The sequence below is a fragment of the Diceros bicornis genome, chromosome 16, assembly GCF_020826845.1.
Source record: "Diceros bicornis minor isolate mBicDic1 chromosome 16, mDicBic1.mat.cur, whole genome shotgun sequence".
Classification (NCBI taxonomy): domain Eukaryota; kingdom Metazoa; phylum Chordata; class Mammalia; order Perissodactyla; family Rhinocerotidae; genus Diceros; species Diceros bicornis.
This window is the reverse complement of record NC_080755.1, coordinates 45781639-45853727: the sequence shown is the minus strand read 5'-3', so window position 1 is coordinate 45853727 and position 72089 is coordinate 45781639. Positions and strand designations below refer to the sequence as shown.

Sequence of the window (72089 nt, the reverse complement as noted above, 5' to 3'; positions counted from 1 at the left end):
CTACCTTTATGGGAAACAGAAAAATGTAGTGCTTCCCAATCCCCTTTCACATCTTGACACACACAGAAATTAAAAATTATTTTAATGGCATAACTGGTTCCTTTTAGCCAGAGGTGATTGGCCGAGGTCCCTGCTGGCCACCCCAAGGGCTAAGAGGTCAATATCTCAGGCCTTACCACAACTCCTTCCCAGTCCACCAGAGTCCATGGCTCTGGTATGGTTTATTGGAAAGATCTCATCAGAATTAACACTATATAATACTTACTATGTTCCAGGCATTGTTCTAGGAGCTTTATATACCTTAACTCATTTAATTTTCATAAACCCGTGGTACACATAATATTATTATCATTCCCATTTAGCTCAGACATAAAGAGGGTAAAGAATTTGCCCAAATTGCTGGTAAGTGGTAGAACTGGGAATTAAACTCAAGCAATCTGGCTCCAGAGTTTGTGTTCTTACCCACCATTCTAGATCTAGATCTAGAAGACATTAGGCAAGACCTCACTGAATCTATAATTGGGGTCTCACCAGTCATACGGGGCCTATACTTATAGAGCTCAGTAGTACTTGGATATTTGTCTACTTTGCAATAAACTACATCACTTCTGACAGAATTGTTCAGTGTGAGTGTCAGGGCTATGAGGAAAAGGGTGCTTCAAGGAAAAGTATCCAACAAAGTAGTAGTGACAGAGAAAGTATGGGTTGGGAAGAGAAGAGAAGGGTCCACAAACTTAGGAAAAGTTTACTGTAAAATTTATTGCCACTGAAACAGATATAGAATTTTAAGACAATTTTTGGAAATTCATTACTTTCTGCCAGGTTTAATGTTTGTATTTATGGTAGCTTCCCATTTTAATTGGCTCAGAGCAGCATTGCCTCTTTAGTTCCACCGTGCCTGGCTTAGATCACTGAGAATTGAGATTAAAAATAACAACAGACTTCTAGTTTCCGGTCTGGCATGTAAAAAGCCTAAAAGTTGTCACTCTGTCCTAACAACAAGTAAAAAGCTGAACAAACCGAGAAATCAATAACTCTTCTTAGATCTGTCAGAGAAGTGAGATTATAATGTAAACCACTGCTCCCCAAATTGAAGAGATTGGCGGGTGAATACAGAGAATCACCTGTCAATAGAACCTCTGCAAGAACCAGTGCTGAGTAGGAAAATCTGAACTGTAATTGACAATTGCTGAGGGTACAGAGTAACAAGTTCGAGAGTTAAGAACTCCACGGGGACCCAGCAATGGCGAGGCCACACTTCTGTGAGTTTTACTTCCGGGAGATCTTCCAGGTTCTTATAGTGTCAGAAGACTGGCACTATCTACTTTAAGACTTACTGTACAGCTACAGTAATCAAAACAGTGTGGTACTGGTGAAACAATAGACAAATAAGCCAATGGAACAGAATAGAGAACCCAGAAATAGACCTACATAAATCGTTAACTGATCTTTTTTTTTTTAAATAATTTTATTTATTTATTTATTTTTCCCCCAAAGCCCCAGTAGATAGTTGTATGTCATAGCTGCACATCCTTCTTGTTAACTGATCTTTGATGAGGGAACAAAGGCCATGCAATGAAGCAAAGATGGTCTTTTCCACAAATGGTGCTGGAATAACAGGACATCCACATGCAAAAAAGTGATCTAGACATAGTCTTTATACTCTTCACTAAAATTAACTCAAAATGAATCATAGACCTAGGTGTAAAATGAAAGATATAAATCTCTTAGAAGGTAACATAGGAAAAAAATGTAGCTGACTTTGAGTATAGCGATGACTTTTAAGTACAATACCAAAGGCACGATTCATGAAAGGAATAATTCTAAGCTGAACTTCATTAAAATTAAAAACTTCTGTACTATGAAAGACAAAGTTCAGAGAAGGAGAAGACAATCCACAGACTGGAAGAAAATATTTGCAAAAGACACGTCTGATAATGCACTGTTATCCAAAATATAAAAAGAACTCTTAAAATTCAAAAATAAGAAAACAAACCAATTAAAAAATGGGCAGACAACCTGAAGAGACACGTCATTAAAGAAGCTATATGGATGGCAATTAAGCATATGAAAAGATGTTCCACACACATGTCATTAGGGAAATGCAAATTAAAGCAACAATGAGATACCATTACGTACCTATTAGAATGGCCAAAATCCAAAACACTGACAGGGCCAAATGCTTGTGAGGATGTGGAGCAATAGAAACAATAATTCATTGTTGGTGAGAATGTAAAATGGTACAGACACTTTTGAAGACAATCTGGCAGTTTCAAACAAAACTAAACATACTCCTCCCATATGATTCAGCAATTGTACTCCTTGATAATTACTCAATGAATTGAAAACTTATGTTCACACAAAATCTGACACATGAATGTTTACAGAAGCTTTATTCACAATTGCCAAAATGTGGAAAGAACCAAGATGTCCTCTAGTAGGTAAATGGATATACAAACTGTGGTACTTACAGACAATGGAGTATTAGCCAGCACTAAAAGTAAATGAGCTATCAAGCCATGAAAAGACATGGAGGGGACTTAAATGAATATTACTAAGTGAAAGAAGCCCATCTGAAAAGGCTACATACTGTATAATTCAATCTACGTGACATTTTGGAAAAGGCAAAACTATGGAGACGTTAAAAAGATTAGTGGTTGACAGAAGTTGGGCGAGAGGGAGGGATGAATAGACTGAACACAGAGATTTTTAGGGCAGTGAAGCTACTCTGTATGATATTAATTATGGTGGATATATCTTAATATACGTTTGTCAACCCATAGAATGTACAATGCCAAAAGTGAAGCCTAATGTTAACTATGGACTTTGAGTGATAATGATGTGTCAATGTATGTTCATAGTTTTTACCAGACATACCATTGTTTTTAACAAATGTATGCAGGATGTCCAGTGCGGGAGGTCGTGTGTGTGAGAGGGAAAGTGTATATAAGAACTCTCTGTACTTTCACTCAATATTGCTGGGTCCCTAAAACCACTCTAAAAAATGGTTTATTTAGAAAAAATAAAGCAAAAAAACGGATCTAATTCTTATATTTCTTTTCCAGAAAAGTAGAACTCTCCATTAAAATCATAAGTATGTGCTAAGTATTCATTATCCATATTTACTTATTTTCATCAATAGCTCCAAAAGTTATTCTCTTTGAGGCAAGATTAAAGCAATACAACAACGAAGCATAAATTAAAATCTGCTCTTTAATTTTTAGAGCAGAGATGACAAATAAATTTCATCTTTAGCACTAACTGTGCTGGACTCAGAGTGGTAGCAGGAGGACTTCTAAGACTTTGTCCAGGCTCATCAGAAAAAAACATGCAGGAACTCGTTATATCTGTTATGGAATGGAGGAATGGTGGTATTAATACTTTTGGTGGTAACTGTAATCTCTAAGTAATCGTTTTGTTATTGTCAGAAGCCTCTGTTAGCCCATACACTACCCATAGCCACTCTCCTTTAGACTGGAGATGTCTTGTCAATCTAAACTCCTTTGCTCTGTGTCACTTGCTCCAGAATTTAGGATATCAAGTGACCGATTTTCTTCCTCTGTTTGTGTTCTGGGAAAAAAGACATTTGTTTCTCTTTGCAATTTCAGTTAATTTTCTAAAATAATCTTGACTTCCAAGTTGACTTCTAAGTAGCTCCTTTTATTGTGGCCTTACCCTTTTATTTAAGTCAGAATAAAGTTAAGGGAAAATCCACACTGGATATTTTCCGGGGAGAGTAAGTGAATAATTATAGATAGTACAAAATCTACCACAATGGTTGACTATATTGGTAGTCCCCGACTCTGCTCTCCCCTTCGTGCTCATCATTTGTATGAGAGAAATATTGAGAACATAGTAAAACAATTTATTAATTTATTTACCTCTGCATTTTTAGTAGGTTTTCTCAAACCTATATTCATGAGTAGACTTTGCCCCTTTCCTCTTTCTAAACCATTTGTGTGTGTGTGTATAGTAATACATAATATATAACATATAGTACATATCCGCTCTTATCCTTTCGTTTCCTCACCAGTACTTGCCTGACAATAGCCTAGAGGGGGAGGAAACAAAGCGTGCAGCTGTGTCTTTGATGCAGTAAAGAGTGAAAGTATTGGACAATCTTCTTATGAACAGCATGGAACAGTTTATCTTACTTCTAGGGTGCTTAATTTTGGTTTCATTAACTTTTCTATACTTGTACCATCTTCAGTAACTCAGAAATGCTTTATAGAAACACTTAATCAATATAAGCATATTAAATGAAATCCATTTTCAGTCATATTCTCAGCTATTGGCTTTGCCTTCAATGCTCATTTTTTTAAAAAAAGAATTATTATTATTACTATTTTTTCCGCCACAGTTGGTTAGAACAAGATTTTGATTGTAGGTACCTTACCTAAATCACCTGAACCTCGCAATCCCCTCGGGATGAAAGCAGGAAAATTCCAAGTAGTGATAACCCTGCTGCAGCCCTTTGTTATGGAGTGTCTACAAGGAGAATATCAGCTAGGAGTTTGCAAGGTATCTGTGAACTTTATAAGTGTGTAGATATGTTCTCTAAGGGTGTTTGCAGAGTCTTTGTATGGCTACATATTTTCTTTATGTTATCTTCACTTTTTATTCAATATCTTTGAAAAAGTGATCCTGAAATCACTCTTAGCCTAATTAACAGCTTGACTGCTGGTGTGTGCACAATTGCTCTCAAGAGTGTTTTCTTAGCAAAGCAACAATTTTTACTGTTCTACAGGATTTAAAAAAATGCTTGGGGCCGGCCCGGTGGCGCAAGCGGTTAAGTGCGCGCGCTCCGCTGCGGCGGCCCGGGGTTCGCTGGTTCGGATCCCGGGCGCGCACCGACGCACTGCTTGGTAAGCCATGCTGTGGCGGCGTCCCATATAAAGTGGAGGAAGATGGGCACCGACGTTGGCCCAGGGCCGTCTTCCTCAGCGAAAAAAAGAGGAGGATTGGCGGATGTTAGCTCAGGGCTGATCTCCTCACAAAAAAAAAAAAAAAAAAAAAATGCTTTAAGGTATGAAGCATTTTGGTTATATCATTTAGACTCTAAATGCATGTATATATATACACACATATTTTTATATGCCTTATATATTTCACATTTCTATGTTTTTACCTATTATGCATGTATGTATGTGTGTATAATGTGTGTGTGTATATCTTAAGTATCTCAACTGTTGTTCTTATACCTCAAATAGATTTATAGAATGTAATAACGTAATTCAGAAGTGATCTGTTCCAACTCATTCCTTTCGATTTAGACCCAGACTTGGGGTAATGCTGAGTTCTGATTAATAGATATCTGGTTAACAAGTTTTTTTTTGAATGAAACACAGAATTTATTAATGTATTTATATAATTTATAATCTTTAAGCAATGGTCTCATAAATATAGACTACAACTTTACATATGCTAAGCAACAGATAATTGTATTCCCCACCAAAACATCTGGGTTAAATAAAAAATTGACAGCATTTACACCACTTTCCCTCTTCTTCCTCTTTTTTAAACCATTGCTAGTCAGTTTAAACATATGCAATTCAATGTATTCCAGGCAGCTTCTCTACCGTCACCATCCTGATCACGAGAGCTTATTTTAAAAGGTGCCAATAACGTGTTTGGTGACATGTACATGACAGGGTCAGAACGCAAACCCAGGGTGAGCTATGCAACTGTTGTTGTTGTTACCTTACTGTTTGTAACATCGTCAATGAAAAGTACTTTAGAGATGGTGGGATGGAATCATTTCCATCAGTCCTATAAATAACCCATTTTAGTTTCAAATAATAATTGCCACCCCTCAACTTACCATATCCTACCACACTGTCAATGATACAACTCCCTATAACAGTGGGAATGGGAAACTACGGAAATGATTATCTCCACAAGGTCTTTTTTCCCTCAAGAACCACAAAAGTGCTAATTTTCCCTTTACAAATGTTACATAAAATCTTGATTACAAAACTACTCAACAATTTAATCCTACCATCCATACAATTATACGTTCCTTTTCAGCAAGGTCAAAAGCCAATGATGCAGTCCCTTTGTATACCAGAGACTCTTTACACATCAGAGGTCCACAGACTGAACTATTATTGCTGCAGTCTCCAAAGAGGAAACAACTGGTCAAGTTCTGTGAATCCTTTTTGCACGAAGAAGACCCAAGACCGGCTGGGCGACACGTGGTGGCGGAATATATTTGGAATAATACAGTTTGTTCCATTCTTTTTTATCCAAGGTTCTGTTCTGGCAGTCTATTTTAAAGTCAATATCACTGTCTCTGTCTCCTTCTCTCTTCCACATCTTTGACATGTGTGAAGTGTTCTCCTCTGTACCACTTTCCACCCCTTTGCTCTTTGGCTGGCGAATTGCTATGTGTTAATTCAGCTTTCAGTTTTGATGCCACTTCTCAGTAGTCTTCCCAGATGGCCCACCTCAGATTGGGATGAGTCCCTCTTCTATAGGTTCCTGTGGCAACTCCTGCTCTCCTTTGTCCTGACACTTACCACACTGCATTGTAATTCTCAGTGTATTTATATATCTCCCTTCATTAGACCATTAGCTCCTTCAGAACAGAGACAGTGACTTGTTTATTGATTTATCCCACAAATCCAGCAGTGTTCAGCACGTATTCAGTGCTCAATATATATTTGTTAAATGAATGAATGAAGAATCTGGTTTCTGCTGGGCCTACCTAATTTCTTTTACCCTAGCATCAAATAAGTGATAGATATGGCACAGCATACTTTAGGAATGCAAGCCAACTGATGTAAAATTTTGATTTTAGCCAAGTAGGTTTTGAGATGATTGAAAATGTTATCTGTTATTTTTGCCTATTGACATTCATGTGTGTCATTTTCATGAAAACCTGAAAGAAACTGTACTAATATTTGGAATGACTACTCCTATCTGTTCTTGAAACCGTATGCCTTGAAATCACAGTTACCGTCTCTCCCATCTGTTCAGCAGACAAGGCTGTTTCTGATTAAGGGAGAACAAAATCATTTCTGGGGGCAGAGTCTGCGCTGAAACAAAATCAGACAGACCAAAATGTACCATTCAGGGACAAACACTTGACAATATTGATGATGGAATTGTAGCAGCTGTGAGAATCACCTCCCTCCTCCAATTGCATGCCGTATTTATACCTACAGTCTAGCTTGTTTCCCAAAGACTAGGTTTATGTTTACTTTAAAAGAAAAAGTGCTTGATTCATTTCACTGCAACTAATTGTTTATTAAAAGAAAAAAAAAGTCTGATGAAACTGTATGTAATTAAACAAAGAGGTCATTAGACTGAGGGGGTGCCGGTGCCTTGGTAGCCTAGGTAAGCAAACCAAAACCTGAGCCCGAGTTGATGCACTCATATCCGAGAAAACGAAACTTTAAAGACCAACAAGTCACAAACAGCCACCTAGTCTTTCCAAAATAAGGCAACCACTTAAGCCATAGCCAATTCAATAATTTTCTTGCTTTGCTTCTGTGTCTTCTCTGTAAAACCCTCTTTCCTAGCTCCTGTCAGTAGAGTGCTCCTAACCACTTTGCCTTGTCACTGCCTGATTTGAATCAATACATGCTCAAAGAAACTCTTGAAAGTTTTAATGTGCCACTCTTTATTGTTTAATAAAGCTAAACCTGGTTTTCTTTTCTTTCTTTCTTTCTTTTTTTTTGCTGAGGAAGATTCACCCTGAGCTAACATCTGTTGCCGATCTTCCTCTTTTTGCTTAAGGAAGATTCACCCTGAGCTAACATCTGTGCCAATCTTCCTCTATTTTGTATGTGGGTCACTGCCACAGCATGGCTGCTGACGAGTGGTGTAGGTCCACGCCCGGGAGCCAAACCAGGGCCGCTGAAGTGGAGCATGCCAAACTTAACCACTAGGCCACGGGGCCAGCCCCACTGGTTTTCTTTTAAATTAACAAATGGGCAAATGTGGGCAGACACCATGCCGTGAATCTCTGTATGTGACTCCAGAAACATTTGGCCATGTGTATGAACAGAGGTAATGATCAGGAATGCTGAGTGATTTGAGGGTAACAGGGAATCTCCCTGCCCCAAAGTTTCAAAGATATGAAAGGCTTGAAGGAGTTATGAAAATAAAAAAGCTACATTGGACAAAAAGTATTTAGTGGGAGTAAAATAATAAGATGTGATGGATCATTCACGTTTGCTGAGTTTAGCTTATTGGAACAGCTAGGCGGCCTGGCAATAGCGCCTTCCTGCAATGAAACACGGAATCTGTGGGTGTTGATTGAGTTGGGGAGACACAGCGAGACAGGCTAATAGATCCTGGGTTCCTGAGCCCTGGGTACTTAGAAGGGGTGTAGGGTAGGGAGCTGCCATTAAAAGGGCAGATGTGGGCACCAGAAGGTAAATAAACTGAGGATGAAGAGGGGGCTCCTCTCATGGCATTATTATACCTTGGGATCGGCTAGGCCAACCTGTGTGCTTAAAATGATATTTTACAGCCCAATAGGATGAAGTTCTAGTCTCTTGGCAACAAACTCAAAGATCTCCAGAAGCACTTCTATTATTTTAAAGCATCTCTGGACATTGTTATTAAAATGGAAAAAAAAGAAAAGAAACACTGACCTTCTGCATTGCACCCTATATAGGCTTGAAGCAGAAATAATGTTTTGAATTTTCTCTTTCTGATTAGATTTCAGTTTTGTGAATATGCTTTCCAGTTCTTTGTGTAGAGTTGCCTTTTATGAAGCATGTAGGCTGGAATTGAAGATAGTGATATCTCACAGCCTCCGTTCTCTACAGTTACAAAAGTGTGACTGCACAGAATAGATATGCAGACATTTTGAAGTACACAAATTCTATCCTGTCAGCATCCTGACCTCTCTGAAGGCTCTCGCCAAGAAAATACATCTAAGCAGGCAGGGTGGACCCACATGCCAGCTAAATGCTGTCACTGGTCCAGTTTAATCAGACATCTCGCTGCTAATTTACATTTGAAGATTTTTTTTTAGCTCATTAAATAAATTAGAATGAAAACCTGGCTTGTCAATTCTTCTATTCTGTGTTTCTGCATAACCACTTGAAATAAAATGTAGCTTTGCAAACAAAATTATTTAAGTTTTGATTATTCACATTGCATGTTGTTAATAGATTATTTTAGTTATCATTTCTATTTTCCTAAGCCAGATCTGAAGATGTATCAAGTGTGCGTGTGTATGTTTTTGTGTGTGTCGGGTGTGCTATTTGGGTGTGTGTTCAAGCAACTGTCTCAGAATATGAGGTGGAGGGTACCTGCCCGTCATCTCAAGGCCAGGAAAATGGGATTTCAAGGAGACTGCTTGAGAACTTCATATGTGTCCCATTGGCCTTGGGTTGACTGCTATGGCAGCAGCAGAGCGAGGAGTGCTTTCTGTCCTGGGAATAAACCACCTGCTCATGGGCTTTGCTGGGCCAGATGAGGACCCAAGTGTAGAGAGCCAGAGTAGATCCTATCCAAGAGGGCCTCCTGTTAGGGTGAGCAGATCACAGCAAAATAGATTTGGCAGGTCTTTGGGAAGAGTAAAGACTAGCTGGAATACAGATGCAACCACTCTCGCCAGGGAGCGCTGGGTAAGAGAATCCTAGCAACTGAGGCATGAGCAGTCTTCAGAAGAATTCCTTTAGGGGCCCCACACTGTAGCATCAATAGATTCAGTAAATAAACATACAAAAATAAATATAGAATGCCCAATTAAATTTGGATTTTGGATAAACAATGAATGTTTTTCTAAAGTTCAAGTTTAATTGGGTTTCCTGTATTTTATCTGGTAACTCTGCCTATCAGAAAAAGTCGAATTTCAATATCCGCCAGCCTGAGAGAGCACAACGCTAGCTCAAGGCAGTATTTTTCAAGTAAGAAATTTACTGCCATGCTTCTGTCCTTTATGATCTGGAGGGGTCAGAAGCAAGTTAGAAAGAAAAGTGAGGGAAAAACACAATGAAAAAGAGAGTCAGCCAATTTCCACCTCCCCCACACCCCAATCTTGCAAGTTTGAGTTGGAAAAGGGAAGCAACTATGAATAGTTTTGATTACTTCTCTGTGGTGGGTCCATTAATTACAGACATGACCATCTTTTATTTCTAAAGAAAAAAAAGAAAAGTCATGAGATTGTTCGAATTTTTCCCCAGGGCCAAGGGAAGACCAGGACTCTGTGGAATACTCTTAAAGGGACTGTAGGAGAGAAAAATAGTTGTTTTGTTATAGTTAACAATAATGTATTGTACATTTGAAAGTTGCTGAGAGAGTAGATCTTAATCATAAGAAAAAAAAGATTGCAACTATGTGAGGTGAGGGATGTTAACTAAACTTATGTGGTAATCATTTGGTAACATATACATATATCAAATCATTATGTTGTACACCTTAAATTAATGCAGTGTTATATGTTACTTCTATCTCAATAAAACTGGAGGGAATGTTGCTTTGTGATTATTTCTCCATGAGTCCTTCATGCTTATCATGATGGTTACAATTATTGTTGTTGTAATTGTTGATGCTTATGGAAAAGGATGTCAAATGAACTATTTCTACAACTTCAGACCTCTTAGGACTAGGCCTCCAAAACTAAGACCTATAGGTAAGAAATTTCTCACATTCTGAGAAGAGGGACTGCATGTAAGAGGTGGCCCCAAACTTCAGCCATCTCTAGGGCATGTAGGAGAATACCAAGGATTCACTGAGAGACAGAGTGAAGATTTCTTTGACACAAACTAGGAGAATGCTGTGTTTCCCCTTGCCCTGCTTCAAACTGAGAGAGGAGCCTTCAAGAGAGCCACTCACAAAGTGTGAGGGTGAGGGTGCTGGTGTGTGTGTGTGTGTCTGTGTGTGTATGCGCGTGGGGGAGGAGACTAACGTCTCCACTTTTCTTGCCTGCTGGGCTGAATGTTGCTGAGCTGCTGATACTCAGGGGTCTAGCGCCACCATGGGTCCAGAGCAGGGTGTGCTGAGTGAGTTCTTAGGAGAATATGAGAGGCATCTCCTGGAGTTTGGGGACAGGGGTGGGGAATAAGGATCAGTGTTCAACTGTCACATGAAGATACATGTAATGGTGAAGGGCTGGCTGGATCTGCCCCTGCTGACAGGATAAGGAGATGCCCAGAGAACGTGGTCTGTGTTTCTACAGTGTAGCAGGGCAAGAGTATTGAGTTTCCCTCTTGGCCAGAGTAGACATTGGAAGGATGTGGAAGGACTTTCAGAAATGACCTGCCCAAGAAGTTTGCTTGCCTTAGGAGCTTGGCAAGCCCCGCAGAAAGAGGCCTGTGTGCTGTACCATTGGACTTGTGGTCTGAGGGGGGTGCCACAGGGGCTCAGCTGGAGAGAATGTCACGTGGCCCAGGCAGAGAGACCATGGCGAATCCCTAATGGAAAGGGACTCTGAGAATCCATCAGCCAAAGAATTAGTGTCAGGGCACCTGTCACAAAGGAGACATTGAGACTAGATTATAGTCAAGACTACTTTTGCCCCTTAATTCTCCTGCCTGACTCTGGAGCAATGTGGCAGAGTATGCCAGTTTTAAAACATGGCATAGTGGTTAAGTTCGCCTGCTCCACTTCAATGGCCCTGGGTTCGTAGGTTCACATCCCAGGTGTGGACATACGCGCCGCACATCAAGCCATGCTGTGGTGACATCCCACGTGCAAAGCAGAGGAAAATTGGCACAGATGTTGGCTCAGGGACTATCTTCCTCAAGCAAAAAAAAAAAAAAAAAAAAAAGAAAGAAACATGGCCCAACATTCTTTGATACATCTCCTGTCAAAAGGTGAGGTCTGTGTTCCCCTTCTTGAATCTGGGCTCTGAATCTACTTGATATTAATATAGTAGAAGTAAACTGTTCCAATTTCTGGGCCCAGGCCTTCAGAAACTGGCAGCTTCCACTTCCTTTCTTGTAGACACTTGTTCTTGGAACCCAGCTACCATGCCGTGAGGAAACCAAGCAGCCACGTGGAGAGGGCTTGTATAGGTGTCCAAGCTACAGGCCAGCTCTGGTCCCAGCCAAAACCCAGCATCAGCCTCCAGACGTCTGAGTGGGAAAGCCTCCAGATGATTCCAGCCCCCCATTCTTCGAGTCATCCCCAGACTTTGATTTGCCCTGGCTGGTGCCACATGGAGAAGAGATGGCATATTTGTAAGCAAAATAAATGACTGTTGTGCTAAGCCTCTAAATTTGGGGTGATTTGTTCCACGGCAATACGTAACTGGAGTAAGAAGCCGGAATGAACAGCTAGTGAGGTTGAGCAGGGAGAGAGAAGAACTTGGCCCTTTCTCCCGGCAGGTGTCTAAGGCCTGAGCCGTGTGGAAGGGAGAACTTTAGGATGTGAGATAAGTATTTAGATTTAGATAGGACTAAACTTTTTAGAACCTGAAAAGGAGATGTCCCCAAATCTGAAAGGGACAGAAAAAGCTATGAAATTGGCTGGAGGGACTTTCTTCAGTGTCTGGGAAAGGAGATCTAGCATAGTTCATCTGAAGGGCAATGGTGAAAAAGAAGAAAGTGTTTTTTCTTTTCTTTCCTATCATACCCATCTTGCTCAATAAACTGGCCATCTGTTTATTTCATACAACCACGTTGGTTGTCTCAAGCAAAGGCAAAAAAGAAAGTATTTGGGAATTTGTTCTTTTGGGACTCTATCTGTTCAAGTGAATAACTAAGACTAAATTATATTTTTCAAATTTAAAAAAGAAACTCATCAAATAAACAGTAATAGCTTGTATTTGTGGGGTCAAATGCTATTGTGGAATAAATATGAGAAATGACATTCTAATTGCTTTCTCTTTCAAAGTAGTTAAAAAGGCTATTTATTGGCCAAGGTCATATTAAAAGCGACTGTCAGAATTTTGTTGAAATTGAGATTTAGCATGGGCAGGGTGACTTCTTATTCAGTACTTCATACTAAATATTTATAATAAGTAGCTATAATAAAATGAGTATAAATGATGCTATATTTTATTTTTGTGCAGTAGCATATTTATCAGTAATAGACATAACAATAATGATAATAATTAATGTAACATTTTAATTGAACCTTAATATTACATTATATTTGAAGAGCACTGTGCAGTCTTATGCAAGTTCTTTCACTATATTCTCTCAACTGTCCCTCACGACAAGCCCATGGGACAGGAACAATAAGAATCATCATACTTACTTGAAAGATGCAGAAATTGAGGATCAGGGCCAGTTAACTGATTCATCCAATGTCATATAGGTGGAAAATAGTGGACTCTGGACCAGAACTCTTGTCTTTTGATCAGGCTAATGTTCTCTCCCACTTTCATGTCATACGATTAAGGAATGTCCTGAAATAGAAGATTATGTGAAAAACTGAGGAAGTTATCTGAATATTTAAAGCAAGAATAAAGCAGTAAGTTTTGACTGGCTATTTCTGCTTCTAAAATGTAAATCATGTCTATGATATTGTGATTTGGAACTTGAGAACCGTAAGGAACTTTAAAAGTTATGAAGGGCAATTTTCTTACTTAATAAATGAATTAATAAATAACATTTAAAGAGTACTGTAATATGCTGGGTTCTGGGGTAAAAAGAATAATGAGCTGAGGTCACTGACCCTTGAAGGCTAGTGGAGCGCAGAGGAGGAGCTCCTACTATAGTTGGGACCAGGTTGACTTCCTGGAGGAGAGGATTCCTGAGTTAAGTCTTCAGTGATGAGTCTGAGTGAGTCAGGAGAAGACCAGTGGGAAGGGCATCCCAGGTGGAGAGAACAAAGGAGGCTAATATCCCAGGCGTTTGAGTGACTTTCCAAAGATCATACAGTTAGTGACACATTAAGACCTGAATCCAATCTGGCTTTCTAAGTACACCACTTCTCTGTCTCTCTCTCTCTCACCCAGTTCACTTTGCAAGTGTACAAATGACTTCATTCACATCAAAACTGTCTCTGCAGGTATTATAACAATGTCCTATTCTAGAGGCACTAGAGGCACTATTCTTTAATATGTATTATTCTGAAAGTTTTAGCAAGTGCAATAAGTCTAAATGAAAGAATAACCAATACAGAGGAGTCTTATCAAACAATTATTTAAGTTATATGAATTCAGCTCTTTGTACTCAGCAAAAAGAGAGCGAATAACAATTGGAATACTGCTGTCTATTTCATCCAACACCAAGAGTTTGAGTTGGGAGACAGAGCCTGTTGTTCCTTTGCTCAGTTTCACTTACTGCATTCCTATTAAGACATGAACATCTTTCCTAGTGACTGTGATTCTAGAGTTTAAAGACATACATTTTTTGAATAGTGGAACCACAGCTTATGTGGGCTACGGTCAGATTTTTCTGCAGTGTCAAAACAATTGTTACCTCCAAATGAAACAATTATCTTGCTTGTAGTGGCCATGTTGTGAAATTCATCTGGAAAAAAATGGTTAAGAATAGTTAAGAAACTATTGACAAAGAATAATAAGGTGAGAATACTTGCATGGCTAGATACAGAAGAGTCACATCAACGAATGAAATAGAATAAAGGTGCAAATAAAGACAAATATTTGCATATGAAAAAATTTTCGTTTCAAATCAGTGGGAAATAGATGAATTTTTCAACAAATGTAATGATATAATTATCTATATGTGTGACAAAAATGAATTTTGATTGACTAAAGAAAATAATGACCATATCAAAACTGAAAACTTTCTACTGTCAAAAACATTGGAATGTGAAGTAAATTAAAATGGACTAAGAAAAATATTTGCAGCATATATGAGAACCATAAGGTATTATAGGAGGTTCATTAGTTGATTTGTGTAGCTGCTCACATCTCCTTCTCCGAAAATGAAATAAATTGGCAGAGGCCATAGGAACTTCTTCTGCCTCCATCATCGCTCCCAAACTCCCTAGCTATGTCTGATTTGACAAGAGATGTGATTCTAGCTCAAAGCAAGACAATCTAGGAGTCAGGTTCTCAGATTCACATATTTGAATGTGGAGACACAGATACGTGGCTGGTGAGAGTACATTCGGGTGAACATTCATGCTATAATTCCTTGGAGACTAGGGCTCAGAGTTGGTGCTATAGCAACCTCAAGTCTCATGAATATATAACCCCATGAATGTATAAATGAAGTCTTATCAAGCAAACTACTCTATGAAAAGAAGAAAGAAGCAGATGCGAAGAGAAAAGTAGAAGAGGCTAGTGATCCCAGAGCGAGCAAAAACAACTGCCTGAAAACTTTCCAGTTCTTGGCGAGTCTTGTTAGAACGAGTTTTCTACTTTCTAACCATGAGGTTACTCTATTTTCTAACCGTAAATTCTCTACTTCCTAAAACAGATTGAAGAGATTTCTGTTTTCAACAACCACATGATCTGCATGACATGGGGCTAATATATAAAATATTCCTTCATATAAATAATATTTAATTAATTAATTAATTTATTTTTGGTGAGGAAGAGTAGCCCTGAGCTAACATCTGTTGCCAATCCTCCTCTTTTTGCTGAGGAAGATTGGCCCCGGGCTAACATCCATGCCCAATCTTCCTCTACTTTATATGTGGGACGCCTGCCACAGCATGGCTTGATAAGCAGTGTACAGGTCCTCACCTGGGATCTGAACCTGTGAACCCCGGGCTGCCGAAGTGGAGTGTCCAAACTTAACCACTACACCACTGGGCCAGCCCTCCATATGAGTAATATTTTAATAGTAAAATGGGCAAAAGTTATGAACAAGAATTTTTCCAAAGAAGAAATACAAATGGCCAATAAACATGGAAAAAATTCAACATCACTAGGATCAAAGCATAGAGACATTAAAACAATGAAATACCATATTTTTACCTATCAAGTTAAGCAAGACATTTTTTTAAGGTTTCAGTCTGGGGAAGAATGGAGAAAAAGATATTTATTTACTGCTTGTCAGAGTATACATTGGCTGAACTTTGCTGGAACTAAGTTTTGCATACTCTTTTGATAGAGCCAATCTAATTCTAGATACTAAGGCTAAGCACTGATTAAATTACAATGATATAAAACATAGAATTTTTATGATAAAAATTTATGTACACATATTCATTTATGACTTTCTTTTAGTAATAAATAATGATTTATTAGTAATAAATAATAAATAATTTAGTATATTTAGTAAACAATATCTTTTAGTAATAAATAATAATTATAAATAATGATTATCTGTCAATGACAATATTATGGGTGATTGTTCACAGGTAGAAAAAAATTAAAAGTATAAGACAGTAAAATTGGAAGGTAAAAAATATCTGTAATTCTATCACTTAGAGAATGCCACTCTTTATAAGTCAGAAACAGTTCAGATTATTGAGGTGGCCATCTAGTAGCTAAATCCAAAGACAATTTCCTTGGATTCTTGTTTGATCACTATCACCCAGCAGTGTGTGACACAGTGACCAAGTTCTTGGCTGCTGTGCCCCATCTCTTTTCTGGATTCTTTCTAAATTTCAGAATTTTCCTTTTCGTTCTCACTGACTGTCAACTCTTTTTCTGCCATTTAAAAAATATTTCTTCTAGGCAGGTTAACTTGTATTCATACTGCTAGTCTCATTTTTGAAATAACTTCCTTCATAATTTTTTTTTTCTGATTTCCACTCCTCTCATCAGATCTAGGCTCAATCTCCATTGAATTTTTTTCAGTTCTTTTAACATGTTGTGTTTCTCTCACCTTGGGGAACTTCGATGGCTGATCTGTCTTCCTGGGTCTCTTTCCTACCGTCTTTCATTCCTCATCATTGACATCGCTATAGAAGATTGTTATAGTAATGGTGAATCAAGCCTGTGTACATACTCATTTGCAATTTAAGGCTGCTATTCCTCCCACCAAGAGGTGGCATCCATATCTCTAACCCCTTGAATCTTGGCTTGTCTTATGGCTTACTTTGATTAGTAGAATGTGGCAGAAGTGACATTTTGTGAGCTCCAGAACTTAAGAGGTGGAGGCTTTGCAACTTCTGCTTTCAACCTCTTGGAATACTGAGACTACTATGCTACGAAGCCTGATCTCATCCCGGAGGATGAGAGAGCATGTCGGGAACTGAGGTACCCCAGCCAATGGCCAGTATCATTTGCCAGACACATCAGTGAGACCATCCTGGATCTTCCAGTAGGAGGTTGGATTACCATAGTCACATGTGTGATTCCAGGATAGATCAGTAGAACGACTGTCAGGATTGCCAACCCACAAAATAAAAAATCACAGTTGTTTTAAGCCACAGAATTTTGGAATGGTCTCTTAGGTAGCAATAGGTAACTGATATAATCGCTTTCTTAAGGGAAGCATCTTTGAGTGTCACTCCCCATCTCCCAGCCTCTAACTCCCTCTCCCTTCTATCCCCTGTAATCTGAGTTTACTTAGCTTTGTTTTGCTTCTTAACATCTCTACTACCCCCATCAGCAAGTCTTACACTATATAGTTATGTTGACTTGTCTGTGTCCTTGACTAAAATGAAGCCCCAGGAGGGGCAAAAAACTCTGTCTTATTGACTGTTGTGTCTCCTACATCGAGTAGAATGCCTAATAAATTAATTTTTTAGACTCAATTAATTTTTTGAAATTTATAAACAAATACTCTTGAATCATATTGTATTTTGTAAACTGTTTTTACATTAAGCAGTAGAGCATGAACATATTTCCTGGGCAATCAGTAGCAACATTATTTTTAATAGCACTAGACTATATCTTTGTTGGGATGTATCATAATTCATTAAAACTTATACCCTAGTTTTGACATGTAGGTTGTTATCAATTTTTCACTATTATAAAAAATACTGCCGTGAACATCTTGTACACAAATCTTTGCACATACCCTTAATTATTTTCTTACAATAAATTACTAAAAGTAAAATTGCCTTGTCAAAGGTTGTATGCATAAAATATTCACAGCCTGTTCATAATCATTACAAAAGAAGGAAAAAATTTAGGTGAGCAAAAAGGGAAAATAAAAATTGCCAGGATTATTGATAATTTTATTAACATATCCAGATTTTCTTCTTTTTCTAAAATAAACATATGCTGCTTATGCAGTTTTGGTAAAAAATATCAAAAAGTACAAAAGAGTATAAGATAAAAAGTAATTCTTCCTCCCATGCCTGTTCCCCAGACTGCCGATTCTTTTCTCCAATACATTCACTGTTAGAGGTTTCTTGTGTACCATCCAAGATAGTCTATGCACACATACGTTTATATACATATTCAGTCCTCTCCCTCTCTCTGTCACCCTCATTCAGTTCCTTCGTTCTTTCCTTCCTTCTTCAGAAATAGAAACATTTTATACATTTTTATATATATTTTCTACCCCTTTTTTCACTTAATATATCTTGGGAGATTGTTTTGTATCAATATATAGAGAGCAGCTTCATTCTTTTTCCTTAACCAAGCTTGATTTATTTTATCACCCCATATAATCCTGTACGTATTTCTGATTTGTTTCTCTTTGTTTTAATCGTTTTTAAAGAAGATAATACATTCTCATGGTTTAACAATTAAAAGACCACAAAAAGATGCTTAGTGAGTAATCTTGGTCCTACTTCTGTGCCCCATCACTTCCTGAATGTCGGCACTTAGATTGGTTTCTTGTGCATCCTTCCAATATTTCTTTATGTAAATTCAAGCAAATGAATAAACTTATGTTTTTTTCATTCTTAGGTAAGAGATCATATACCACGTAAATCAGAGTCCCAGCGGGAAACAGAATTCCACTAAGATAGTTCAACTGAATAGATTTTACAACAAATTTTTACAGCAGTTGATAGTGTTAAAGGGGCAGATGTGGAGGCTGAGACCCCCAGAGAATAGTGGGGAAAATTTACTGGCTCTAGACCTGAAGGGGGAAGGGGACCAGATGGGGTTAGCAGAGCCAAGGGAGAGCAGGAGCCACAGAGGAGGCTTGCCTTGCAGGCAGGAGTCATAGTCATGGCGAGATGCAACAACTGCCAGAAGTTTGGTAACAAGATGGAGAGGAGGTGGTGAAGAAAGACCTTGGCCTCTCTCTCAGTCACCTGTCTGTGACTCCCACTGGCCAAACCCACCCAAAGTGAGACAGCAAAGGGGCCCTGTTGATGCTTTCAGGGCACAGAGCAAGGCAGAGAAGCATGGGGCATGAATTATAAATCTGGTTAGGGTTATAAGCAGAATAACCGGATGCATACTATATGCACTCTTCTGAATCTTGCTTCTCTCCATTTCTCATATCTTGCAGATCTTTCCATATCAGGGCACAGGGAACTTTCTCATTTTTTTTTAACAGATGCAGAGTATTCCATTTTTATAATTTGTCATAATTTATTTAGGCTGCCCTTGTAATAAACACTTGGGATTTTGCCAATCTTTTGGAATGCAACAATTGAAAACCTTGTACATACATCATTTTGCGTATATGCAGCAATCTCTGAAGGAAAAATTTTCAGAATATGATTGTGGATCCTGTAATTTTGGGAGATATTGCCAGATTCTCCTCCACAGTGATTGTACCACTTTGCAATGCCAAGGACAAAGTAATAAGAGTGTCTGTTCCCCTACAGCCTCTCAGGCAGAGTGTTGTTGAACTTTGGTTTGTTTGCCAAAATGATAGATGAATTATGTAATCTCAAGACAATTTTTTTTTGTTGCATTTCTCTTATTCTGAATGCAGTTTAGCATCTTTTTGTAGGTTTAAGTGACATTGTATTTCTCTTCCTATGAACTGTCTGCTCATGTGATTTGCCCATTTTTCTCTTGGATTGTCATTTTCTTTTTGATTTGAGGAGTTCTTTACCCATTAGGGACGTTAGTCCTGGGTGATATTAGTTGAAGATATTTTATCTCAGGTGTTTTTCTCTTTTTCTTTCGCGTCACTTCTTTTTTTAAATGCAGATTTGTTTTTGTCTTTATTTTTAGCATCACATTCATCAAATTTTTTATGGCTTCTAGATTTTTGAATCATGGTTAAAGGGCCTCCTCTACTCCAAGGTTATAAAACAAAATTGCCCTAGCTTTTTGCCAAGTGTTCTTTAAGATTTCGTTGATAACATTTAAATCTTTGATGAATTGATGGTTTGTCCTTCTCACCCTTCTTCCTCGGGCCCCTGATTCTTCTCCCAAGGCAACTTAGTTGTCCCAACACCCTATGTTAAATAATCTGTTTACTCCACTGATTTGAGATGCCCCTTTAATATTTACTAATTCCTTTATGTTTTTGTATCTATTTCAAGACCTTCTAATCTATACCACTGATTTGTCTAGTCGTGTACCAGACCACACTGTTTTAATTCTGGAGGCTTTACCACGTGTTTTAGTACATGATAGAGCAAGTCTAAATAAAAAAATCAATTTTATGTAAAAGATGAGTTATCCTCATGACATATATCCATAAGGCAGATATATTTAGTATGAATTCTATGTGCTTGTTGTTTTTGTATAATATAAAGGCCTTACACTATATAGTCTGTTCTATTTGCTTTTGACACTCGTAGTTTTTCTGATGTTTAGGATGATTTTTATTTGTTCTAAATATAAATATATATTTGTTTATAAATATACCTTAATATAGTGGCTTTAGTTCTCTCTTTCTTTCAACAGATTCAGTTAGTTCTCTATTATAAGAAATAAATTAACTGGCTTTTACAATTTTTCTTTGGCCTTACTCCTCCTCCTATATCACCTAATTTTAGCCAATGGGATGGTCTAGGTTGAAGATTTACCCTTGATTTTGAAATATGAATCTTCTTCCATTCCTGATTTCTGACCTTTGACTGGTATACTTTGACAACCATTACATGGAGAAGAGGCAAACAATGTGCTTATTGAACCTCTACTCTCTTCTCCTTCTATTTTTTTTTTGTAAGTCATATCATTTCTACACTGTCAGCTCATTTTAGGATCCCTTTTCCCACATTTGTTTTTTTTGTCATAGTTTTGCACTTAAATATATTCAGTTTTACTGCCAAACCTTTTGCTAAAGTTATGCCCACCACTTTGGTTGGCTGGAGTTTTCCCTCTAGTGGTAGTTTTACCAAGAAGGACTCATGGAATCACCACTCCCTGATTTATTACACGCTTAAACTCTCTGCAGCCTGTATGCTTCATGAACTAGAAGCTGAAAATAAAATCTATGTCTCATACTTTCAAGGATATAAAATCCTTGGCTGTATAATAATTCCTTTACTTGTGTTTTCGTTTCTCAAATATCTTGTAGGTTTTTCTCCCTTGATTTGTGGTATTGAATTTGATGGGTAGAATCCTGATGCCAGCTTAATTTTATTTTGCTTATATATGCAACTTGAAATTTTTGCCTGGCTGCCCAGAGAATTTTTCTTTATAGTTCAAGTCCTTTATTATGATAGTATCTTTACTAGCATATGCTGTGGTATTGACTAATCTGAGTCAATTTTCCTTGATACATGGTATGCACTTTCAATCTACAAATTAAAGCCTTCTTTTATTCCAGGAAAATTTTCTTGTACTTTAAAATTTGTGTTCTGCTGCATTCAGTTGGTTTTCATCTTTTAGGAATTCCAATATCCTATGTTAGAACTCTATTTCTGGTCTACTATATATTATTTTCTTTTCAATCATTTTTATTTTTAAAAATTTCTATTTCATTTCGGGCTGGCCCTGTGGCATAGTGGTTAAGTCCAGTGCACTCCACTTTAGCAGCCTGGGTTTGGATCCTGGGCACGGACCTACACCACTCGTCAGCCATACTGTGGCAGTGACCCACATACAATAGAAGAAGATGGGCACAGATGTTAGCTCAGAGTGAATCTTCCTCAGGTGAAAAAAAAAGAGAAAGATTGGCAACAGATGTTAACTCAGGGCAAATCTTCCTCAGCAAAAAAAAAAAACAACCCAAAATTTCTGTTTCATTTTGTTAATTTTCAAATTTCAATCTTACATGTCTCTTAATGCGCTTTCCACAGCATTCTTTCTCCCTTGTTCACTTTCCAGTTTTGCCTTTAAATCTGTAATGAGTTTCCTTTTCTCTTCTATTTTTTTCCTGATGTCTGTTTATTCCTATTTATTTCCTCCTTTTATCTGCCTGTCACCTCCTGTTGAGATCTTTCTTCATAGCCATAATTGCTTCTAAAAATTTTTTAAAAATTTATGGTAGAGTATTTTGTTACAATTTTGCTCTATTTCCTGAAAACATACATATTTTTCTGCTGACTTCTTATTACTGATAGGAAAATTTTGATGCTCATTTACATACATTTTTCTTTCTGTATGCATTCTATGTGTTTATGGTTTTTATTACCCATATCCATATGAGGTGAAATTTCCTGGACAAGTATTTGTAGGAGATTTCTATGATGATAATAGAGGGAGGGGACAGAGAGGGTAGCCTTTCTAGTTTTTAAATGATGTGATCTCTCTTCTCTTGCTACCATGATAGACTATTTCTTTTACATGTGGTGCCTGTGTTAGATATGTCTTCTTAGTCTCTCCAAACCTAACTTTCTTCAGGAGGATTTTTACTTCCAGTTTATTCCACCAGTATCTTTTAATGGCCCCTGCTGCCAAGGGACACAGATATGGCATTCCGAGGTGATTCCTTTACTTTTAATGATACGTTTATGCTGGTACTATCTGGAATCTCCCATCTTTTTCTTTCTGCTGCTATATATTCACTGGTAATTTCTCTAACCGACTACAACTAGATCCTCTGCATTCCCTGTTTTCTGTGCCTTTTCTGTTGCCATTTCCTCTGAGGCTCTCTGCATGGCAGTCTCAGCTGCTTTTGGCAGTGCTTACTTTAATTTGGAGTCCGGGGGTTTCTCTGCCTACTTGTTCCACTGAAAATGATGATTATTTCCATTTCCCTTCTTCCTCTGAATGGTTTTTGGAAGTCAAAAGGAAAAATTTAGAACCAAGTAGTCCCCACTGATGGATTTAACTCTTTAAAAACCATCTCAGCAAATTTGGCATTTGAGAAGCTGGCAACAATAATGCAGAAACACAAACAGATGAATAGAAAGATCATTATAACATAAGTAGCAATGTAAACACACATAATCATGGTGGCAATTCCAGAAACATAATTAAGCAAGCAGTTGTATGTGTAAAATCTTATAATTCTGCTTTGACTGGATGGGGGGAATGAATAGGAGCTGGTTTCCCTTGATTCCAGAGACTTCTTGCTGATTTCATGAGGAAAGTTAATTTGTGTATATCCAGAAGAATAGAGAAAGCTGTGGTTTATTAGTTGCTTTAAATGTCAAAAGGAAGTAGTCCAAATGATATGCCATGTTGAAGTCACATTTCTGCTGAAAGGAGCAGGGTCTCTATCAAACCACTCCTCCCACCTTCTCATAGAAGTTCAACCAGACAAGTTAGAGAGGTCCATGAGTTGCTCTTTTATCCTTTCCATTTAAAGTTAATAAGTACATCATCAAAAAGAATGATCATAAATGTTAGAAATGTATCTCTTTCAAATCATTTAACCCATACAAAATGCTGTTAGTTTATATATCTAGAAACTCAGCTGTTTGCATCACTGTTATTCTAGAAAGTTACTGTAGCAGAGGTGGTTTTACGGTGAAGCTAATGAACCTTAAGCTATAGAAACTTTCACTGTGGTGGGACTATTCCAAGGCCCAAAGAAGAGACCTAGAAGTGTGTATACATGATTATATGGTTTTGTAAAGTTTGCAGAAGTAAGATATCTTAATTTCAATATATTAAGACCAAAATTCTTTCCAGCCCAACTTTGTTACCCTTACCCACATATCAGATGGCTTTAGGTAGCCACAGGCATTTTTTTTTTTTTTGGTGAGGAAGATTAGTCCTGAGCTAACATCCATTGCCAGTCCTCCTCTTTTCCATGAGGAAGATTGGCCCTGAGCTAACAGCTGTGCCCATCTCCCTCTATTTTGTATGTGGGACACCTGCCACAGCGTGGCCTGATAAGTGGTGTGCCGGTCTGTGCCAGGGATCCAAACCTGCAAACTCCGGGCTGCCATAGCAGAGCATGCTAACTTAACCACTGTGTCACTGGGCCAGCCCCAGCCACAGGTATTTTGAGATCAGGCTAAGAGGAAGTTGTGCTGGTAATACATTCAGTTTGGGCCTACTGGGGTATATTTATGTAGTTTGTCAAGAATTCCGTGAATCCAGTTAAATTATTGTTGTTCCAGTAAAAGAATGTCTTCTAGTAATTCTCCTACCAACCCTTTCCCACTGGGCCAATTCAATTAGTGTCATGACAAAAAAGTGAAGGACCAGAGGTCATATCATGATATGAATAGAAATGTATGGACAGTAGAAGAGAAATAAATGTGTGAAGCCAGCAGTCATTAGATGTGTAAAATTATTATAAATGGAGGATTAAGTTCTCATCAACACCTTGTCTGTTCAGAAGTTCTCTCTGCCAGAAATATTTGATAATGCGATGCGTATAATCACATATCCTTGTCTTCTGGGAGGTCCCTCATATTGGAGAACCTTTCTTAAAATTTGTTAAGTCTTTTTCCAGTGCATGGGATTGGCTTCAACCAGTACTGCAAATCAGGTGGGAAAATCCAAGCCCAGACCTGGTCAAGTGTGGGTCTCAGTCATTAGAATCACCTGCATGAATAATTTGTGAGTCTCCCTCTTGTGGCTAGGTCTGACCAGGGCTGGCAATACCATCTGGGTAGGCTACCTTGAGCCTGGACCTGGACCCATGTGGCCCTTTGTCTCAATTTTTCCTCTCTAGGGTTTACTCCCATCCTCTACCCTGTGGCCCGATGGGATCATCCCAGGGCTCTGTGGATGAGGCCCAGTTCCAGTAGGGCAGTTTGGCAGCAAGATGATTGCTCCTGCTGGCCAGTGCAGAATTTCTTTCATGGAATCGCATGAGATTGGATCACCAGAAGGGTGCTGATGTGCTGATTTTGGATGATTCTCACTCACACTGGACACAAATGAGTTCAGGGTTCTGGGCTAACAATAGTCCACTGACAACCCTGGGGTTTGGCCTGTGTGTGCGTGTGCGTGTGTTCATGTCCACATACACCCACATATTGGCTCCTGAGTCCATGGCATCTGGGGATGGGGGGAGTGGCAGCAGCCATCCGTTATCCTGTGGGGTTCCCAGCATTGGCACTCAGGGCAGTTACCCCACCTCCTCTGCCAGTTCTGTGCCAATGTCAGGCAGTCCTCCAGGAGTGGCTGCACCTATCTTCTCCAAGGGCTTTCTAGACCGTTGCTTCCCAATACCAACAGGTTCTTTGGATAAATGTCCTCTTGGAGTTGCCTCAGATTGATGTGGTGACGTTGAGCTTTCCTGGCTTGGTCTTAAGCTGTGCTGTACAAGGAACAGATATGCCTATGTGAATGAGACCACTGTTCTCCCTCCATTCCTGGGTCCAATGGTGATATTGGGAAGGCAGGGGTGCAGTTAACTTGAAAGAGATGACATTCTAGGAATGCAGTGATTATGGTATAAAAAGCTCAAGAGAAGATGTAGTGGAAGATGTGTTGTTCTATAGTCACTATAAAATTTTGAATTGTAAGTTCAGTTTAACTAGACTATGAGTTATTCACATTTCCTACATATTTTGGATAAGTCTTGAATTTGTGTCCCTCATCAACTAGCAGAGTAATAACCTGAGAAAGAGTTGTACAAAGGCAGTATTCATAGATAATGCAGCACCGTGAGTAACGATGTAACCAGCATTAAATAAAAGTTATTATGGAACTGCCCAGGCAAGATCAATATTGTTTCCATACAAATAGGTTCCAAAGAGCCATAGAGTTTTGAGTGATAACAGCATTTTTACCTCTTTATTGAGGTGAAAGAAATTAGCTAAGAATGGCACACCTGACAAAAACCACAAAAGAATAGTTCCTGGATCTGAAGAATAAGAAGAGATGGTGCATGGATACTACAAAGGACTTTTCCATTCACTGATTGGGCACTAAACGAACATGCATATGCCTCTTTTTTATCCACTATTCTAAATCTTCATCAATATATCACAATATATCAAAAAGGCTCATAAATTTTTAATTTGCTTTTAAATCAAATTGTAAGTTTAGATAGGGACCCCACAAAAATAGTTGCCTGCGGTCTCAGACACTCCAGGGGTGGCCCTGGTGGAGGTAGGACATGAGACGTATAAGACCTGGTTTCTGCTTATCGGTAGCTTTGAATCAAGCCACACATATGTAATTCAAACTTTTGCAACTGTTTCATCTCCCTCAGGGAAGCCTTCCCTTTTTTGATGAAGTATTAGCCTGCTTGATCATTCTCTTAATTTTGTTCTATCATGCAATTAGAAACTTATGAAATGTTATGAATGACTATCCTATTCTCTAATTCTTTCTAACTGCAATTTTACTATATGTGAATTAATACTGTTTCATATACAATAGTATTTGCTTATTTAAAAATTATTTCATAGATATTTACTTGTTCTCTCTAAATAAATGGTAAATCCTTAAGGTCAGATGTTATGTTTTAAGTCCTGTTTCTCAATATGAACACAAAGCAGATGTTTACTAAATACTATAAGAAGTTTATAATTGTCAGAATAAGAATATAAATGATAAATTGATGTAAAGAATGATAATGCATATGGGTATGTTTTGAGCTGGTAGACTAATTCTAATTAAACATGAAGTCTAATTTCAATTACTGTTTGGTTCAGTTAGAATGTGCTATTGGAAAACACTGGTGTAAAGTGGGTCATTAGATGTTGATGCTAGTGAAAAAATAAAATGATAAGTCTCCTTTCACTAAAACATATTCATTTTAGGGGCCAGCCGCCCGGTGGTGCAAGTGGTTAAGTGCGCGTGCTCTGCTTCGGCGGCCCGGGTTTGGCAGGTTCGGATCCTGGGCGCGCACCAACGCGCCGCTTGTCAAGCCGTGCTGTGGCGGAGTCCCATATAAAGTAGAGGAAGGTGGGCACAGATGTTAGCTCAGGGCCAATCTTTCTCAAGAAAAAAAGAGAGGATTGGCATCGGATGTTAGCTCAGGGATAGTCCTCTTCACACACACAAAAAATATATATATATTAATTTTAGGGCTGGCCTGGTGGCATAGTGGTTAAGTTCTCATGCTCCGCTTCGGCGGATCAGGGTTCATGGGTTCGGATCCCGGGCGCAGCCTGATGCACTGCTTATTGAGCCATGCCATGGTGGCGTCCTATATAAAGTGGAGGAAGATGGGCATGGATGTTAGCCCAGGGCCGAACTTCTTCAGCAAAAAGAGCAGGATTGGCAACAAATGTTAGCTTAGGGCTAATCTTCCTCACACACACACACACACACACACAATATATTAATTTTATCCTCTGCTCCTACCGACTTTGAAAGTTTTGACAGAAGGCAGAAAGATCCTCATCCCCTCCAGTTCAGGGAAGCCATCATCACTTATCATGCAGCTGATTTCTATTCTGGCACAATCAATCTAGTTAATGTCAAGTAGCAGTGACAAGAGTGTTTGTGACTCAGTCACCTGGAGGCATTTGAAGGGTTGGTGCAATGACTTGGATTGGAAAATAAACAGAAATACAAGTCTCCTAGTTTGAACTTTCCTGCACTTTGAATGGCTTTCCTGGAGCTATGACTCAGAGACACAGACAGTGAGGCCCTTTTCGTTCGAAGATGACATCACAGACCCACCTATAAGGAGTAGGTGGGAGTGATCGATGCCTGGCTGGAGAAGAGCGCTCTGCTTTCAGTTTTAGCACCAGAATGGTAGATTTGGCCCTATAGGGCTAGTTATTTGTTCCTTATCTCCCTCCACTCTCCCCTCTCCCCTTAACCCTGACTGAATTTCCAATGAGGGCGGCACAGTGTCTGTCTTCTTCATTGACGTTCTCGTCGCACCTAGCACCTGGATGTCTGCTAGGAGGGGTTCTCACTACATATTTAATGACAGTCTACTGACGTGTGGCTAAATTCTTTAAGGGGCTTACTTGAAAGTTTTTATCAGACCTCATGGCATTAAAAGGCTTGTAATATTGTGGTCCCTGGGATGAAAAGTGCTATATTGCTTTTATGTCCGTGAATCACTGGAAGTGAGAAAGATTCATTTATAACTGTTTGCCAGCTTCAGATGGCTAACAGAAGATTGTACAAATGAGTATGCAGTATAGAAGGACATAATTTCCCTTTTACTTTATTGTCTGTTCTTGTTTTACAATTCCCTGAGCACTGTTCCTGAGCCTTCTATCTCTCCCATCTTATCTTTTCTTGCTGGCTATGAAGTTCCTTCAGCCAGGTCCTGCTACCTTACAAATCATGCCTTGTGTCCAGGTTTGTTATCATTCCTTAGGTACACAAACCATCAACCAGAGGGAGAAGGGAGAGTCAGAGGGGTGAATGTAGATAGCTCAGGATTTAGTTTAGCACTCTCTGTCCCCCTCAATTAAGTTTTCTTTCTCTCTCTATCCCTGAATATTTGTGCCTATAGCAGGAATACTAAAACCTCATCTTGGCATCAGTAACCTCATTCTAAATCCCATAAACACTCACTGATTGAACGAAGGGCTACACGCATTGAGCAGAGTGTATTACCTCCTTTGATACTTCTTGGCTTCACATTTCCTTGGTATTCTATCAAGAATTTTTAGTAACAAATCCATTGTTGTGTGAAATGGCATTTGCAGAGACCTCTATACTTGAAAGACTGTGTATCTGACGCATTTTGACCAATTACTGATGCTTCTCTTCACTGGGCTGTGCTGAGGAATCTTCTGGACAGAGCGCATCCTGTAATTAGGTAAATTTGAGTGGATTAGTCTGAAAGTAACCTAATAAATGACACTCCGCTTGTCAGGGTGAAATCTCCTGTAAGCAAGGGGAGGAGGGGCTTGTATTTCCTTGTCCGGTTAATCAGAAGCAGTATGGATATGCTTAATTTGACCTTTAAGCAGACATCGCTCAGGCTCAATTGTCTTTCTTTATATAACTATTTGGCAAACTTTTCCTCTCTTTTAGCTAGCACCGAACCCTGATTTCCTAACAGCCTCAATCTTTGAACAATGCTGAAATTTTAGTATGTCAAAGCTATGTAATGTCTAATGAGCACCAATCACGTGAAAAAAAGAGGTCAGTCGGAGCTATAATTTTCCTAGAACCTTATTCTTAACTCCAGGCCAGGCATTTCTCAAGCAGATTTGTCCATTATGTGTGTGGTGTGATTTCATAGTCTTCTCAGGAGAGCTCTGATTTAGTTCTCCTTCTGCAAGACCCTCTACCTCCTGGCTGCTGGATGAAATTTCAGTTCAGCTGTTGACACAAGTATCCCCAGGAAGGATCATGCAAAAATATTCTCAAATTTGGCTCTCTTGGAGAGCAAAGGGTCAGATATCAGATTTTAGGAGGTGTAGGAGCAAAAGAGTTTGGGGGGTGACATGAGAAACATAAGCAGGGCTTTCAAAGTGGTTAAAATGAGGCAGAAATGGAATTATGGGGACAATTTCTAGTAGAGCCAGTCCTATCAAACACTAAGTAGATCCTCTATACGCCTCCATGGGACAACGATGACTGAGGCTATTAGTCACAGAAAGTTGCACCAGGTCAAGAGTATCATCTGCACTCTCACCATTGCCCCACACTATGCAGGTAGAATGAATATGCATGACACCTAGACAGAAAGGGTCTCTGTTAACATGATGTTCTGAGCTGCACTGATAGCATGCTTTTGCTTCTTTCAGTTTCCAGAATATTGAATGCACTGCAATATTTTGGTAAAGTAAATTCTGTCTGGATATCTACTAATAGCAATATCTATAGCATTGACCTATGCTATAGTGTGGGGTGCATTCTTCTTCTTTATGTACGGCATTCTCGACAATGTTTGTGTTGGAGCAATGTTTTATCCTTCTTATTATTTGGAGAGAAGAGTGCATTTTTAATTGGGATACAAGGATAAAATTGATTCTATATTAAGCAGAATGAATGAGATAGTGACATTTTTTTGTGATATTAAACATTTCCCTTAAGAGTAATTCAGGGTGCTACTCACTAATCATCTATTATCCAGAATTAGGCAGAACTTTCTGAGTTCAGATTATCTCTGTGATTTGGGCAATAAAGAAGAATAGGAAAGTTATCATATTAATTTATATCTAAAGCTGATGGAATATCTATGGATGTCAGAAGTAGGGATCTCATGATCCCAAAAGGATCATGACAATTTACAGTAGGTTTTTCCTGCTTCATGACACCTAGAACAATGGGTTAAGATCTGTTTGCACTGAAATATTTTTTTGAATAATCAAATTATCCCCATAATTTTCAATCCTTTTATTAATAGCAAATAAAGAGTACCAACAGGGTACAATCAGCTATATTTGTCTGAACCTAGCAATATTTTATGCTATGTGTCTTGGATCATGGATGGATGTTTTCTTAATTCTTTATTGGATCAGCCCTTCACGAAGTAGCTGGAACTGATCAGTTTTTCTAGGATCATCATTTAACTGCCTCCTGACACCAAAGGGGCTGGAAATAACTCTTAGAATGATGTGAAAGAGGTGAAAGGACAAAGGAGGATATTTCTGTTTTTGAGCTACTCCAGGGAAGAACCAAGATGTTTCTTTGTTAAGACAGTTTTGCAGAGATAAGTGAAGCTAGTCAGCACACCAAGGCAAAAGGATATTTCCAGAATCTTAAGAAGGGGACTTTGAAGTCATTGCTTTGAATCCTTCAGGGAAGTTGATAATGAAGGACTGACAATTTTATGAAGAATTATCTGAGTCTCTTGCCACTTGAAAAGCCTAGATATTATTTTATCCTATTGATGTCATTATCGTTTTCATAATTTAACATTTTCATCCTGGGGAGTCAAAGCAGTGTGCAAATCAGTGCTTCTTTAACTGCACTGTGAGCTTCTTGAAGGTAAATTTTTTTTTCTTATTCATTTTTGTAACTTGGCCATATAGTTCAGCGTCTAGAACACAGTTATTGCTTAGTAAATGGTTGTCAAAGGAATTAATGTTGGAAAGAATCTACTATTTAATTGTGGAGCAAGTCAATGTACATAGAATAATAAACTAATGATACAGAGACCATGGGAAAATGCCCAATGAGATTCATAGAATGAGAAGATTGGAAGTTCAGAAGAGGAAAGGTCTGGGAGGCTTATAAAGAAAATTCATGGAAGGTGCGTAACTTGACCTGAGCCTTGAGTACAGTTAGAATTTAAAGCAGTAGTGGGTGGAACAGTCTCTTCTTGTGCCTCTTTTTCTACTTTTGCAGTGCTCCCTTTTCTTGGGGGCAGTATTGATCAGAATGAGAATCCAAGGGGGGAATTTATGGTTTATAAAAAAGCACCAATATCAAGGTTTGTGAGTAGAAATATTGAGGTTAATAAATTCAGGGGAATATATACAAATCACTAATACATTTTTGGAGAGACAGACAAGAGGGGGAAGTTAGCATTCTTTTGACTTTGCAGTCAGGGGAACCAAGAACCCAGTTGAATTTGAGCTAAGTTAGGATTTTAATAAAGGTTTAATTGTGTATATTCCCATCCAGGTTGCCCTGGCAATAGCGTTCCCAATCTTATGATAATGACAATTTAATGGGGGAAAAAATCCTACATGCTAGTTAAATATATTGTAATTAGAGACAGAACAACATGTGGTCTAATTAGCTCCACCTTTGGAATTGGTCTAGGGAGGAGGTTGGGGATGGTTCAGGAGCTAAATAATCTGTATGGGTACGAAAGGGTTAAATTAAGCCTATTTACCTGAGATCACTTTTGAATTACTGCAGACCTTGTTTCTCTTACTGGTTTAATCACAGACGATGTAAATCATAAGTTATATAGTTGCATGCCCACCAGCGTAGGTATCTGGAAGGAATGTTAGATCAGTGAAAGCTAATTTTATGATGATCAGAATAAACTGTTTTGAATCAGTGCACAAAGACTAGGATAAAGGGGTCTCTGCAGATTTTGACCATACAGAAAAAAACAGAATGCTAGAGATCCCCAGTAAATCATCACTGAGAGTTGTCTTCCATATCTATTCTGACAGCAGGAGCAGAATAGCAGCAGCAATCTCCTTTGAAATGGGAGCTGGATATTTCCACAAAGAAGAGAGAAAAAGAAAAGAATCTCTGCTTCTTTTTCTATTCCCCAAAGGAAAAACAATTGTGAGGGCATGGAGACTATGAAACTTGGGAGCTTGATCTTCCTGTCATAAGTCATGGCTACCCTGTGCCTCCTTAGTCATCTACTTCAATATGATTAACTGGGTGCTGTGGGAAAGGTGATAACCACCTGTTCTGGAAGGTATTTTCCAACCTGAAGATCAGAATATCCAACAAATAACTTTGGTCAGCTAGGTTTCTGTGCCTCCACCCATCCTTGATTAGAATGGTGGGGGAAGTGGGACAGAGTAAATCAGATGGGGTGATAGTTGGGAAAATGGCTTGGCATTTTTGCAAGGTCCTCTGCACTCTGGAGAGAATGAGAGGGATCGCTGAAATGTCAGTGATACACAGATAATAATAATAATAATACAATTACATAACTATCAAGGATTTTAGACAAATAATCGTGATAATTGGGGTGGCTTTGGAGTCAGCTCTCATATATAAGAAAGTGCTTTAAAGGTGATACATTGGGCTGGTTGCGAGTCAAGGGTTTTAACAATTAATTCATTGGTTTCAAAGTAAATATATTAAATCGCTTTTCCTGTAGGGTAGGGAACTAGACTGAAATTTCTAAAGCAAAGCACTGCTGTGGAGCAGTTCGGACCCCCACCGTCTGGTTCCCAGGCTAAGCATCAAGCCTGCTGTTCAGGTTGTCCCCCTTTCCTCTTCCAGGTGTCTGGAGGGTTGGGCATGCCTGAATAAAGGTAGTGAGAGTAGAACAGGGAATCAACAACTGTCTTCTCCCCTCAGCTACACAAATATGTTCCCAGGAGAGGACCTGACAGCATGCTTTATACCTCTATGTGATGTGAAGTCATCGTGTTAACAGTAGGCCCCATTAATTGCCAACCACTCTACTAAAAAATTACCCCGTTTAATCTTTTTAAAAGTCCTTGAAAGAGTATTCTATACTTAACTCTCTTCACTTACTCCTCACCCATTAGTACAATCTAATGTCAGCCTCCACCACTGCACCGAAGTTGCTCCTTCTATAGCCTTCATGTCCTTCTTGTTTCCAAATTCCATGGATACATTTTATTCATTCTCTCACTTGATGACCATTGCTTCCTTATCAGTCTTTATTCTCCCTTGATTTTGTACTAAGTGGTTATTCTTGTTCATTTTTTACTGTTATTTCTCTGTCTTTTCTGTTCGTTTCTATTCCACTGCTCATTCTTTAAATGTTGGTATTCTTCAGGGTTCTATCATCAACCCACCAATATATTTTCATCTACTTATTCTCCTTAAGTAATTTTGACATTCTTGTGGCTTTGTCTTATACCTACAACTTGAAATCCTTATCTCCGGTACAGACATCTCCTACCAACTTGAGAATTGTACATCAAATAGCTCACTAGATACCTCTACCTGTATGATATATGAGCACTTCAACTTAGTAAGACCCCAGATGAACTAACCGTCTTTCCTACAAAACCTCACTTTGTTAAAAACAGATTTTTCTTGGTAGCACCACCATCCATTTAGTTACGCTAGCTATGAACCTGTGAATCATTTATAAACAATGAGTTCCACATGACTCTTACTAGTGAGTAGAAAGATGTCAAATGTCTAGTAATTCTCCGAATATAAACCATCCCCTACTTGCTTTAAGCAAGAAAGTAATTCATCCTAGTTCTCTCCCTTCTCAATGATTCTATGAGTCTGTGGGCTGAGTGTTGTGATCAGTCCTTCCTTGACAGCTCTGCAGACCCCACGGTCTGTTGTCTATCACTTTAGCCCTTTTTAATCCATGGATTCTTCTCACTCTGCTGCTCATCCCTATAACCTTTGCCACCATTGGCCTCCTTCAGATCTCCAATCTACAAGGGCCACTCCCTGAATTGCTACTATCCCCTTCACCCCAACTTAGCAACTCATGGTCCTGTGTCCTTATCTCTCTCTGGCCAGGATGACCATCTCATTGAGAGAGGTGTTTTTCTGTTTTTCAGTTGCTGTTGGAGTTGTCTGGTGGTTGGAAGAAAGGGTGTCTGGCCCAGGAGAGAGTCAGGTAGAGTCTCACTCTACTGGGAGTCACTCTCTGAGTCAAGGTACCCAGTAAACAGTATGCTACTCAGTCTGGCATCTTTGGACAGATATCTTACCACCTCATGGTGATATTCTCTGAGGGACTTCATTCTTTCTTGCTCTAAAATGGACTCCTAGGTGACATATGCAGATCGTAAAAAAAATCTATAAGTTCTAATAATATGGCTGAGGTCAAGGATTTCTCACAGAACTCTTGAGCCCCATGGCAATCAGTGCATGTGGCTGGGCATCCTTATTTCTGCCTCAGTTCATGATAGTCAAGAAGGTCCCCACATCGGGAGACAGTTACAGAGGAACGAATAGAGTAATTGCCTAAATCACCTAGTACCCAACACACTCATCTCTGTCCCAGCAAAATATGGGTTTCACGGTTCTGAAATTGAAAGAGCTCTGAGAGATTTTCATCATCCACTTGGCCATGAAACCTGACCTTGTTTCAATTCGTTTCAGGTGAAACCTGACTGAACTGAAATGAAGTTATCTCAATTCTTGATTTATCCCACTTGTTATGAATATTCATATACTTCATTGAAGAAATATTAACAGGTTGGAGTGAGGCAATGGTGTAGACCTTCCTGCTTGTGTTCTGGAATATATGGTATATACACCATATTATTTTTATTAAATCTAAAACTTTCCACATCTTCAAACACTTTTGGCCACACAGGTTTCGATAAGGGATTGTGACTATGCCCTCTAATAACTATTTCTAGTTTCTGGCTTTGGGCACCTTCCACATGAACCAGCCATCACCTCCTGACAATTTTATCTGTATTTCTAGAATCTTTCTCTTTGCCTCTATTCCTGCTCTCACTGATTTAGCCAGAGACCAGGCCTCCTGGTGAGTGTAGAGTCAACTTCTCCTCTACTGTCCAGAGTAATCTAACCCTGCCTCAAACTTTACGCCCCCATCTAGCGAAATAAAAGCCTTGCACTTGACTGAACCTACACTCTTTATATAAAATATGACCCCCTGGGAGTTTATTGGCAGTCCTCCTTCCCATTCTAGTTGTCTTATCAAAGAATTCCTTCTAAATGCATCCACCTCTACTCCCAAGGAGGTTGGAAAATTCAAGATGCTCTACCATGTGACACATCCAGTGTTGTTTTAGTGCCTGTAATAGAGTGTGTCTGATTGACTCACCATGTTTTGGCATTGATCCTAATTCATCTTTTTACTAGCTCATTCCAGAACGATTGAAAATTTCCTAACTGGCCACTCTGCTCGTATTTTGTACCCCTTAAATCCAGCTTCTTATAACCACTAGACATAACGCAAATTTGACCACACCACAGCTGGACTTCAAACTCTTAGGTATCTCTACTCTTCCATTAGGTTGACGTCTAAACGTTCCAATGGGACATGGTAGGCCTTTGCTGATCTGGTTTCTGCTTCTCTTTTCTCATTTCTTTCCTTGAGTTTTATTCTCCAGCAATTTAGAACTGGTCATATTATTCTCTACTGTATGTGCTGTCTGTACATCTGCTTTCTTGTACTTGCTCTTATTTCTTTCTGAAATGGTGAATTCTCTCCACCCCCAATCTTCCGCTGCCAATTGCCTGGCTAAATCTACTCATAGCTGAAGACTCAAGTAGGTATCATTTCCTTTAGAAACTCTTTCCATTCCTCCCAGAATGAGTTAGATACCCTCCCCCTATTTTTTGGTGTGATATTATATGACCTTGCGCATAGAGTTGGCATTAAACTGTCATTATAATTTTCTGTTTAAATATATGTTCATGTAATCTTATGAAAGCAGAGATTGTACTTTAAAAAAAACTGCATATCCACAGTTCCTAGATTAATACCCAGCATATAGTAGCCCAACATATAGTTAGCACTTATAAAAATGAGTAGCGTAAGGCCATTGTTTTTATTTTATGGAAGAGAACGCTGTGGCTCAGACAGATTATGTAATTTGTTGTAATGGATATTTTGTGTTGATCTCCCCTCTATGTCAGAAGCTCGAATCCTAGAAACTACATTTCTTAGATTCACTTGCCAGCCTGTTTTCGTTTAGGTTCTATCAACAGGAGGCTCTCAGTTGGGATTAGAAGCAGAAGGAAAGTAGAAAGCTATTCTTCTGGCTTTGCAGTAGCAGGGGCAATACACTAGAGCAGATTTCTACAAAAGTTTTAGTGATAGCAGTGAGAAGTTTGGGTATCTGCAGCAGGGGTGTGGTGGAGGGGGCCTCCTGATGGAAGCTGGCTTGGGGGCTCCAGCAGCAGCTGTGGGAGTGCAGAGGAGAGTGGGATCCAGCAATGGTGTGGGGCTTCCTACAGTTCTGAGCGCTGGATATCACCACCTTCCCTCCTCGTCTTTTTCTACTACTCTAGTCCTTTCAGTAATTTTTAAATCTAATTCCTTCCTGTCTGAAGTGCTTAGAAGGGCTTTTGGTTTTCCTGATTAAACTCTGATGATGGTTTTGCTTAAAGTCACACAATAATTAATTGGCAAAGCTGTGATGGACTTAAGTTGGCCTGATGCAAAGTTCGTGTTTACAGCCTTGGAGCACACTGCCTTCCTCTAATTGCAGAAGAAAAGTCTCCTTTGGGAAGAACTCTCCTTTCTGTTCTTTGTAAGGGACTTAGATTTCAACGAAGAGGTAGAAACGTTATGTTGTAGAAGGAAGGACTCTCCTTGCAGATGGCAGCTTAATTTGCATATGCATCAAGTCAGTCATATGTGGAGCATTTCCTCATATTTTAGGGGGAAGAAAAGTCTATGTGTTCTTTTGGGGAATCAACACTAAGCTAGTCTCTGGTGAATGACCAGGTTCATTCTCTGTCCAGCAAGTAAATAATGGGAAAACAAATCAGGTAAATGAGCAACTTGGATATCTGGTGACAAGAAAGAACCTCAAATGCACATGGAGTGAGTTTTTTATTTTATTATATTTTATTTTTTTGTGAGGAAGATTAGCCCTGAGCTAAGATCCGATGCCAATCCTCCTCTTTTTTGTTGAGGAAGGTTGGCCCTGGGCTAACATCCGTGCCCATCTTCCTCTACTTTGTATGGAATGCCGCCACAGCGTGGCTTGACAAGCAGTGCGTCAGTGCGCACCTGGGATCTGGACCTGCGAACCCCGGGCCGCCGAAGAGGAGCGCACGAACTTAACCGCTATGCCACTGGACCAGCCCCGCGGAGTGAGTTTTTCCCACGTCGACTTGTGGTGCTATGTTCATAGAAGCAAATCCAAAATCAAAGTCAAAGAAAATTGTGTGGGGCAACCTGAGACCTCCTTTAATTTTCAGAGCAGAGCTTTACCCACTCACCTCCAGGTGGAGCAAGAAGGGAGCTCATGAGAGAATACTTACTAAATAGTAGATGGCACAGTGAGCGCATCTGAGCTCTTTCCTATGGTGGGAGAGTGTGTAAATGGGGAGGGGAGGGGAGTGACCTGAATTTGTCATCTAACTTCTCTTAGTTTCAATCTCCTTTTCACAAAACCCCTACTTTACAGGATTATGTGGAAGAATAAAGTGCTCAGTTAGTGCTGGCGTATAGTGTTTGCTTAATTAATGTTTGTCCACCTGCAGTCAGGCACAATATTTATTGTTTCATAATTGCCAAGCGTTGTTCTCAGTGCTGTGAGCAGCACAGAGTGCCTGTCCTCCAAGTGCTGACATCTAGAGTACACTGCTCTCATTTTTTTTAATACCCTTCCCTATTTTTCCCAACTGTCTCTAGACCCCGAATTGTCTTACATCCTTCAGCAAATTAAATTCAATGGAATGGAGGAAAAGCAGATTAAGGGTTATTATACCTAATATATAGGGCCTTCAAAATACCTGAGAAAGAAGAAATTATCAAGGAGCTATTTGTGTTTTTTTTCTAGAATTTGTAGGAAGCAAGCTGTGTGAACTGCTAAATCTGAGATGTTCAACATGAGGAAAAAAAATCTTATCTTAAAATATTCTCAATTGTCTTTTGTGTTTGTGTCTTTATCTTGGACTCTGCATCTGGGAGCATCTTATGAAATCAAGAATTAAAGCGCTCTGGTGATATTCAAGAGGTGTCTCTGTGCTGCTGCCAAATTGGGGCAGTGAGCATCGCCTGACTCTCTGGTGCCTTTAGGCAGGGATTCTAGTTGACATGTCAGAGTCGAACGTGAACATGTTCCTTCTTTTCAGAGGGAGGTGGAGAAATCTTCAACTCTTCTAAGTAGGATTTTTTTGTTTTCATACTTTGCCAGAGTGGACAGTTATTTGCTAATGAACCGCCAAACTAGATTACACTTGACTCTCGTGTCCTTTCTTCTCATTATTATCAAATGGCATTTATTATTTTTTTCCTTCACATTTCCAGGAAAAAAATTGGATGTGTCACACATCCAGTTTAACATGATTCAAGGTACTGAGGGGCCAGATTGGCACGCACTGTACTGGAGACTGCTATCCAGCTCCTCATCTAAACTTGGACTTTCCCAAATTATGTAATTTTGAAGCTGGCTAGATATAGATTTTTCCAATTTCTACATTTTGCAGAACGTGGAACATTTCTGTAGAATTAAGAGGCTAGCCCATTCTTTTGTTTTATATGTAAACTGGCCATACATTTAAAGAGATTTATATAGATTTACCCTTTACATAGGTAAAAGAAAATGGAATACTTTTATTCTCCATTAAACACTGGCTTTCAGTAAATATATATGAAATCCACAAATCTCTGTTTCTATGGATATAAAAACTAGGATCACCAAAATTGCACATCTCAGTCTTTTCAAACTGTCTGTGGTGAAAATTATATTTCCAATATCTCAGACTAATAATTTTGTAACATTATTTACAAAAAGAAATTAATAAAAATGAAATAAAAGAACACAAAGACATACAAAACAGAAGCCCATTTTTAAAAAAAGTGATATTAAATTCAACAGATGTAGAATTACTCTGTCAAATTATATAAAAGTTTCTAAAGATGCACTCTCAATTTCTGTACTTGTCACAGACCAGTGACAGTTTGAAGGCTGGTTTCATCCTGTAGATCACAGTGGGAGTAACACTACGCAACCAATTCTATCCCTCAGCTTTTATCTGGTTGTGCAGACCAGATCAATAATTGTATCTTTATAATTCCTTTATAATTCCTTCTTGAGTTAGACTAACATTGTAGCTCCACCCACCTCAAGAATCCTATAGAGCAATTCTGTCCAATAGAAATGTGAGCCATGTATGTAATCTTAAATTTACTAGTAACCACATTAAAAAGACATAAACAGGTAAAATTAATCATAATAATACATTTTGTTTGACCTGATATGTTCAATATATCAATGTTTCAACATGTAATAAATAGGAAGCATTATTAATGAGATGTTTTACATTCTATTTCTCATAGTCAGTCTGAAGTCCAGTGTGCACTTTACACTTACAGCACATTTCAATTTGGTCTAGCCACGTTTCAAGTGTTCAATAGCCATATATGACTAGTGACTACCATATTGGACAGTGCAGCTGTAAACACTTCCTCCGAGCTGTCCAGAGCAAGTAAGACACATCTACAACATCATATCTTAGAAGGAAACTACCTCCATCAAAAGAAAATTACAAACTCTTCTTGGAAAGAGGAAAGTATGCTGGATACGTTTATGGAGATATCCTTGGCAAAGGGTCTGCGTTCCTTTTCTCATCTGTCTATGGCAAAGTCATCTTGAAGTAGCTTCAGTTCAGCATTTCTGAAATCTCAGTTTCAAATATTTTGATTTCTTGTTCAGGATTTTTCAGCTCTGTTACATTTAGCCTTTCTGGGCCGTGTGCTTTTCATATTCCAAGTAAAGATAATACCTTACGTATCTCAGTTATTTGAAAACCACAAAAAGAGGTTTGAAAAGTTATCAGTATATCTTTAAAGTATTCTTGTTGGCTAGGTCTTACCTGTGGTCTTCTCTCTTCTTCAGTTTTGTTCTGTAGGGATGATGTCCTCAGAATCTGCCACTTCCATAATGATTGTTGTTGTTGTCTTGGGATAATGACGGCCAAGCTGCCTGATCTGGTGGTGAATTACACGGGAGAACATCTCTGCTGCTGGCGGAATTGCATTCACGTGCACTTAATCTCCTTAATGACATTCGCAGCGACAGTTTCAGCTCGGTCCCCTCATCATCGCTACAGGCTCATCAATCCTCTTGACTCTGTTTCAAGTTATGTCCATGGGGGAAGGGAAATACCTATAATCACACATTCATAACATTTTGAGCAGTCAAATATTTATAGTTAACCTCTTGTTAGCTTTTCCTTTACAGTAAGAGAAAAACACCCACTAAGTGAGTTCTGTATTATTCCAATTTAGTTACATTCTAGAGAAAAAAAGACAGATCCAAACTACTCTTGGTCAGATGGAGGGATAATAAGTTAGATGATCCACCTTTATTTCATGAGCTCTGAGAGGAGAGCAGGTACTGAGTACTATAGCTGGATTTCCTATATCCTTTCTGTCCAATCTCAGTCTATCTTGAATATCTCTCTGGATCATATTGTCATGAGGATGGGGTCTTTAGAAGAAGATAAATTTTGCCAATGCTAAATCTAAGGGTGTCTAATATTAGGATTTCGGTTTTATAAGAATGAAGTTAAAGTGAGAGGTTCAGCCCAAGACAGCTGAGATCATGAAGAACTCAGGGCAAAATCAAGTCTCAGTTTGTTAAGGAAGGTCGAGGTTTGAACATGGGAAACTCACTACACAAACTAAGTGTAAAGGCCAGAGGAGGAGAGGGTCTGGGCTGGGGAATAAGGAAGGTAAAAGAGTAGTCTTAGGTGATTGCCACAGACACTGGAGGGTGTTGTGGTTCACTTTTAGGAAGGATGGTGTCTGGTGTAAGGGTGGGGCAACTGACTTTAAGAGCAAAGAACCGGAGTCAGGGCTTACTTCACTCCTCTATGGGCCTTCCTTCTAGGCAAAGTGGCATCAAAGTCCTTTGGGATTCTCTGGTGCTGGGTTCTGGCTTTTGTAGAGTGTTATTGAGGTTGGAGAGAAGATCTCAGGATTACTCCTCCATCCAGCATCATCCATTGCATCAGAGATTAATATTGACATGATGCCCTTTGAAATATATACTTCCAAACCCCATTCCAGGGAAATATATAGCAGGAGAAGACATAGCAGGAAGTATGAGAAGGTTCTCTATATCTCCATGACCTATGATACTTAGAGAAGGAATTTTATGGGGTTCTTTGTTTTTTTCATTTGGTGAGGAAGATTGGTCCTGAGCTAACATCTGTGCCAATCTTCCTCTACTTTGTTTGTGGGGCACCTGCCACAGCATGACTTGATGAGCGGTGCATAGGTCTGCGCCCAAGATCTGAACCAGCAAACCCCGGGCCGCCAAAGCGGAGCACGTGAACTTAACCACTACGCCACTGGGCCGGCCCTTGCGGGGTTCTTTTAAGAGTTTCATTTTATTAGACAGGAAAAACAAGGAGATTAATATTGTAAGCAAACTATAAGTCACTGCTCATGGTATATGCCAGGTATGTTGCCAGAACTGGGAGAAGTAATAAAATGTAAGAAACACAGACCCAGCTTTAAGAAACTTACAGATAAAAAGGGGGAGAAATACATATAAACATTTGCATATCTATCTGGAGTAGGTACTATTATAAAAACACCCGTGGGACATAGCGGGGGCATAAAAGATGATGATCATTATTTTACTGTGGTAGAAAGTGACCCTGGAGCAGTGTAGTCATGGTGGCATGTGTGAACCAGCATGTTCTGTTGGGCAACACTGAGTAGTTTATTACGGCTGGAGTATAGAAGGTAAGGCATGGAGAATAGTGAGATACTACGTCCAAATGATCTCAGATCCACCTTCTGTTTATCTCCAGTACCCCCACTGTAAACGAGAGATATTCTTTATTATCACATGTACCACTCCAATAGCTTCCTAGCTGGTGTTCAGGTATCAGCATCCTTTTCCCAGCAATTCTCCGCATAGAAGCCGGGGTGATTTTTTAAATACATTTCATACTCTCACTTCCCATTTTTAAAAATTTCTTTAAAAGTTTATACTCAATTTATATCACTTTTCTATTAAAAGTCACACTGTCCTTCTCTCTGTCTCTCAGATACTCCAAACTCCTTCCTGTCTCAGGATATTTGCATATGTTGTTCCTTTTCTCTGAAGTCTTCCAAACAACTGCAAAGAAGAAATGGGCAAAATAACTTGAACAGCCAATTTACAAAAGAGAATATTTAAATGGCTGATAAAATTATGGACTATCTTAAGATATCATATAGAACCCATTTCACTGGTAAAAAAAAATAGTCTGACAATGCCAAAGTTGAAGAAATGGTGGACTCAAAGCCACATTGCTAATGGGAGTGTAAATTTGTGAAACCATTTTGTGAAAAGTTGGCATTTTCTCCTAAATTTGTACTTTCATAAACCCTATGATACAGCAATTCTATTTCTGGATAGATCTCCAAGAGACAATCTTGCATATGTACAAGAGGAGACATTTTAAAGCATTTTATAGCAGCCCTGTTTACAGTAGTAAAAATATGGAAATAAATCAAATGCCACCCATCAGAATATGGATGAATATATTGTGGATGTGCCCACAGTGGAATATCACAGTATATTAATGAACTATAGTGATAGACAACGAGAGAGATTTATGTTAGCAATATAATGTTTGTTGAATCTTAACTATATAACTTAATTTAAAAAGGAACTCCTGACATACATGACATCTTTTTTTACAAAGTTTAAAATAGCTAAAATCATACACACACACACACACATGATGTTTAGTTACAAATATAAATGCAATAAATATTTACAGTAAATAACCTGAAAAGGAAATTATAGGCAAGGGAATAATGAATGCCGAATTCAGAATAGTGGTTATTTCCAGTGGAGTTAGGGAGCCAGGAGGATGGGATGTTGGGGGAGCCATATGGTAAATTGTCACTCATTGTGAATATTTTAACATTGGTTTTTGGTTGTGATGATTTTTACATTATTAGAAATAACTAAATAATAAACTAAATAAAAGTTATCCATACAGGGGAATAAGAGTGTATCATGAAGGATGGATTATGGTTAATCCAATTCTATGCCCCTAAAGTCCAAAAGATAATAATAAAAATACACCAAGGAATGTACTACAAGAAAACACAGTGATTTTTTCCTTAATCTTGGAATAGGCAAAACAGATAAAAATAATTTAGGAAAATGTTGATAACTAAATAAAAATTAAAAATATTTTTCAGCAAAATAATACTACATACAATATCAAAAGACCTAACAGAAACTAGAGGAAATGTTTACAACATATTTGACAGAGAAAATAAAAATTTTCTTACTAATAAAATAAGTGCTTGAGAATCAATTAAAAAGAACAATGATTCAGTGAATACAGGGAGTAAGTACATGAGCAGGCAGTTCACAAAATATACATGGCTTATAAACATCTGCAAAGATGCTCATTTCATTGGACATGAGGGAGATACAAAATACCATATTTTAGAGTATCCAATTGGCTGAGATTAAAAAACTTGAATATAAAGAGTGGAATATAATTCTTCCATTTTTGGAAGGTAATTGGTACCAAAAATCAAAATTTTAAATGTATCTACTCATAGTTCAAGAAATGCACACAAATCTGTGTACTCACATCTGTGAGAAATGGTGTATTTTTAAGAATAATTAGAGTAAAAGGTGGAAAGCATCCAAAATGCAATGTTAAAAACTGAGTCATGTCTTCATTTGCTGATACCGAAATCTTGATAATAATTGAAAAAAGCAGGGTACAGAACAATGTGTAGAATTTGTTCCCATATGTATAAAAATCAAGAAGAGAACTGTACTATGTACTACAGTAGCCAATAACCACATCTACTAAGTCCTTGAAATGTGGCTAGTCTGAACTAAGATATGCTGTACTATAAAATACTCACTGGATTTAGAAGACTTAGTTAAAAAAAAATGTAAAATACCTCATTAATATGTTATTATACTGATTACATGTTGAAATGATAACAGTTTGCATATACTGGGTTAAATAAAATACGTTATTGAAGTTAATTTCACCTGTTTCTCCCAATTTTTTAATCTGCTACTAAAGCAACTAACATTGCGTTATGTGGCTTGCATGACATTTCAGTTTTAACAGTAGTGATCCAACAAATACACAGGAAACTTAAAAGCAATTATATCTGAGGAGTGGAATTGGAGATTTAGGATGAGATGAAGACTCATTTTTTATTGTTTTTCTTTTCATGCCCTATGATTTTTTAAAGTCCGTAAATGGACCATTTTTTGTAATAAAGAAATGTATAAAATGTATCTGTTAAATAATTGAACAAACGAACTAGTTGCTGCTTTGGTTCTGGGTTGGTTTTCATGGGTTAGGTAGTCCCTGGTCTGCTAGTCCCTAGCAAAATGTACTTGTAGCTTTTTAAATGGTCATCCTGTATTAGCTTGGCATCTTCAGTTGGGTTTGCAATATGGTGATTAGGATTGGCCTGAGAGACAACTTCTGCTCCTCGCTTCACCCTGACCCATTCTTACACTTCAATTTGTCCTTGTCCTGGCTGACCAGGAGAGATGGAGGAAGACAGAGGCATGGGAATGGACAATAAAAAAGAAAATCAATACATATACTATTTTTGACACCTTGAGAAAGTTAATAACCCAAGAGATGTATTTACGATCTCAAAAGATAAAGGTCGAGCAGACTTCCATGGCCATCCTCAATACCCCTAAAATCCAGATGTAAGTTTGTCTCTCTGAATGTGTATTTAACCGAGAAAGGACCAAGAAAATTTAAAAAGTATGAAAAATCATCATCTCCCCAGGTCCCTCATGGCTCACATGATAGATGTTTCTGAGATTTGAAAAATGCCATGCATTTGCCATTTAAAAGTCACATCTAAATATGCTTGCTACCTTCTAAGTAATCTTTTATTTTTAATTGTAATATTATTTATGAGTTTTCACTCACTAGGAATTCTGTGTCGCTTTAAAAGCGGTGGTATGAAACACAATACATCAGGAGAAAGATATGTGCTGATGAAATATGGTCCTGAATGTCATCATTCCGGTGATGTATGTTAGAATAGGGATGGAAGAGTGAAGTTGAGGGATGAGTCTGTGTACTGTGCATTCTTGAATTATTCTTATGAAAACTGTGATGGAATTATTATACATGTTCAACATCATATAATCAGAAAGTATTTGCCTGCGGAGGGAACCATTTTGTCAGATAACTAGGCATATATACCACCCCCACACTGCATTACATCCACTTTAAAGGACTAAAATCAAACAAAGCATAAGAAAAAATCAAATAGATTGCACTTGAGTAAAAATAATCCAAATCCCATTCTCATGACTCAAGTAACTTCTATCTAGATCTGATGGGCTGGTAAGGATAGGCTGTGTATATGGTACTAGTCATTTAGAAAGTTCTGTAGGTGAATGTAAATTTTTCTTAGCTCTGAGAATGGTGGTTATCTGTTTCTGTAATTATGTGGTCGATTTCTCACCCATCTTCATATTCATAATTACCTGGTATTTAACTTTCAATAATGGCATTATTAAATCTGAGGTGACAGCACTTCACTTGTGACATTTAATTTACTTTTCAATTTTCTTTCTCTCCTTGGTCTTTTAAATGGTTCTTAAAGGCAAACAACTAAGGAGGCACTGTTAATCCCACAGAACATCAGCCATGATGATTTTTCTTGACAAATATTTTCAAACTAAGTGTCCAAATCCAAGTTTCACTTAACACCTTCTCAGACAGTATACAGTTATTTTGAAGTAGTGTCCTTTATGCACAAAATAGCAGGGAGCAGGTGCTGAATATCTTTTTATGAGTTGCTTATAAAAGAGTGCTTTAGGATGAGTTTGCTGCTAGTCATGCCAAAGGCCATTATTTACACAGCAAATTTCCTGGCTGTCTGCTTTTTCCTGGTGGTAAAGTCACAAAAGTTTACCTTTTTAATTGAAGGTGAGCTGAAGAACGAATCTCAGTTATTTACTTACTTTCCTACAGATAAGTCTTTTCTTCCAGTAGTTTTGTACACACTTAAGAATTAAAAAGAATACTCACAATTATTTTTCAAATAGTGAAGAAAATATTTCAAAAAGAAACATGAGTCAGGGAACATAGTTTATGGGACTTTGGGACTTCAAATTGGAGAATTTTATTTGGGAAGTCATTAAATTCCAATGAAATTGAAGCTGGATATAGAAACCAATCAGGGTATTCTCATGGTTTTATAAAATGTATAATTCAGTCAGTGGTAAACATTTTTGGTGATTGCTCAGCTAATATCTTTTTCACAAACAATAGCTCTCCATGACGCCCTCTAAAAGCAAAGTTTTCTTTTTGCCATGAAGGCTATAAACGTTAATGCAGTTGATACCCCTCCTTTAATTAACGTATCGTTCAATGCGTCTCTATCAGCCACCTATCTCCTATTGTACAGAACTCATCCTAAAGGTGGAGGAAGGAGAATGTTACTTTGGGGACTCAATGCCAATGACTTATCTTTCTACTGGTTAATAGAACAGAATATTGATGTTGAAAGGATAATTAGAGGGCATGCCCCTAATATCAGACTTAACACAGGGGTCCATTTTGCATTATTAACTCCTAATTCACCTGGCTTCCAGAAAGGTGCCCTTTGTCTTTCCCCGTATTTCTGACCATTCCCTCCTGTGATGGAGGCTGCTGCTCTGCCCATACTGCCTGCCTATACTCTATCAGTTCGGAGTGCTCTAGCCCATTTTCAACTGTCAACATTTGAGATTTCTCTGGCTGCTGGAACCCACTTGGCCCACAAACACGGGAGGTTCAAAGTATCAAATAATTAATGCCTCCTGGGAGCAGCTCCCAACTAAAGGCTGATGGCAGTTGACATCTAAATACCCTAGTTTCTTTCTTTTTGGAGGGATAACTTTGAGGTAGGTGTTCTACATTGGGGTACAGGGTTCTCCAGTTCTGCACAATGAAAAACTTGCTTGACAATGCATCCTGTATTAGCTGCCTTCACTTCCCTGTCTCTTGTTCTGATTCTGCTACCAGTGTTTTCTGGGGTCACCTCCCAAATAAACTACTTATACTCAAATACCTGCTTCAGGGGAAACACAAACTAAGACACGTCTCTCTCACATTTTCTTGATCCTTATCTTCCAGACATCTAAATGTTAGAACAGCCAAGAGTTTAGTCCTTGGATCACTTTTATTAATTAAACTTATTTCCTAGGTGAATTCATCCAAACCTAAGATTTCAAATATTACCTAAAGTTATGCCTCAAGCTCTGCCTTCTTTTCAGAACCTCAAATATCTACTTGATAGCTCCACTTGGATGTCAACTAGGCATCGCAAAATTACATTTCCCAAACCAAACTCTTGAATTTCACCCCCAAGTGGTTGGTAACTGAATATCCACATGATACTTAGGTTTGTATGTTGAGTACATGGGTCCTAGTTTTGTCAAGTGTCATGAAAAACATGCCTCTTTCTTATTCATTGGCAAAATTCTTCAAATATTTGAAGAAAATAGACACTCCTCTTTCCCCTAGGATTCTCTAGGATCCAGGTTCAATAAACCTATTTCACTCAATTGTCTTCATGTAACAACATTCATGGATTTATCACACTCGTCCCTGTAAATATCCCAGTTTTGATCATTGCTCTTAAAATATTACAACTGGAATTCAATGTAATATTTCTGATATTATCTAGCCAGTGTGGGATACTTCTCTCTCTCTCTCTCTCTCTCTCTCTTTCTCCCTCTTTCTCTCTCTCTCTCTCTCTCTCACACACACACACACACACACACACACACACATTTTATTAGGATATGTGCTTTGCTTGCAAGTCCTTGTATTGAACTTCTTTGTACATGGCAGCAGTGTTATTATTTTGTTACTATTTTTAATAAAACTGGACAATCCTAACTAGAAAAAAAACCTAACACGTCTTGACAGATTTTCACAGAACAGTCTTGTTTTTTAAGATATTTTCTAAAGTGAAGAAGGATAAAAAAAACAATATAAATCTGTATGAACACAAAGAATGCTGTGGTATTTATTTAGAGTAGTTTTTCTTAATGACATTTATCTCAATGGCCTATTGGCCTGTTCATCCTTTCTTTGGGGGAATCTGCAAGTCTGAGTGAGGCGTGAAATTTGAAAGAAAACAGAGACTACTTTTTTTTTTGGTAGAATGGAAAAGCTTTTTATTCCCCTGTCAACTAGACCTAGGTATGCAACAATTGTTCTTTTTGCTTAAGAAGATGGATTTGTTTTGGTGTAGGAATTGTCAGGCCTTAACAGGGGACAGTTAATTCAGTCCTACTGAGAAAGCAAGAGACATGAGCACGAGGAGGACATGCTAAATATAACTAATCATATAATAAGATCAGCCACTTTCCTGGATGCTAGTGAAAACAATGATAATATTAAACTTTTTTTTTTAATTGTGGTAACATTGGTTTATAACATTGTATAAATTTCAGATGTACATCATTATACTTCTATTTCTGCATAGAATACATCATGTTCACGACCCAGATACTAATTACAATCCATCACCACACACATGTGCCTAATTATCCCTTTCGCCCCCCCTTCCCTCCCTCCTTCCCCTCTGGTAACGACCAATCCAATCTCTGTCTCTATGTGTTTGTTTGTTGTTGTTTTTATCTACTACTTAATGAGTGAGATCATATGGTATTTGACCTTCTCCCTCTGACTTATTTCACTTTGCATAATACCCTCAATGTCCATCCATGTTGTCACAAATGGCTGGATTTCATCGTTTCTTATGGCTGAGTAGTATTCCATTGTATATATATACCACACCTTCTTCATCCACTCGTCCCTTGATGGGCACTTAGGTTGCTTCCAAGTCTTGGCTATTGTGAATAACGCTGCAGTGAACACAGGGTTGCATGTATCTTTACGCATTGGTGTTTTCATGCTCTTTGGATAAATACCCAGCAGTGGAATAGCTGGATCATATGGTAGTTCTATCCTTAATATTTTGAGGAATCACCTCACTCCCGTCAGAATGGCTATAATTAACAAGACAGGAAACAACAAGTGCTGGAGAGTATGTGGAGAGAAGGGAACTCTCAGACACTGCTAGTGGGAGTGCAAACTGGTCCAGCCACTATGGAAAACAGTATGGAGAGTCTTCAAAAAATTAAGGATTGAACTGTTATATATGTATGGCATTTACAGTTTTCAAAGCACTTTTACATACTATCCTTTCCTTCCTTCCGTCCTTCCTTCCTTCCTTCCTTCCTTTCTTCCTTCCTTCCTCCCTCCCTCCCTCCCTCCCTCCCTCTTTCCCTCCCTCCTTCCCTCCTTCCTTCCTTCCTTCCTTCCTTCCTTCCTTCCTTCCTTCCTTCCTTCCTTCCTTCCTTCCTTCCTTCCTTCCTTTGATACGGAGCAATGGCTCAATCTGCTTGCTGTGAGACAAAAGCCAATCCATCAAGAGGCAAGGTGGTGGAGAGAGAAAACTCTATTTAAGAGATAAGCTAGCTGATTGGAAGATGGTGGACTGTTGTCCCCAAAAAAACCATCTTAAAGGGGAAGTGATTTGGAAACGACTTATATAAGGCAAACCGGGTTGGGGAGGAGGTCAGGAGTGCCAGGTGTTGGATGATTGCAGACTGTTGGACACCTCTCTGTAGACAAAAGTTTTGGATCTGCTGAATGGGACACTCCTGAGGAATCTAAGAAAACATTATTTTCTTATCAGGGAGAGAAGGAACAGTTTGGGCAGAGGGCCTAAATCTTCTGCTAACAAGTCATTCTCTCTACTGGTTATTGACTAGTTACTGTTTAGTTTGCCTATGTACAGTTCTAGGCATTTCTCCAAAGCATATTGTGAGAATAAGATGGGGTTGGGAGGGGTCGGGGGGGCTTTTAGACATGGAGTCTCTCATGCTAACTCGGTCTCACTTCCACCCTTCTTTCCTTCCTCTTTCTCATCAATTGCTCAAAATGTGTCAGAAACTGTGCTAGATACAAAATAAGATATCTCCCCTAACTGTCAGGAGGAGAAAATGAAAATTACAGAGCCTGATTTTATTACAGCCCTGATCCCATGGTAGTGTGACCATTAGATCACTTGTAAGATGACTGCTGTAAACTCCAGGAGAACTCACCCCATTTGCACGACAAAACTGATTTTCTTGACACTTCCCTGGAAGTCAGTAGGTATATAGATAATTTAGTGTGTATTTTAGATATAAGCCAAGTATTCCTTAATTGTTTAACAGAAGATGACCTAAAACAATGATTCTCATCAAAATTAAAATCAGAAAAACAATATAAAAACTAAACTAAAGACACACAATACAGAAGCTCACCTCAGTGTTCCAGAGATTGAAACTGATGTTTTAAACAAAACTCAATTTCTCAATGAGAATTCAGCTAGAAGAGACTCTTTATCTTAACGCTTAACATGAAAATATTATCTAAGGTAGGGTATGACCCGCAATGAGATATTGGTCCATAAAATTAGCTTTATAATGTAAAGAGTTTTAATATGACGATATTGACAAAATATGAACATTGGTTAAAAATTCAAAGGGGGTTGAAATTAGTAAAGATACCTGAACTTCCTAAAATCCATGCAATTCACTGACTCTAATTATATGACGTGGCCAGTTGAAGATTGGGCTTTCACCATGATTAATTTTTAAACACTGCAGAAGAATACGATAATAACTTTTTCATGTATATTTTAGGACTTTAACATTGAGATGGCAAGAGCCGATATAACTTAATTTCAAAATTAATGAATGAGGCTACGTTTAAATGAGGATTTTTAGATTGAGTTGTGAACCCAGCTGTTTCAGGGAACGGTTTTTTTTTTTTTTTCAACTTGATGAAAAAAGGTGGAAGGATAATATCAAGAACCCAAGGCAAGGGTGGAAGCCTTCCACACTAGTATATACTGAGATTTGCCTTTATTTGGGCTTTATGGGTCACTAAATGAGAAAAGAGGCCATTATTTTCAAATTCTAAGACCATTGGAATCTTTGAGCTTCTAAGGCTCATTTTGTGGTGTGAACATGTGTAACCTTTAACTGCAGAAATATGGGACTTAGCAGGATCAGCATCATTTTAAGGAAATCATAGCCAAGCATTAGTGGCCAGATATATTTTCCTCATCTAGTGATGTAAGAATCTAAATGGGTTTTAATATTCTATTTTCAATGCAACATGCTGCATTACCTGTTTCTCTGGGAGGTGTAGGAGAGCATGTCACATCTATTTGATATATGATTGCTGTCTCTGGGAGCTTGGCTTATTAATTACTTGACAGTGAAGATGTAGAAATAATTGAAATGTGATGGGCTGCCATGTTCTTTCGGTGGGTGATCCCTACTGAATCGGGCTTCCTAATTTCTTAAACCTTGAAAGAAATGGGAAGGGCTTTGGTTTATTCATTAAACGTTTTTGTTGTTTTTAAAGGTTATTTTCAAAACTATAAGCCAATTTGGATTTGTGGAGAGAAATGTTGTTGAAAGCATTTAATATAATTCAACAAATATTTTATAAATCCCACTCTGTGCTATTTCCTGTGTTAGTTCTTTAGAATTGTGTAAACAAAAGCCTTGAGTACCTACCTTGTACATTCCATTGACTTGAATAGGTAATTGGAAATAGTAAAAAAAAAAAAAAAAAAAACAAATTTAACAGCTTACTACCAAAATCAAAATTTAAGAAATGTTTTATTGAAGCAAATGTGTAACAATTTGTTTGTATAATATGACCACTGCTTAGGTATGGGCAGTCTGGTGTGATTTTTAGAACCCAGGCACTGAATTCTGACCTCCTGGGTTTAAATCTCTAATCTGCCTTTACCAACTCTGTGGTCTTTGCCAAGTGCCTAGTGGTTGCATTGTGACACGACATTAAGTGGTTATGTGGATTAAACAGGTGAATTCATTTAAAGCATTTATAGCAGTGTTCAGTAAGTGTTAGTTATTACCTTTATTACATCTCGTTCTGTGATGTTGCCATTATAAATGGCATAAATGGTCATCTTTATTTACTCCACTTTTGCAAAATATATCAAATTGCCATGTCTGGCAGACAATATATGAAATCAAGTTTTGCTTTTTTGGAGGCTGGGTGTGGGGACCATACCATATCTAATCCAAGAGCTTTCAAAGTTAATATTTATATTTGTCTTTATGAATTTTTATGAATGTAAAAGTAATATTTGTTATTGAAAAATATTCAAACAATATAGAAATGTCCTAAAGCAGAGCTTTCTTTGTGGAAATGTAAATGTACCTGCAAATGAACATGCCATTACTATACTGATCAGTATTTTGCTTTTTTCTAAAACAGCTTTTCTGAGGTATAATTTACATACCATAAAATTCACAAAGTGAGTTCAGTGGTTTTTAGTACGCTGACAGAGTTAACTGTACCACCATCACCACAATCCAGTTTCAGAATTTTTCCATCACTTCAGAGATTCCTCATGCCCATTTGTGGATAACCTCTGTTTTCACCCCAGTCCCAGGCAGTCATTGGTCTGTGTCTGTCTCTATAGATTTGCTTTCCCTGAACATTTCATATAAATGGAATAATACAATGTATGTTTTTTTTTTTTTACAGCTACCTTTAAAACTTAGCATAATGTTTTTGAAGTTCATACATGTAGTATATATTAAAAATCTGCTTTACAACTTAGTATGTTATTGACATCTTTCTATGTTTGTATATATGATTTATCTCATTCTTTTTAGTGGCTACAAATTATTTCATTTATGACTCTACTGTAATTTTAAGACACTCTCTTAATGAAATGGTTTTAAGTTGTTTAGATTATTTCCAATTCTTTATGGTAAATAAGTCTACACAAACATTCTTAGGTAAATACCTTGGTAAACTTGTATAAGTACTTCTGTAGGATAAATTCCTTAAAGCAGAATTTCTGGGTTGAAGGATACAATAAGTTTTAGATTTGATACACATTTCTAAACTACTTTCCAAAAAATTGTACCAGTTTACCTGCTCACCAGTATTATGTGAGCACCTACTTCACAACGTTTTCACATATATACTGTTATTACTTAAAAATCTTTGTTTATATGATATCTAAAAAGTGCTATCAGGGAATTACCTGCTCATGTTTTTTTTTTTTTTACCTTATTTTCTTTTTAGGTTTTTTTATGTATAGGAAGTATTTAAATATTGGAAACCATTTTTTTCTACTATTTATGTGGTTCTTCTATTGACCCTGTCAATTGTGTTTTCCAATTAACAGAAGTTTTGTTTTGTTTTTTAGTGCTGTTAAACCTATTAATCATTTCTATTACAGTTTCTGGTGTTGGTAATGTGTGTGGCCTTTCCCTTGCCTAATGTTTTACAATACAATTATTTATATTTTCTTTTAGAAAATTTTTTTTGCAATTAAATTTATAATTCATATAGAATTAATTTGGCAGCTTTTTAATATTTTTTTCTTATTCTTGTTTTCATTTTTTCATTCTCCAGGTGGAATAATCTGGTTTGCTTTTTTCCTTTATCTCTCTAATTGGAAGTTTTACATCTCTTCCTATCCTTCTACGCTTATTTAAAAAAAACACATTTTAAGGTTTAGGGACAATTTTACAGTTTTTACACAACACTCCCCAAATAAGATATAACATTTAGCTTTATTTTATTTCACTTCTCCCTGCTTTATTTATGCAACCTAACCTTGTTCTTAAATCTCAGGTTTTGTTCAAATCATTTGGAATTTAGTATTTAGTGGTTCACATATCACTATTTTCTCATTGTTGAGTTTCTCCTTTTCTTGGAGGTTTGTTGATGTTGGTCTGGTTTATTTTCGTTTTGGCTGGAGGTCTTTCATGAGTGTTTTTTCCATGGGAGACTGATTCTATATTATATTGTTTCTGAGTATGCTTCAAGATGTCATTCTTATACTCTCGCACGGGGAATATCAAGTCTAAAGTTGTGAGGTAAAAACGTGTTGCTCTGGAGGATCAGAAAGGTTCTCAGGACTGATGTGTAGTGAGGGAGAGTGGAGAAAGAGAGGTAGGAGATGAGGTGGGAGAGGCAGGGATGGACAATTGTGTTTGGACATGGAGGCCCTTACAAGAGAGTTGGAGTTGTATTCTCTTTGCCACCAGGGAGCCATTTGCAGCAGACTGTGTCAGTGCTCCCCTGTGCCCTTGGACTCCTGGATCATTTTGTGCTCTTTCTCTCCCAGCAGCCGGCTCCTGTGTCTGTGGTCAAGGGCTGTCCCACGTGCCAGAGCCTACCTGGACTGCTTGCTCTTAGGAGCAAGAAGGGCCTGGGGATCTTTGTCCCCTGGAGCACTCATCAGGATATGGGTGAATTTTAGGTCACAGGAGATGATGGAAATTATCTGGGGAGAGGTTGCAAATAGAAAAGAATGAGGGGCAGAATTGAGTCTTAAATTTAGAGGAGATAGAGCCAGACTAGGATACAGAAAATTTGTGCAACAGAAGAAATTAGAAGAAAATTTCCCAGAATTGAAAAAGAATACAAGTGTTCAGATTGAAAAGGCTCAGGCAGCATTAAGCACAATGAAAGTGTAAAGAGACACCTAGAGACACAACTGAAATTTTAAAACACCAAAGATAAGGAGGACGCCCCAACAAGTGGGTCATGGAAAGCTTAAAATAAAAGTTGCCTACAAAGAAGGGAGATTATATTTCTTACCAACAGCACTCTATAATAATAGCCAATAAATCAAAGGTGACGGTAGAATGAAAATATTTCAGACCCACCAAGGTGCTCAGGTACACTTTCATAGAAAGTTCTTGAGCATATGGTCCAGGAAATCAAGAGAGTAAACTAAAAAAAAAAAAAAAAGATACAGGATGCAGGAAACAAAGGATCCAAAGCAGAGGGTAGCCAATGGAAGTCTGTATGTCGGGCCTAGAAAGGCACCTATCCACATTATGGAAAGAGAAGGAAGATTCCAAGAGGAATGCCTCTGGAAGAGAAAGAAAGAAAAGAAAAGTGCAAGGATAGATAATATGATTAGGAATCTAGAAATATTTGAGAAGATGCTAAAGGAAATTTATAAACTGTAAAAAAAAAAGGAGAATCCAATTGAACTGATTCTAGGTACAGTCTACTGTAAGTGGAGATAGCATGACACTGGAAAAGGAAATGGAGTCATAGCTTATTACACAGCTCATTATTGACATGGCCACAGTAAATTAAACATCATTTACCAGTTTCCATCTTTTAGAATCAATGTCTAGAAAAATCATGGAGAACTGTCCTAAGATTATAGAACAAATTGTAAATGTATCAACTCTGCTATTATTAAAAGTATAGATACAATCGACAAAGATGAGAGAGGGAAGGAGGGAGGAGAGGAGGAGAGAAGAGTGAGAACGTTAGTGGCCTCTCATCTTACAAAGTGAGGAGCCAAGATGCATTGTTTATAATTTATGGGCCAAGAAATAAAGTTTTAACTACTTTTGTCATTGTTTTTGCAGAGATCTTCAGAGGAGAAACTACGGTGATAAAACCATGTATAGAAAGAAAGAGTCGAGGAGGGCAGGAGTGGTGTGAGTGAGCAAAATCCTCATCTATCCTTGCCGGATGCCAGTAGCCAAGAAACAGTGATATAAATGTGCTAGTTAAGTATTTGGAGGTGAACTCCAGGATAGCAAAAAGTAAACAGTTAAAAGTGCTTGCCTCTGGGGACCAAGATTCTGTACGTGAGGAGGTATAGAGAAGAGAATTTTTGGTTTACTTTATAAGCCCTTCTGTTCTTTTGCTTCTTAAACCATATGCATTTATCACTTGAAACAACAATGAAAAAAATTAAATGAAGATTTAAATTATAAATAGGAAATTGTTATAAAATAAGGACATTAATTAGGAAGATACTGAAAAGAAAATTTAAAAGAAAAAAATGCACGAGAAGTCCAAACTCTATTTAAAAATATCACAGTTGGAAGCCTAGACCTAGACATGTTCTTTGAGTTGAAATCCTATAGGATTAATTTGCACAAAGTCGATTGTAAGAAAATAGTGGTTTTTGAAAATGAAATAAGGAGGATGGAGACAATGCTCTATGGGTCTCTTGCATTTCTGTACATTGTATGAGTGAGGCAATAACTCCTTTGTTCTGAACTATCTTTTTAAGGGTGTTTCTATAGTGAACAGCCTTGGAAGATAGAGAATGTGCCTTTCTACAGAGCAAGAGGCAGGCATGTTTTACTGTCATTATAAAAGATTTGTCTTCCCTAAATTCAAAGTATCCTGTAATGCAACCAATACGGTGTGCAGGCATCCATCTGGGCCCATTGACATTGCCCCTGTGGGACTTGGGCGGGAAGGTAAACTGATGCAAATATGGTGATGCGCATGCTACTTACAGTGCCATGAGCATCTAAGTTTTGTCTGGGCACCCTGGAAAAAGACTACATTTCCCATCTTCCTTTTCATGTCCATGTGATCAAATTCTGACCAATGGGATATGAGCCAAAGAGCTTCTTCCAGATCGTGATCATAAAATGAATGGATATGCACTGCTCTTGACCTTTCCTCCTTCCATCTGGCTGGGATACAGACCTAATGATGGTAGCTTGAGAAGACACCTTAGACTCAGGATAGAAAGCATCTGTTGAGGATGGCAGGACCATCACATTCGCCTTGGATTGGCTACCTTTGGACTGTGAAAGAGATATAAACTTCTATCTTATTTAAATCAACATATTTTTGGCTCTCTGTAATGGCAACTTGGATATACTATAAGAAATGGAGAAGTGAACTTAGAGATCACTTTGTTATTACTATTTTCAATAAATGGAGAAATTGAGACCTAAAATCAATAAATGACTTGCTCATAATTACAGAGTTAATAAACCTAAAGCTAAAACTCAGTTGATTCCCTCCTCCCCCATTCTTCACATTGTCCATATCCAGTCCTACCAGATAATATTGAATGCACAAGCACAAGATGTCCAGAGAAGTAAGAGTATGGGGAAATCTTCACAGTGAGTAAAAGTAACTGTATGAAAACTGATATCAATTTTCCAGCTCCAGATGAAGAAATGCATATAGAGACATAATTTGAGCTTCATGAGCTGACAATCAAGATAAGACTGAGAAATTGCAAGGTAAAAAGTACCCACTGGGGGATAAATGATTTATACTAAAGTGACGTGGTCGGCAGCTTCCTTCAATTTTCGTTGTTATGTCCCTGAAGTCCAATTCACTGCCTTCTTGGAATGGCTTCATTAAGCAAGTGAAATTTGAAGAGGGATCTGAGAGAGTTGAAATAGTTCTCATGGCAAATGGGCGAGGGAAAACTGGCTGGGAACTGACTTCATAAATCGAGCAGTATCTATATGTAAGACACTTTGTGAAATGCTTGTGGGTGTGGTGGAGATAGAATGATTTTTTAAGGAAATGTTTGTAACCCAAAAGAACACATAATTTTGTAGGGCTTACAATCCCAACATTAAAAATAGCAATACAGTTTTAAAGAGAAGAAGGAAATAGTCAGGCAGTTTCATAGAGACTATGGGGCTTGGGGTATGCCTTGAAAAATACAGTGTTGGGAAGTTGAAGTTTTCTTAAGAGTTGAATAATTGCCAAATGGTTCTTCGTTTAATTGGAATTTTTAAATAAAAAGTGTTTTATTATTATTGTTGTTTTTTAACTTTTTGGTGAGATTAGTAAAAACCCCTTCCTTAATCTTGTCTCCTTGGAAATATATGGTTTTATAGATTGGTACAGGGGCACTCTTAGGGCATGAAAGTATCTGAAGGTGAAGTGGAAAAACTTTGATAGAGAGCATTGGATCTGGGATGGACATTACTCAAAATGAATAATATGAATAATTCAAAATGAATAATACTAAAACGGGAAAGATTATTGTGGGCTGGGATTCATCAGATGTATTCACTTTGACCAAATGGAGAGTTAGGCAAGTCTTTGAAGGAATTGAGAATCAATGTGGCACAAAGAAGCCCTTGGACTGGGCTCTTAAAGTTTTTTGAAACTCTACTACTATACGTTTTTAAAAAAAATTTTAGTTGTGATAAAATACACATAACATAAAATTTGCCATCTTAACCATTTTTAAGTGCACAGTTCCATAGTGTTAAGTAAATTCACATTGCATGTACAAATAATCTCCAGAATTTTTTCATCTTGCAAAACTGAAATTCTATATCCATTAAAAAACTCTTCATTTCCCTCTCCCCCATCCCCAATCAACCACCATTCTAGTTTGTTTCTATAAATTTGACTACTCTAGATACCTCACATACGTGGAATCATACAGTGTTTGTTTTTTTGTGACTTATTTATTTCACTCAGCATAATGTCCTCCAAGTTCCTCCATGTTGGAGCATGTGTCAGAATTTACTTCCTTTTTAAGGCTGAATAATATTCCATTGTATGTATATACCATATTTGTTTATCCTTTCATCCATTGATAGATACTTGGGTTGCTTCTACCTCTTGGCTGTTAAGAATAATGCTGCTCTGAACATGCGTGTACAAATATCTCTTTGGGATCCTGCTTTCCATTATTTTGAATATATATCCAGAAATAGAATTGCTGGATCATATGGTAATTCTATGTTTAATTTTTTGAGTAACCGCCATATTGTTTTCCATAGGAGCTGCAGCATTTTACATTCCCACCAACAGTACACAAGGGTTCCAGTTACTCCACAACCTCGTCAACGCTTGTTATTTTGCCTTTGCTTTTTTTGTTAAATAGTAGCCATTCTGATGGGTGTGAGGTAATATCTCATTGTGATTTTGATTTGCATTTCCCTAACGATTAGTGATGTTGAGCATCTTTTCATATGCTTGTTGGCCATTTGTGTATCTTCTTTGGAGAAATGTCTGTTCAAGTCCTTTGCCCATTTAAAAAATTGCATTATTTTTTGGAGTTATGTGTTGTTGAGTTGTAGGAGTTCTTTCTGTATTCTGAGTATTATCCCTTTAACACATATATATGATTTGCAAATATTTTTTTCCATTCCATAGGTTACTTTTTCACTCTGTTGATTGCGTCTTTGATTCACAGAAGTTTTTAATTTTGAGGTAGTTCAATTTAGCTATTTTTACTTTTGTTGTCTGTGTTTTTGGTGTCATATCCAAGAAATCATTGCCAAATCCATCATAATGAAGCTTTTCCCTATAATGAAGAGTTTTATAGTTTAAGTCTTATGTTCAGGTCTTCGATCCATTTTGAGTTAATTTTTTATATGGTGTAAGGTGAGGATCCAACTTCATTCTTTTGCTTGTGGATATCCAGTTTTCCCAGCACCATTTGTTGAAGAGACTATGCTTTTCCCATTGAATGGTTTTGGCATCCTTGTCAAAAATAATTTTACCATATATGCGAATATTTGTCTTTGGCCTCTCTGATTCCATTGGTTTATATGTCTGTGTACTCTACTGTTTTGATTACTGTAATGAATTTTGAAATCAGGAAATATGAATTATCCAACTTTATTCTTCTTTGTAAAAATTGCTTTGGCTATTTGGGGTCCCTTGATATTCCATGTTAATTTTAGGATGGATTTTTCTATGTCTGCAAAAAATGCTATTGGGATTTTGATAGGGATTGCATTAAATCTGTAGATCATTTTGGTTAGTATTGACATCTTAACAATATTACATCTTTCAATCTATCAACACAGGATGCTTTTCCATTATTTGTGTCTTATTCAATTTCTTTTAGCAATGTTGTGAAGTTTCCAGTGTACAAGTCTTTCACTTCTTTGGTTAAGTTTATTCATAAATATTTTATTTTTTAATGTTATTATAAATGGAATTGTTTTTTCAACTTCTTTTTCAGATTGTTCATTGTTACTGTATTTAAATGCAACTGATTTTTGCATTTTGATTTTATATCCTGCAACTTTTCTGAATTTGTTTATTTCTAACAGGTTTTTTTTTTTTTTTTTTTGTGAGGAAGATTCGCCCTGAGCTAGCATCTGTTGCCAATCTTCCTCTATTTTGTATGTGGGTTGCCGCCACAGCATGGCCACTGATGAGTGGTGTAGAATCACGTCCGGGAACTGAACCTGGGCCACCAAAGGAAAGCACACCAAACTTAACCACTAAGCCACTGGGCTGGCCCCTCTAACAGTTTTTTAAAATTCAATCTTTAGGGCTTTCTACATATAAGATCACATTGTCTGCAACCAGAGACTATTTTCCTTTCTAATTTGGATGTCTTTTATTTTTTTTCTTGCCTAGTTACTCTGGCTATAACTTCCAGTACTATGTTAAATAGAAATGGCAAAAGCAGGCATCCCTGTCTTGTTCCTGATCTTAGAGGAAAAGATTTCAGTCTTTCACCACTGAGTATGATGTTAGCTGTGAATATTACTCATTTTTCCACTTGGACTTATGTTAAAAGAGAGTCTGGATCCAGCCCTGTTGGTCTAGTGGTTAAAGTTTAGCGGTCTCACCTCTTTGGCACCCTAGGTTCATTTCCCAGTTGCAGAACCACACCACTATCTGCCAGTTGCCATCCTGTGGTGGTGGTTCACATAGAAGAAATAGGAGGACTTACAACTAGGATATACAACCACACCTTGGGGCTTTAGGGAGAAAAAAAAAAAAGAGGAAGGTTGGCAACAGATGTTAGCTCAGGGCGAATCCTTCCCTGCAGGAAAAAAAAAAAAAAGAGTCTGCTCTGATGAAAAATAGTCTTATCTCTTGCTCCAGTTATGAGTAATGTTGTGATTTGCCAAGTAAAATTTTACATTTTCTTCGATTAATCTACTTGTTTAACCGTTTAGGAAAGACCCAGAAGGTAGGCATAGCCATGTGATAGTTAATGACATTGATGACAATGTGAAGAGTCTTCTAACTCTTGCTACAGTCCTGTTTAATGACTCTTGAGTGCTTCTTCAGTTCTAAGAGTTGGTTGCAATTGTCAGTTGAATTTTGTAGTAAGCAACTCTTACACTAGATTGATCAGACTCAGCTCTCCCCTTTGCCTCCTGCAATGAATTCTTTTTTCTCTTTCAATCCAAATAAATTGATGCCTACTCTCTGTTACTCTCTCCTCTTTAAAGCTTTTCCTAACTCAGAATTCCAATGGGCATACTTTCTAGAGCTGAAATTGTGCTATATCACAAAGGATTTCAATTACATGGGCAACATTGTCTATAGCCTCAAGAAATACACCTCCCACATGACTATGCCCATATCTTTCAAATGGACAAAGTGCTGTGTAATGAATAAATATAAATTCACTTACGGAGGGTCTTCTGAAGTCAAAACATTGGATAACATATCTTAACTGGAACTTTACACCAGGTGTATTAGAAATCTGAAGTAAATGCAAAAAAAAAAAAATCAAGAGAACAATATATCAAATTATTCTGAATTGGCATTTCCAATTCCATTTCAATAATGGTTTTGAGTAATGATTTTGAGTAATTTTGAGTAATGGTTTTGATAACATCAATGGTTTTGATAACATAAAATACAAAGAGTATTTTCTTAAATCTCTATATAAAATGGTTTATTAAATGTTTGGCTATAGTAAAAGTTATCAGCTGTCTCAGTGAACATGCTGCCCAAATGAACACTGGTCTTTAGATCAAACTTTAGTGTACATTAAGTTTAAGTTTTACAAAATGAAAAGAGTTATGAGTATGGATAGTGGTAATGGTTGCACAATAATGTGAATGTATTTAGTATCAGTGAACTGACCACTTAAAAATGGTTAAATGAAACATGCTGACTCTGACCCTCTGTCTAACCTTCTCAAAAGGCTCAAGGTGCTGGGCAGGTTGCCTGGTTTCCAGAAAAAAAAAAAAAAGAAGAAATGTCGTTTGTCTTTTTAGGGCAAAATGCTTACACACACACACACACACACACACACACACACATACACACACACACGGATAGGCAGTTATGCATTACGTAAGGCAAGTCAGGATGTTACAAGAAGTACATGAACAAAATACTCTTCAATAAAGAATATTTGAAAGAAAAATATGCCATTCTCATGCCTTAGGCTGCTTTAGATAGGGAAAAAAATAACAATGATAACAAATTGCATTTGTTTAGCACCCATTCCTTAGACAGCACCAGGGATCTCTGCCACAGGCTGGTTTGTGTTAAAGAAGAGTTGTTCTGCTGCATATAGACTTATGGAAATGTCAGAAGAATGTCCTATACAGATATTTTTTTTAAATTATTTTATTGAGGTCACATTGGTTTATAACATTTTATTCCTAACCACTGTGATCATCTCTAGGCTACTCCTGGAGAATTTTTTTCTGCCGGAGAGGGGAAAAATGGTAGTAGGAGATATTTCTCTTTGATAGATTTCAAATTTATTATGAGTTGAGGACCATAACACCAGGAGCTCTCTTTTGTTCCTTATTGGAGGAACAAAGCAGGAAGATGGAAATTTATTAGCTAACAGTCATCTTGTGAGGGGCTAGAGGGTTTTGGATTTCCAGGAGACCCAAATTTCTTTGCCCCAAACATACCCTCTGTGCTTTGTATTCAGTAGTAAAATATGTGAACAGTGTGCTGTGGAAGACACACAATTTCCTGTCCATCTGTGCTGTGCTACTAATCATCACCCACAAGCTCAGAGTGTGTCACCCTCAAAGATAAATTGTGCTTCATCTGAGAAAGGCTGCTACAGCCCTGTAGCATGTGGTTATTTGAATAAGAACAGAATGATAAAATTGTAATTGGGAAAAGGGGCCAGGAAATCAGTTTTATAGACTCCAGAGGAAGAAAACAGAAGAGAACTCCCTGGGATTCCCCAATAATTTTAACCAGCAGCCCAATTGAGTGTATTGAGCCATCAGCACTGCCTATGAATCACCTAGCCCTCTTTATTTTACAAGCACTCTTTCCTGCCATTAGTGAGACTATGTGTATTCTGATATTATGTGGCCTAAGTTTCTGCAATTTCCAAGAGGAAAAGAGGATGTGACTCTCTTCCAGAATGTTGGTGAGGGATGGCCCCAAGACACTGTAAGTGTACTGATATAACTGAGGTATATTAATTTACGGAAAAATCAAGGATCAATGGAAATGCCATGTTGGGATTATAATAGTATGGATTTGAATGAAGGCAATTTATGTTTCTTGAGCTGTGGAAGCTGCCTTTGCTAATCGACAGAGTGATGGTATTTGTTCTTGCTCTCTCACACGCGTCCCTGCCCTTTCATACCCCCAAAGCCATGGGTCTCTCTTGGATGCAGTTAGGAGCCACCAGGAATTGTGCATAACAAAGATGAACACTTCCTTTTTCCATAGGGGTCCAGAAGAAAACTGGGATCGAGCAGACAGTCCTCCTTGTGCAGTCAGCCCTCTCTGAACCAGCTCACTGGATTGGAACTGAAAAGTCAAGACACCCTCAGAAGTGATTTATAAAAATATTATAATTTGTAACTTGTTACAATGCAACAACCTATAATTCAACACATTTGGTGGTTGAAATTTCAGCTTAATTGAACTTTTTATTGTTTGATAAAAGTGAAGCTTCTTTAAGACTGGGGCTTTCCCTAAGAGGGTCCTTCATGGATGCATCCTCTATTGGTTAATTAACTCTTCCCCAGCATTATCAGTTTTCCACATACACTCTCTTCTTCAAGTCACTCAAACGCCATTTCTCTTTCTCTGGAAAAGTCCACCCGTATACAGCTGGAGTTTCTAGTTCCTCTCTGAATCTTCATGTCAAGCGCAGCCCTGGATTTTCATCCAATACACCCTGAGGTCCACTCTAAACACTCCCAAAGGATAGAGAATAGGATCCAGTCTAGGAGTGACAGTACAGGTAGGCCCTTGAATTCTTTTCACATCTTCCTACCAGTTCTTTGGGTGAGACTGCTGTTTATCCTTCTAGGGAACCTGAGAAATAACCATGTCACTTGAAACATTGATTTTTCTCAAAAGTTCCACAGCCTAATCCCATGTTATTAAAGGAACATTTCTCGTATTAGCAGGGCTATGGCACTCCCTTACAGGACAAAGTATTTTTATTGTTGTAATAAGGACAGTTGATCTGTTTCTGCTCTAGCTAAGGTCTGGCGGCACCAGAAAAAAAAAAATCTCACTGTCTTTTGCTAGATTTTCTTTTTGTTTCTCAAGGCTTGACTCTAACTCCTATTAACTTATTTGGATTCAGAGTCCCCCTCTGGAGGGTGTTTTTCTGTCAGTAGCATCTGCTACATGGAATCTTCTTTCCTCTTAACAACCAAACTGTCTGCCAAGTACTCATTGTGTTGTTTCTCTGTTGGAGGCAATCTTTTACAGATCTCTTTAAAAGATTTAATGCTATCCTGAAGTTCAGAGAATCTCTGAGACAATATCTTGTTCCCTCCATTGGAGGGAATTCTGGCCTTCTTAACTTTAAGTGGAAACCCTAGAAGAAATGCTCTCCTCAAATGGGGTGAGAGCCTGCCTGTCAGGGGTGAGACTGGGAACCGTGACATAGTGCTGTTCTCACTGCTTATGCTTCAGTGGTTTAAAAATAAGTTTATAAGTCTCACAAGGACTTTTCTGTTGGCAGCCATGCTAAGCTATGGGTGACAAGAAACTCATTCCTCCAAGCAGCCTAGTCCTGGAACAAAGGTCAAGCTCTCTCTCATCCTCACCTTCTTGGAACACCTCAGCCCCTCCACGGACAGTGTTAAAAAGTCATTGGCAGCCTCAAACACACTTGCCGACCTCCAACATCCTTAAATCTACCTCTCGTACTAGGCCAGATGTGGACATGGGAAGATTTCCTCTCTGTTCTGGCTGAATTCCTGGCCTGAATACTCCACACATTCCAAGAAGAGACACCAGAGGACCCCTACATGGGACTTGATCCTTCTCCTCTCATCTGCTTATGACTACAAATGAATTAATAGTGTAGAGGCAGAGAGTGGCTGAAGATTGGAGAATTTTAGTCCTTTTGTGTTTTCCTTCTCCTCGAGGGTAATTAGAGGGGCTTCAAGGACACCAATCAAGGGGCTTCAAGGAGACTACTTGAAGAGCTCTTGTGTATCCTCTGCACTGGAGGGATGGAAGCCTGTGTCTCACTCTTGCCTAAGAAGTCTAAAGGGCAAAGTGGGCTGTGGCCACAGTGCAGATTCTGAGGTTTGGGGCCACACTACGTTCCCACCAATCTTGGGCTACAGATGTTTCCCAGGAATCAGTGGCGATCATGGAGAGCCAGCCTGCCAGAGGTCTAGGGTCGTCTTGTAGGGACACTTCTGAGAGGGCTTCCTGGAGGGGAATGGAAGCCCAAAGAAAGAGTGTGTAAAGAGGAGAACCACAGAGAACCAGGAGCCTGAGTAGTAAGAAAGGCCAGTGGGGACTGTGTCGCTGTGGCAGGGATGGCAGGTGAGAGACCACAGCACTGAGGGTTCAGCAAAAACACACAAAGCTACCCATGAGAGAGACAGTTAAGCCATAGCCAGACAGATAAAACTCCAAATGAGGGCCGGCCCCGTGGCTTAGAAGTTAAGTGCGCGCGCTCCCCTGCTGGCGGCCCGGGTTCAGATCCCGGGCACGCACCGACGCACTGCTTCTCCGGCCATGCCGAGGCCGCGTCCCACATACAGCAACTAGAAGGATGTTCAACTGCGACACACAACTATCTACTGGGGCTTTGGGGGGAAAATAAATAAATAAAATTTAAAAAAAAAAAACCAAAAAAAAAACTCCAAATGATTCCACTGAGGAAAGACATTTTCTATACTCTTACCTCTTCACCCCCTTCTCCCCACTACTGCTATAGAGGAATTTTCAGATACTTTCTATTGCTTCCTGCTGGCAACAGTCTGGAGATAAATCTGTTATTGAGTTGGAGTTTTGATACGGCATTGCACCAGAATTTTTATTATTCAACTGTGACTGTTTTAGGGACCAAAGTAAAGGACAACATTTAATTATCAGAATGTATGCATGTAAGTTGTGGAACTTGTCCAGGTTTTCATGCAGGGGTAGGGGAAGAACAACCCTACATATTGAGTTTGAGAGCATCACGAGGAAAAAGAACAAAGGAGCTCCTGTTGCGTTACTGTATAAGGCTAACTTGTTCAATGTATTAATTACATAAGGGTATGAGTGAAGTAAAAATTGTGAGCTTCTAGATCAATTGCAGCTTCCAGGTCAACCACGCAGTGCTGCTCTCCCTGCACTATCAGACGCTGCCTTAGTCTAAACCCCTCCTAAATACGAAGACCGGACTGTGACAGGCACTCTCCCATGCTCTTCTGCAATGCAGGCTAAATACCTCAAAGGAAGAACCCTGATGTCAAACCTATGAAGCGACAGGATATAATGTTACTGCTACTTGGAAAGTTGCCAAAATGTTCCTGTTTACAAGCTTTGGCTTCTTCTCCAGTCCCCACCTTCAGGCTCTTATTCTGGTCACTGCCTGTTCTTTCAAGACCTGACTTGGCTGGTCCCAGTCAACTGATCCCTCATCCCAGCCCAGTGCCTCAGGCTATTACCCATGGGTAACAGATCTTCTGAGAGCTAACCCTCTTTCTTCTCCAACTCCTGAGAATCACCCATACCCACTCCAAATTGTAAAGCACCTTACTTCCTTTCCAAGTCCAGTCTCTGTGACCCTTTGTTCTTCCTCGGACCACTGGTTGCTAGCAATTGGCTGACCATAACCAGGGATCGCTCTCCTGCTTGGAGAAGATACGTTAATGGCCTACTTGAAATTATTGTTAGTGAATCTACCTACCCTTGAACTTGTTGCACCACAGAGAGATGCTGCCAGCTTTCTCTTACGGATAAAATAAACTTATGTAGAAAATTAGGTCCACAAAAATATTCTAGGATTAGTGTAATTTCAGCCCAATGTTCCATACCACGTTCATTTCTCAGTGACAATGGACCTTAAAATGAAACCTAAAGATGATCTTGAGGCTGAAAGCCAGGTTTAACTGTTTAATAGATTTTATTTGCTGATAATAAAATAGCTACTCCTTTTTAAATAGCTAATATGCTCCAGACACTTTGCTAGTACTTTGCGTATATTACCTTTCAGCTACCTGCAAAAGCTGGTTTTACGATTGGCTTTTTACAGATGAGGAAACTGTAAACCCTCAGCAGGCTGATTCCAAGCCTATGCATTCATGCCACCTGTGCCCCCACTATATCAAATTGGCTTCTTGGGAATTGTGTGGTACTAGAAGTTTTTTTTGCCTTAAAAATGAGCTGGTTTCTTTAAACAGGGGTTCTCAACCAAGGGAGATTGTTGACCCCCAGGGGACATTTGGCAGTGTCCAGAAATCATTTTGGATGTCATGACTTTGGGGGGCTGCTACTGGCATCTAGTAAGTGGAGGCCAGGGATGCTGCTAAAGAACCTACAATGCACAGGATGGTCCCCACAGCAAAGAATGACCCAGACCCAAGTGTCAGTTGTGCCTAGGTGGAGAAACTCTGGCTTAAAGCAATTTTAAAAAGCAGTTTATATGACTGTATAGAACAGTTGCTGTGCAGTTTTAGTGAATGTTGCCAGATCAGTGAGTGACTGGGATGGGATTTTATAAGAGGAAATATAAAATTAATCTTATTTTGTGATACCTCCTGTCCCCAGATGTGTTACAGATTTTAAAATGTTGGTAAATACAGGCTGCCTGTGCAGGAAAGATGATTCTTCAGGAACCTCCCCTACTTGGGAAAGGACCTACATAAGGATGCTCGTTTCAAGTGGACTCTGATTCTTTCTGGTTTATACAGAATGTTGGTGAGTGAGAGAATCTATTGTGAGGAGCCTAGCCAATTATAAGGCAGAATAACCAAACCCTTCACTAGCTGAGATGTCATCTGGGGCTCCTGCATCATTTTCCAGAGTTTTTACCTCTTTGCCTTTCTTAATGTCTTTTAAAATCCAAGACAAACCTCCTAGTAGAGTTCTGAAAAGCCAGGTGAGTCTCTTATTTCATTTATTTTTGTAATAGGAAAGTCATGCAAGTTTGCTCACTGGAACAAATTACCCACTTATTGAATCATGAAAGTACAATATTACTTACAAACTGTTCATTTCTGGTCCTCGTGGCAAAGGAAAGACTGTTCTAGCATAGTGTAATGGCATCCAAAATATTATAGCGTTAATTCAAGTAACCAGACAGAAAGAAAAAAATAGCAGGCCCTGAGCAGCAGTAATGTTCTGCTCCTGGAGCTGATTAGCTGTTTAAAATACGAAACAGCAGAGAAACCTAGAGACCAGAATGTGAAAGCAAATACGGTAATAATTTAGGAAAAGAGCTTGAAGAGGGAGAGGTAGTCACCTATAGGCCAACTTAAGTCTTGACTTCTAAAATGAATTGGAAGTGGGAAGAAACACATTTCCTTTTAATGTAAGAAAGTGAGTCCAAGTGTATTTCTTAATGATGCTGTCCAAACTGCATTCATATTGTTGCTGCTGCCCTGAGAAGCATAAACGAATGCAAACATCTGTGCATACCCCATGCATTTGTGCACAACATGCTTCTGCTGTAAAGATTCCCATAAAACAAAGCAGCCTGAATGTTACTCAAGCTTATTTTATAATGCTGCCTGGATTTGAAAATGGATAGAGAGTGTTATTATGTACTCATAAATTCAGGCTAATTAGGCAGAGAAACATTCCAAGCATAATGCCACATGTTCCCGCATTCTATCACCTCCTTTAGGTGCTATCCTGTGGGAAGAGGAAGCCTCGGCAGAACTTTGCATGTAACTTGTTTTCCTGGCAAGTAGAGAACACACGTTTGTAGGATTTTGGCTGGTATAAATCCGCTCTTTCTTATGAGATGATGTTCATTGGCTCCTAGGCTAGCTGTGTTTCAAAAGGATGGGAAATAATGCAATCATAGCTTGGGGAGAGGTGTTATAGAGACTGAATTAAAAGATGTAATTAGTGAGGGGCAGATTATTCAAATGCAGAAAATGATATATATTAGAGATAGTGTAAATGTGAATATCTCATTATTCTAGAATTTTAAGCTCTGTCCTTGAAGCTTTAAAAAGTTTAAAATTTATTTTAGGGAGTATCAATTCCCAAGGAAGTTAGTAAACCTTAGTCCATCGCTATTTAATTATTAAGAGTGGAACTCAATTTATTGAGCATCTATTATGTGCCAAGTATTATGCAAGGGGCTCAGGACGTAAACTTAAGAAGACACAGCCCTTGATTTCATGGGACTTTAACAGGGGTAAAAAACCCACAAACTTATAAACAAATATCTTGATGCAAGATGATAAATGCAACTAATTAAGTCTCAGAAGGACATGGAAATTAGGAAGGTATTTAGACAGTGGCTGAATCAGTCATTGACTTACTCAGGGTAGGGGCTGAAGGAGATGCACCCACCAAGGATGCCTACTGGTCCTCCAACGCAGGGAAATAGATAGATAGAGGTGCCGTGAACCAAGATGATAGTGGGGCAGAAAAAGAAAGCAGTTTTAAAGGGAAGTTGAAGAGTTAAATTTTTAAGAGATTGAATTTAAGGTTGCTGAATATTCAGCTAGAAATTTCCAGTAACCAGGAAGAAACATGGGTTTGGATATTAGGAGAGAGTTCTGTGTTGGAAAAAATAGATTTGAGATACTTTTAGGTTAAGTAAAGCCATCACATTTTGCTGCCTTTTTTCGGGCACTAAGGCAGCTTCTGGTTTTGTGTGTTCCCTCCTTGACTAGAAGCTTCTTGAAATGCACCATGTTGAATGCATGGAACGTATTTTTATTGTTAACTTAAAAAATACTTGTGGTTAAAAATCAATTGATGAATGAATGAGTTGTGTGATATGTGAATATATCTCAACAAAGTTCTTATTAAAAATAAAAAGAAAAACAATTGATGCAATTTTCATCCTCCAAAGTATTTCCTGCAGGAAGGAAGAAAGGAAAAAAGGAAAGAAGGAAGGCAGGAGGGAGGAAAGGAAGGAAGGACGGAGGGAGGGAGGAGGAAGGGGGGAGGAAAGGAGGAAGAGAGGAAGGCAGACAATCTCACAAACTGAATTCATGGAATGAATGAGCTAAAAGTATCCAAGAGATCATTTAATTCAATCTCCTACTTTTACTGATGAGGAAACATGGACCAGAAGAGTGAAAATGTGTCAACTTAGAGTCACACACTCAGTTACCTCTAGCACCCAAGCCTTCTTCTTCAGTTCTCTTGTTTTTTGTTTGTTTGTTTTGTTGTGGTTGTTTTTTTTTTTTTTTTTGGTGAGGAAGATTAGCCCTGAGCTAACATCCATTGCCAATCTTCCTCTTTTTCCTTGAGGAACCTTGTTCCTGAGCTAACATCTGTGCCAATCTTCCTCTACTTTGTATATGGGACGCTGCCACAGCGTGGCTTGATGAGCAGTATGTAGGACTGTGCCTGGATCTGAACCCACGCATCCTGGGCTAACAATGCAGAGCATGTGAACGTAACCACTATGCCACCAGGCCAGCCCCGTGGTTGTCGTTTTTAAAATATATTATCAGTAAAAGCAAAACAGAATAAAGGAGTGGCCCTATAGAACCAAGAGACTCAGAATGAGACATGAAGAAGGAGTAGGCTTGGAGAGTCATGTATTTCGTGAGGCTGATTTACTCTGTTTCTATTTTTAATAAAACTCTTGAGTTCTGGCAGCAAGTGCTCAACAAGTCCATTTAGTATTTGTCAAAAACTTAAGGTACTTAACTAATTAAACATTCCTATCATTTTTGCATTTGACATTTTCATCAACTAGAAAATTTCCAGGCTAAATTATTGAGTTTGAAATAAAATTTTACATGATTAAACATTTAAAAATGAATGCTAATGCATTTCAAATAGAGAGCCAGCCCTAAGGAACAGAGTACAACTTCATTTTAAAGTGGACCAATTAACAATTGAGAGCTTCAAGAGCAACTTGTTTATGAAGCCTAAAATGAAATAAAAAATTTTAAGTGGCTGAGATGCCAAATGGAGGAGCCCGTGAGATTTAAATGTAACACAAAGATTTCCATTTTTCACAAAAGTGCATTGCGTGATCTTCAAACTCGATTTCTTATGTATGCATCCTACTGCCTCTACATCACTTACAAATGTTTTAGTTAGTGACAGTTTGTCCTTGGTCACTGGGAAGAGTATTAACTCTACGAAGTAAAGTGGTAGACCAGTGCTGGCTTTGAGATCAGAGAAGACTGATAGTCTTCTCTCTTGAATCTTTTTCCCCTTTTCACAAAAGTGCATCCTTTTGAATTGACCCAATCTATGTATCACTTACTCTTTTCAAATCACCATTTCTTTTTCTAAGCATATGTTCAGGGAGATATGTGATTTCAGGGAAATAATTCTGGGTCTGTTCCTTCCTTAGCTTAGGATATAACGTCTATTAGAGGTATTTTTAGCTACAGTGCTTGGCACAGAGTAGTTGTTCAAGAAACATCCAATGAATAAATGAATCAATGAAAGAAATTCTTGGAGGCTGCTTTGGTAAATAAACACGCGTGGGCAATTAGACTTTTTCTTTTTCAGTTAAAATACCTAGGCCAGTTGACATTCTCTTCTAGAATTTGTGTATCCTGTACTGCCCGAAAAAGATATTATGGGTCATTTGTTAGCCCATATGGCAATTTGGTGGGTGAATCAGTCTGTTGCTAAGGGGACAGCTGTGATCAGCTGCATATTTAACTCCAAAGTGTTCCATGCATTTTACAAATCTGTGCCTTTGAAAGACAGGACAAAACAATTTTATCGCGTTACATTGGATGTGAAATGGTTAAAGAGTAATAAAATCCCGATCTTTACAACCAGAAAAAACCTTTTATAATATTATGTATCGAGTAAAATTTTGGTGATGTTTCTGTCTACTGGAAGATTGCTTTTCAAGTTTGGACTTCAATCTGGAAGTTACTCTTTCAGCCAAAAGGAAAGAAGGTTGGAAAAGAGAACAGCATAAATAGAGTAATGAATGCAGTGATGTGTAGAGCAGGTGAGGTCTAGCTCTAGAAGAGAATACCTGAATTTGATGGATACATCTTCAGGAAGCAAAGATGATATCAGTATGGAG

The 72089-nt window shown here is 38.3% G+C and overlaps 1 long non-coding RNA gene across 1 annotated transcript; it reads right to left on the bottom strand.

Moving 5' to 3' along the window:
- Window positions 1–13158: 13158 nt before the first annotated feature.
- On the bottom strand, window positions 13159–61385 carry LOC131415168 (uncharacterized). The gene is made up of 3 exons (XR_009222346.1): window positions 61341–61385; window positions 14334–14384; window positions 13159–13315 (listed from the first exon to the last, which is right to left on the bottom strand). It is a non-coding gene; the product is annotated as an uncharacterized LOC131415168 (long non-coding RNA).
- Window positions 61386–72089: the final 10704 nt, after the last annotated feature.